At 45.1% G+C, this 72,089-nt stretch overlaps 3 protein-coding genes across 3 annotated transcripts; 2 read left to right on the top strand and 1 right to left on the bottom strand.

Annotated features, from left to right (window-relative positions):
* Nucleotides 1-32,911: 32,911 nt before the first annotated feature.
* On the top strand, nt 32,912-33,955 carry LOC124706711 (probable long-chain-alcohol O-fatty-acyltransferase 4). Its single transcript, XM_047238381.1, has one exon. The coding sequence runs from the start codon at nt 32,912-32,914 to the stop codon at nt 33,953-33,955; it is 1,044 nt and encodes a 347-aa protein (XP_047094337.1).
* Nucleotides 33,956-42,751: 8,796 nt separating this feature from the next.
* LOC124708305 (DNA-directed RNA polymerase V subunit 7-like) lies at nt 42,752-47,020 on the top strand. Its single transcript, XM_047239984.1, has 2 exons — nt 42,752-42,811; nt 46,300-47,020. The coding sequence occupies exon 2, from the start codon at nt 46,310-46,312 to the stop codon at nt 46,835-46,837; it is 528 nt and encodes a 175-aa protein (XP_047095940.1). The 5' UTR covers nt 42,752-42,811; nt 46,300-46,309; the 3' UTR covers nt 46,838-47,020.
* A 1,452-nt stretch (nt 47,021-48,472) lies between these two features.
* On the bottom strand, nt 48,473-51,468 carry LOC124708074 (disease resistance protein RPM1-like). Its single transcript, XM_047239761.1, has one exon. The coding sequence runs from the start codon at nt 51,426-51,428 to the stop codon at nt 48,654-48,656; it is 2,775 nt and encodes a 924-aa protein (XP_047095717.1). The 5' UTR covers nt 51,429-51,468; the 3' UTR covers nt 48,473-48,653.
* Between the last annotated feature and the right edge of the window lie 20,621 nt (nt 51,469-72,089).

The following is a 72,089-nucleotide window of genomic DNA, read 5'->3' as shown; positions in this document are numbered from 1 at the left end:
TGGACAAAAGAAAATGCCATTGCAGAGAAAATGGTCCCCTTAACCAGAGAAAATGGTCCATGCTATTGTAAAATACATGTTATTCTCAACATTTATATGTTCCCTTAACCGAGAGAAAATGCTCTCTGCCATTTATATGTTGTATGAAATTTTGTATGTCAGCATTTCCATTTTTATTTTAGTGTTTGGGAAATCTGTCTTATGATAGTAGGCGATGCTTGCTTGTTTAAATGGAGGTTGTCAAGTGTTATTTTTATGCTGATGTAAAATGCCACTTGTAATGTATATGCTAAAAAGCTAGCTACTGTAATTTATGTGGTGATGGTTATGGTGATGGCATGGTTATGGAGATGGTTATGGTTATGGTTATGGCATTTATATGTTTGCATTTACGTTACGGGGATTGAGTTGCTATTGAGTGCCGGAATGTCGATTCATTTCCGTTCCGGCAATTCTAGCACTCGGCATGACCAATTTTTAGCAAAGGTCATGCCGAATTTTTCCGTGAATTCTAACTCTTTTTCATCTTCTATTAGTGCAAGCCACCATGTCGTCTCAAGAAGAGTTAGAGGAGCACTACAATAGGCACTTCTTTAGGACGGAGGAGGATGCCGAGGCCGCCGGTGTTGGCGGCGACGAGGACCATGAGATGGAGGATGCCGCTGGGGGTAGTGCCGGACGAGCCGAGCGGCAACGAGGCAAGCGCCGCCGCCGGGGGTAGTACCTACGAGCCTAGCGGCGATGAGGCAACCGGCGCCGCCGGGGTGGCGGCGAGACAAGCGGCGACGATCCTAGCGGCGCCGCCGGGAGTAGTGGCACCGGGACAAGTGGAGCCAAGAGGCCGCGGAAGGCAAGGCGCCAAAACACGGTCGGCACCGGCAGAGACACGATCACGGAGGTGGACCCCGCCGGTGGTTTGCCGGTGCAGCCTAAGGTTGTTGCCAAGGGGTACGGCAACCAAGCGGCATGTATCCTCCGAGAGGTCGTCAATCTCAACGAGACGGACCTCCGAGGCTGAGAGCAAAGCGCCTTTGCGAGCCCAGCTCATTGCGAGGTTGCACGCACGATACAAGTTCCTAGGCGACTACGCCTCCGAGTCATCAAACCAACAACATTGTGAACTCACAAGCCCTCCCGAAGTTCACCAAACACCTCGGCGGCTATAAGTACATGGTGCGGAAGCTGATTGCTGAGGGCAAAGGTTTCGAAGAGGTCCACTCCGCCTTTCCGCATGTCACCCGGGCGGACTTTGATGCTTTTGTGGCCAATGAAGAGCTACAAGCAACCAAGAATCGCAAGTTGTGGGGGAAGGAAATGCGGGAGCTTAACATCGGCAACCACAACCTTGGGAGCCGTGGGTACGAGGAAAGGAGCCCTATTGGGCGAAGGAGGACGAGGCGTATGTAAATGCCGGCATTGAGAACCCTGGCTCAAGTACAAGGACCCGCTTGAAAGAAGATTCATCAGGTCCCGGTACCATAAGAAGGAACTAACCGGGGAACTTGTCACGGACCCGAAGGTCGTAACCGACATAATTTGGTTCACGAACGACCAGAAGGTCCTGGTGTTGGAGAAAAAACTGGTAAGCAATTTACCGGTTTTATTAGATCAAGTATCGTTCATATAATAGTAGCAACATTTCTAAATGGTTCGCGTTTCTTCCGCAGGAAGAAGAAAGACAAAGACTTTCTCAAGCCTCCCAAGGTGACGAAGGCTCCTCGTCCCGAGCGTCGACGGGCAGGGTAGCCTGGGACAAGCCTCTCGTACGGGCGCTAAACATCGTTAATGAGCATTCACCGACGAGAAGGCCGCATAGAGGCCGTGTGGCTGGCGCCGGTACAGGCTACAAGCATGGTCCCTATGGCTTGTCGTCTGCGGCCGATAAAAATGCGCGTAATGAGAGGAAGCAGCGGGAGGTGGAGGAAATGAGGGAGTCAATCCTAGCCCAAGTCCAAGCTGGTTTGGTACCGCAAGCGGTACCGCAACTCAAAGCTACACTCGTACTCGAAGTCAAAGCTGAAGTCGCCGCTGGAGTCCAAGCAGATTTCAACGCTCTACAAGCGTTGTATGAGGGTGGCAAACAAGGCCCCCCCCGAAAATGCAAGTGGTTAGCTTCAACGGCAGCAACTCGATGGTGCCGCCGTCGCGCCGGCAATGACAATGTTATAATGGAGACTCCTCCGGCCGCCGGCAATGTCGGCTGGTGCTAGGGATTCACCGTCCATGCCGGGTAGCAGCCCCTCCGTCACTTGCACGCCCGCCGCCGCATGTGCTGGCCCGTCGACATTAGCCGAGCTCAACGCCCTCACGGTAATTAACTAATGTGTACATCAAGTTAATATATTAGTTTCGTCATCCTTGCCCTCTCTCTAACGCCATACACATGTTCTCGCGGGCGCTCTCGACGCCATGCACCTTTTGATGAGAGTAAACGACGAACTCAAAGACGTCGCGAGGGGTCCATCATTCGGCCCCTGGATAAGAAGTGGCACACACGAGATATGGCGGATGACGTTTACCGGGTTGAAGTGGATCGGGCGTTACCGGGCTATGAGGATTTGTTTCCTCCTAATCAACCGCATGGTGCCGATGACGATAGCCCGTTGAATCTGGCCTCACCGAAGGGTTGGAGTACTGCTATGGCCGAAGACCCTAATTCGGATCAACACCTACTCGGGGTCGACGGCAAGCAAAGACAAGCACCTTGCGGCGCCACATGTCGGTGTCCCTCCACGACAGCCGGCGGCGCCGTGGTCATCGCCCCACCGAACGGCCAGCTGCGCCGGAGGTCGGCGCCCCACCACAACAGCCGGCTGCGCCGGAGGCCGAGGAATATGAACGTGACAACTTCCAATGGGATATTCCTACGTCTTCACAAGTTGTCCATGAGGATGCGCCGGGCTTGAAATATGTGTGCTCCAAGAAGCTGTTCGATTCTCAAGAAACGGTTGATGAGGAGGAAAATCCTGAGGAGGTCGCCACCGCCGCCGTAAAAAATATGTTGAGCCCAAACACACTCCGTGCTACGGCCACTACGGCGATGGATGGTCCAGCACTACAACCCAAGAAGAGGAAGAGGGCAAATAAGAAGGACGCCCAAGACAAGGCGGCGGCGGCCAAATCCAAGGACAAGGTCCCACTCCTTGACAAGTTGCCAAACAATTGGCGACCTCTGCATCACTTGGGTCAACCGATGCTGCCGGGAGCATGTCGTGAAGAAACTCACCCCGGATATGAGGAGCTTGCATGAGGCTTGTCTTGCATGTGGAGAACCTTCTTCTCAAATCAAAAGATCCTGGTTACCCTCTCTTCGTGGCGAAGGTGCCAAGCTGGCATGAACTTCGTCGAGAAGTACCCCGCGGACTTGTGCTTCATCCGGTTCAACGACATCTTCAGCATCTATCGCATGCAAGCGCTCCACTTTAGTGTGGTTCGCCTAGTTGCTCTTAGCATGTCTTCCCGGATTGTTAAGGAGGGACGCCGACCATCGCGATCATGGACCCCTTCTATATGCGGGAGAGCATCATCACGCAACCACGGGGATCGCGCGATTGCCACCCAGCGAGGTCGAGGATTTCATGCTGGCGAACATTAAGAAGGGCGCCATTCTCATCCCTTACTTCCCCGAGTAAGTAATCACTCGCTAGTCCCCCATCACCATTCTATCCTATATCTCCATTTGCATTTCCAAAGGTTAATCCGTGTGTTTTCCGCGGAGACAAGTTCCGCACCCTCATCGTCATGCACCCGCAACACTCGCATGCGGTCTATCTCGACTCGGGTAGGGACCGCAAGAAAGACTACTCCCACATCGGGGCCCTTCTCAATGATGCTCTCACCGGCTTCGCCAACAAGGCGAGCCCCCTCAAAGTAGAGAGGAAATCCCGAGGAGGCTTCGTCTTAACCCACACAACCAACTTCCCCTGCCTCGGGCGATCGACGCCCGACAATGGGATGGACGCGTGGTACGCCATCCTTCGGATGCAGGAGTACATAAAGTACGCAGATGACATGTTGCTGCCGAGATAATCTCGAAACAGGTTTGCAAACATGGCGGATGTCCACTGATAGAGAGATTAGAAAGAGCTGGGGTCGCATCCGGCAGTTCATTTGCACGATAATCCTGCAGGATGTCAACAATAGGTACGGCGAGTTCTTCTACGGCTACGGTCTACCACCTAATGACGAGATAGAACTCTGCTTGGAGATGTCGCGTGATGAGAGGCCGTTCAACTCGCTTGAGGGCTGCCGTCCATTCCCCCCTAGGCGTACAACCTGATCCTACGATGGGAACACTTGCTAAAGCTTGAACGATATGTCCTTGAACTTCCGTACTGTAATAATTGCTATATATTCCCATAGAATCGACTAGTTGCTTTTATTTAGTTGTATGAATGTGCATGTGAACATGTGTACGTAGTTTCATTTACTTTGCTATATATTTCAAGATTATGGCGTACATAGCTTAATAATTATTTGCATTTACTCGACCACTACTTGCCTCGTATTTGGAGTTCGCCGATGATTAGAATGTTCGGTCAATCGTACACTCGGGGGTGGAGCCAGTGAGCCTTGGTGCGACGGCCACAAGTATCAATCTATTGTGCATCCTACCTAGCCTCACTGACTCCATCCCTGGATGTTAATATTTGTTTCGGCCGACAAAGTATGAGGCACGCTATTTAATTCGTACTACTTGTCTTCTATTTGAGTTCGCACTTCTTAATTGCATTGGCCGATGATTAAAATGTTCGGTCACTTGTACACTCCGGGGTGGGGCCAGTGAGGCTTGGTGTGATGGCCACAAATATCAATCTATTGTGCATCCTACCTAGCCTCACCGACCCCATCCCTGTATGTTATTATTTATTTCGACCAACAAAGTATGAGGCACATGCTATTTAGTTCATACTACTTGTCTCTTATTTGAGTTGGCACTTGTTCATTGCATTGGTACTAACGTTTTACTTGTCTTGTGAATGGAGATGCCGACGACATATGTCGTGTACAAGGGAGGGTTCTCGGAGTCTACGACGGTCGGGAGGACTCGTCGGAGACAGGGTGCACCGTTTCGGCGGCAACGGCTACAAGGGATACCCCACTAGGGTGGAGGCGGAAGGAAGATACGCCCGTTATCTAGCGGGAGAGATGAGGGACATGAGGAGGAACCGGATGAAGACCATGGCCTTCGTGATGATGGTCATGACCATGTTGGTCATGTTCTATGTGATTCTAGTTTAGGTTAGGACCTACATTGTGAGGTGTATGACGATACTTGTGACGACTATGTACCAAGACTTCTAACTTTGTGAAACTTCGTCGTTCGGTGTTGCATATGCACATGTGTTGTATGAATCAACACATTCCGAAACGAGACTTGCGTATTTGTGTACTGATACCGAAATGAAACTTGGCTCTCTATGTGCTTCTCATATTGCATGTAATACTGTATAAATATGAACTGCGTTGTAAATATATACTGCTGTCAAATATGTATTGTAATATGCTTGGAAAAAAGTCTGGAAAAAGAATTTTCGAATTAATTGCCGACGCACCTAAATGATATACTGCCGGGCGCACGTGGCATGCGCCGGTCTTGGAAGCACTACTGCCGGCGCACCGATTGTGCGCCGGTGGAATGTATCTTTGCCGGCGAAGCTAGCGTGGTGCGCCGGCGGTAGCTAGATATCGCCGGCGCACTACATGGTGCGCCGGCAGTGTCCATTTATCACCGGCGCGTTCGCACCGGCGGGCTCGTGGTGCGCCGGCAATGGGAGTTTTAGGTGCGCCGGCAATGGGCCTTTCCCTAGTAGTGTTCAGGTTATCATCCGAACTCCCTCCAGTATTAAGTTGCTAACAACAGACAATTGCATTAAGTATTGCGCGTAATGTAATCAATAACTACATCCTCGGACATAGCATCAATGTTTTATCCCTAGTGGCAACAGCACATCCATAACCTTAGGGGTTTCTTTCACTCCCCCAGATTCACGGAGACATGAACCCATGATACGTCTCCAACGTATCGATAATTTCTTGTGTTCCATGCCACATTATTGATGTTATCTACATGTTTTATGCACACTTTATGTCATATTCGTGCATTTTCTGGAACTAACCTATTAACAAGATGCCGAAGTGCCAGTTCCTGTTTTCTGCTGTTTTTGGTTTCAGAAATCCTAGTAACGAAATATTCTCGGAATCGGACGAAATCAACGCCAAGGTTCCTATTTTACCCGGAAGCATCCAGAACACACGAGAGCGGATCGGAGGAGGCAGCGAGGCCACCAAACCCTACCCCGGCGCGGCCAAGGGGGCGCGCCCCTAGGGTGTGGGCCCCCTTCGACCTTCTGCGCCGCCTCTTCGCCTATAAGAAGCCCCTGGATCAGAAAACCCGATACCGATTGACGAAACCCACGAAAACCTTCCGGAGCCGCCGCCATCGCGAAGCCAAGATGCGGGGGACGGGATCTACGTTCGGCACCTGCCGGAGCGGGGAAGTGCCCCGGAAGGCTTCTCCATCGACACCGCTGCCATCTCCACCGCCATCTTCATCACCGCTGCTGCTCCCATGAGGAGGGAGTAGTTCTCCATCGAGGCTCGGGGCTGTACCGGTAGCTATGTGGTTCATCTCTCTCCTATGTAGTTTCAATACAATAATCTCATGAGCTGCCTTACATGATTGAGATTCATATGATGATGCTTGTAATCTAGATGTCATTATGCTAGTCAAGTGAGTTTTACTTATGTGATCTCCGGAGACTCCTAGTCCCACGTGTGTAAAGGTGACAGTGTGTGCACCGTGTGGGTCTCTTAGGCCATATTTCACAGAATACTTACTCATTGAATGGCATAGTGAGGTGCTTATTTATATCTCTTTATGATTGCAGCATGTTTGTATCACAATTTATCTATGTGCTACTCTAGTGATGTGTTATTAAAGTAGTTTATTCCTCCTTGCATGTGTGCAAAGGTGACGGTGCGTGCACCGTGTTAGTACTTGGTTTATGCTATGATCATGATCTCTTGTAGATTACGGAGTTAACTATTGCTATGATAATATTGATGTGATCTATTCCTCCTACATATGCATGAAGGTGACGAGTGTGCATGCTATGCTAGTACTTGGTTTAGTCGTGTTGATCTATCTTACACTAAAGGTTACTAAAACATGAGCATTATTGTGGAGCTTGTTAACTCCGGCATTGAGGGTTCGTGTAATCCTACGCAATGTGTTCATCATCCAACAAAAGTGTAGAGTATGCATTTATCTGTTACTGTTATGTGATCAATGTTGAGAGTGTCCACTAGTGAAAGTGTAATCCCTAGGCCTTGTTCCTAAATACTGCTGAGTTACTACTCTGCTTGTTTACTATGCTACTACTGCGTTACTACTTGCTACGTTACTACTTGCTTGTTTCTTGTCCTGGGCAAAGCACTTTTCGGTGTCATTGCCGTTGCTACTACTTATTCATACCACCTGTATTTCACTATCTCTTCGCCGAACTAGTGCACCTATTAGGTGTGTTGGGGACACAAGAGACTTCTTGCTTTGTGGTTGCGGGGTTGCATGAGAGGGATATCTTTGACCTCTTCCTCCCCGAGTTCGATAAACCTTGGGTGATCCACTTAAGGGAAACTTGCTGCTTGTTCTACAAACCTCTGCTCTTGGAGGCCCAACAACTGTCTACAAGAATAGAAGCTCCCGTAGACATCAAGCACTTTTACGGCGCCGTTGCTGAGGAGGAAAGGTAAAAGGCTCTCATACTACGGTCTCGGGTAAAGTATTTTTACGGCGCCGTTGTGTGTGTGCTCAAAGCTATTTCCTTTAGATCCTGCAATTGCATCTTGTTGTTTCTTGTTTACACTAGTTTGGCATAATGTACAAGAGTGAGCTTCTTATTCTATTTCCTGATTTAAAACATGGATTGTTTGATGCGAAAATTAAAAAACCTATGAAATCTTATTTGCATGCTTGGTAGTAATATTAGTATGAACGCTTTGAACACCATTGTTGATAATGATATAGAAAGTTCTAAGCTTGGGGAAGCTGGTTTGCATGATATTTTTAGTCCCCCAAGCATTGAGGAGAAAATTTTCTTTGATGATACTTTGCCTCCTATTTACGATGATGATAATGATAGTGGTCTTTTTGTGCCACCTACTATGGAGAGTAAATTTTGTTGTGATTATACTATGCCTCCTACACTTGATGAGAATAATAATGATAGCTACTTTGTTGAATTTGCTCCCACTACAACTAATAAAATTGATTATGCTTATGTGGAGAGTAATAATTTTATGCATGAGACTCATGATAAGAATACTTTATGTGATAGTTATATTGTTGAGTTTGCTCATGTTGCTACTGAAAGTTATTATGAGAGAGGAAAATATGGTTGTAGAAATTTTCATGTTACTAAAATGCCTCTCTATGTGCTGAAATTTTTGAAGCTACACTTGTTTTATCTTCCTATGCTTGGTTACTTTGCTCTTCATGAACTTGTTTATTTACAAGATTCCTATGCATAGGAAGCATGTTAGACTTAAATGTGTTTTGAATTTGCCTCTTGATGCTCTCTTTTGCTTCAAATACTATTTCTTGCGAGTGCATCATTAAAGCTGCTGAGCCCATCTTAATGGCTATAAAGAAAGAACTTCTTGGGAGATAACCCATGTGTTATTTTGCTACAGTACTTTGTTTTATATTTGTGTCTTGAAAGTTGTTTACTACTGTAGCAACCTCTCCTTATCTTAGTTTTGTGTTTTGTTGTGCCAAGTAAAGTCTTTGATAGTAAAGTAAGTACTAGATTTGGATTACTGCGCAGAAACAGATTTCTTTGCTGTCACGAATCTGGGTCTAATTCTCTGTAGGTAACTCAGAAAATTATGCCAATTTACGTGCAGTGATCCTCAGATATGTACGCAACTTTCATTCAATTTGAGCATTTTCATTTGAGCAAGTCTGGTGGCCATAATAAAATCCATCTTTACGGACTGTTCTGTTTTGACAGATTCTGTCTTTTATTTCGCATTGCCTCTTTTGCTATGTTGGATGAATTTCTTTGATCCATTAATGTCCAGTAGCTTTATGCAATGTCCAGAAGTGTTAAGAATGATTGTGTCACCTCTGAACATGTTAATTTTTATTGTCCACTAACCCTCTAATGAGTTGTTTCGAGTTTGGTGTGGAGGAAGTTTTCAAGGGTCAAGAGAGGAGGATGATATACTATGATCAAGAAGAGTGAAAGCTCTAAGCTTGGGGATGCACCCGGTGGTTCACCCCTGCATATATCAAGAAGACTCAAGCGTCTAAGCTTGGGGATGCCCAAGGCATCCCCTTCTTCATCGACAACATTATCAGGTTCCTCTCTTGAAACTATATTTTTATTCGATCACATCTTATGTGCTTTACTTGGAGCGTCTGTGTGCTTTTGTTTTTGTTTTTGTTTGAATAAATTGGATTACATCATGCTTGTGTGGGAGAGAGACACGCTCCGCTGGTTCGTATGAACACATGTGTTCTTAGCTCATAATATTCATGGCGAAGTTTCCTCTTCGTTAAATTGTTATATGGTTGGAATTGGAAAATGATACATGTAGTAATTGCTATAATGTCTTGGGTAATGTGATACTTGGCAATTGTTGTGCTCATGTTTAAGCTCTTGCATCATATGCTTTGCACCTATTAGTGAAGAAATACATAGAGCATGCTAAAATTTGGTTTGCATAATTGGTCTCTCTAAAGTCTAGATAATTTCTAGTATTGAGTTTTGAACAACAAGGAAGACGGTGTAGAGTCTTATAATGTTTTCAATATGTCTTTTATGTGAGTTTTGCTGTACCGGTTCATCCTTGTGTTTGTTTCAAATAACCTTGCTAGCCTAAACCTTGTATCGAGAGGGAATACTTCTCATGCATCCCAAATACTTGAGCCAACCACTATGCCATTTGTGTCCACCATACCTACCTACTACATGGTATTTCTCCGCCATTCCAAAGTAAATTGCTTGAGTGCTACCTTTAAAACTCCATCATTCACCTTTGCAATATATAGCTCATGGGACAAATAGCTTAAAAACTATTGTAGTATTGAATATGTACTTATGCACTTTATCTCTTATTAAGTTGCTTGTTGAGCGGTAACCATGTTTCTGGGGAACGCCATCAACTCATTGTTGAATTTCATGTGAGTTGCTATGCATGTTCGTCTTGTCTGAAGTAAGGGCGATCTACACTGAGTTGAATGGTTTGAGCATGCATATTGTGAGAGAAGAACATTGGGCCGCTAACTAAAGCCATGATTCATGGTGGAAGTTTCAGTTTTGGACAAATATCCTCAAATCTCTAATGAGAAAAGAATTAATTGTTGTCAAATGCTTAAAGCATTAAAAGAGGAGTCCATTATCTGTTGTCTATGTTGTCCCGGTATGGATGTCTAAGTTGAGAATAATCAAAAGCGAGAAATCCAAATGCGAGCTTTCTCCTTAGACCTTTGTACGGAGCGGCATAGAGGTACCCCTTTGTGAAACTTGGTTAAAGCATATGTATTGCGGTGATAATCCAGGTAGTCCAAGCTAATTAGGACAAGGTGCGGGCACTATTGGTACACTATGCATGAGGCTTGCAACTTATAAGATATAATTTACATGATGCATATGCTTTATTACTACCGTTGACAAAATTGTTTCATGTTTTCAAATCAAAGCTCTAGCACAAATATAGCAATCGATGCTTTTCCTCTATGAGGACCATTCTTTTACTTTCAATGTTGAGTCAGTTCACCTATTTCTCTCCACCTCAAGAAGCAAACACTTGTGTGAACTGTGCATTGATTCTTACATGCTTGCATATTGCACTTATTATATTACTCTATGTTGACAATTATCCATGAGATATACATGTTACAAGTTGAAAGCAACCGTTGAAACTTAATCTTCTTTTGTGTTGCTTCAATGCTTTTACTTTGAATTATTGCTTTATGAGTTAACTCTTATTCAAGACTTATTGATGCTTGTCTTGAAGTGCTATTCATGAAAAGTCTTTGCTTTATGATTCAGCTTGTTTACCCATGTCATATACATTGTTTTGATCGCTGCATTCACTACATATGCTTTACAAATAGTATGATCAAGTTTATGATGGCATGTCACTCCAGAAATTATCTTTGTTATCGTTTTACCTGCTCGGGACGAGCGAGAACTAAGCTTGGGGATGCTGATACGTCTCCAACGTATCGATAATTTCTTGTGTTCCATGCCACATTATTGATGTTATCTACATGTTATATGCACACTTTATGTCATATTCGTGCATTTTACTGGAACTAACCTATTAACAAGATGCCGAAGTGCCGGTTCTCGTTTTCTCGCTGTTTTTGGTTTCGAAATCCTAGTAACGAAATATTCTCGGAATCGGACGAAATCAACGCCAAAGATCTTAGAATCCCCGGAAGCATCCAGAACACACGAGAGGGATCAGAGGGGGGCCACAGGGCCACCAAACCCTACCCCGGCGCGGCCAAGGGGGGGGGGCGCGCCCCCCTAGGGTGTGGGCCCCCCTTCGACCTTCCTGCGCCGCCTCTTCGCCTATATAAGCCCCTGGATCAGAAAACCCGATAATGATTGACGAAAACCACGAAAACCTTCCAGAGCCGCCGCCATCGCGAAGCCAAGATCTGGGGGACAGGAGTCTCTGTTCCGGCACCCTGCCGGAGCGGGGAAGTGCCCCCGGAAGGCTTCTCCATCGACACCGCTGCCATCTCCACCGCCATCTTCATCACCGCTGCTGCTCCCATGAGGAGGGAGTAGTTCTCCATCGAGGCTCGGGGCTGTACCGGTAGCTATGTGGTTCATCTCTCTCCTATGTAGTTCAATACAATAATCTCATGAGCTGCCTTACATGATTGAGATTCATATGATGATGCTTGTAATCTAGATGTCATTATGCTAGTCAAGTGAGTTTTACCTATGTGATCTCCGGAGACTCCTAGTCCCACGTGTGTAAAGGTGACGAGTGTGTGCACCGTGTGGGTCTCTTAGGCCATATTTCACGAGAATACTTACTCATTGAATGGCATAGTGAGGTGCTTATTTATATCTCTTTATGATTGCAGCATGTTTGTATCACAATTTATCTATGTGCTACTCTAGTGATTTGTTATTAAAGTAGTTTATTCCTCCTGCATGTGTGCAAAGGTGACGAGTGCGTGCACCGTGTTAGTACTTGGTTTATGCTATGATCATGATCTCTTGTAGATTATGGAGTTAACTATTGCTATGATAATATTGATGTGATCTATTCCTCCTACATATGCATGAAGGTGACGAGTGTGCATGCTATGCTAGTACTTGGTTTAGTCTGTTGATCTATCTTACACTTAAGGTTACTAAAACATGAGCATTATTGTGGAGCTTGTTAACTCCGGCATTGAGGGTTCGTGTAATCCTACGCAATGTGTTCATCATCCAACAAAAGTGTAGAGTATGCATTTATCCGTTACTGTTATGTGATCAATGTTGAGAGTGTCCACTAGTGAAAGTGTAATCCCTAGGCCTTGTTCCTAAATACTCGCTGAGTTACTATCGCTTGTTACTTGTTTCATTGCGTTACTACTACTGCGTTACTACTTGCTACATTACTCTTGCTTGTTTACTTGTCCTGGGCAAAGCACTTTTCGGTGTCATTGCCGTTGCTACTGCTTATTCATACCACCTGTATTTCACTATCTCTTCGCCGAACTAGTGCACCTATTAGGTGTGTTGGGGACACAAGAGACTTCTTGCTTTGTGGTTGCGGGGTTGCATGAGAGGGATATCTTTGACCTCTTCCTCCCTGAGTTCGATAAACCTTGGGTGATCCACTTAAGGGAAACTTGCTGCTGTTCTACAAACCTCTGCTCTTGGAGGCCCAACACTGTCTACAAGAATAGAAGCTCCCGTAGACATCATATGTAGCAACCATTTTGCTTTCGTATGATGCATTTATAGGTTTGCCAGCAATGTATGTTACAATTAGTAGGTTCCATTTTTCTCATGTATCTATGTGGCTGCTACTGTATTGGTTATAGGTTTAAATGATGGAGGTGGATCCCGTCTATAACTTGAAGGATCGTTTTGGAGCAAAGCGTTTGCGCTCGTTCATTGATAAGAAACTCCCCGAGGACAAGCGGGATGTTATTGCAAAGAGGAGTGCATTTAAGAGCATGCTTAGTGTTGCTCCATTCGCCGTGCCAAATCGCCTTCTTGATTTTACTTGTGACACATACGAGTTATCGACTACGTGAGTTCGTTATCATGGGAAGAGAATTGTGTTCACTACGGACATGGTCGGGAAGGTGTTTAATGTACCATCGGGTAACAGGGCTATTGACTTGATTAACGGGAGTGTTCCATGCCAGCTGCGTGATGTTTATAAGCAGAATAACCCAAGGCCGCCCATAAAAAATGCTGAGAAGGTACTGCTTTGTTTGTGCTTCAAAATACTTTGTGTTTTGTCTATTCCTGATGCTCTAAATACTTTGTGTTTTATGCTGCAATATTACTTTATTTTTGTATCTTTAGATAGCAGTACAAGCTTCATTAGTTATCCGCAGTAGCTTATTTTTTCATACCAATGCTCTTTTTACCCGTCGTTGGGTGCTTCGTACTATGACATATTTGCTTTCTGTTCCTATATTTTTGTTTTGCATTTTTTACTCATGCTTTTTTAATTTTTGTAGGTGTTACTGGAATGTGACATTAAAGATGAGGAAACCATAGTTAGGAGTTGGGATCTTCTTGTGCTCGCAACAGTTCTTAACCCAGGCACTAGTAATATGTTGTCTATGGACTATCTGGGATGTCTTGCCGACCCTTTCTCCTCAGTGGAGCTAGCTTGGGATCAGCACATATTGGATGAATGTATGTTGCAGGTTAAGAAAATCCAGGAGAAGAAGGCAAAGCTACGGGCATCGAGTGTCGTGGGTGGTGATTTCTGGATAAGTGGTCCTTTGCCATTCCTTGGGGTATGTTCTTTTTCTTCCATGTTTTCTTCATTGTTTTTTTCCTGATTTCACATGCTTCCTTTTCTACCAATGTGCTTAAACAATGTGCTTCATGCAGATTGTTTATATGGATCACTTGCAATTTCCTCCAAATGAGTATGTCATTGACTACTCACTGCCTAGAATGTGTCATGTAAAGAGCAAGGACTTCGAGTTTGTAGTTGCTACTGATATTGATAAGAAAAAGCTATTCAACAGTACTATCTTTGCAAGGAGCCCTGTAAGTCTGAATTCTTGTTATCAGTTGTTGGCTATTTGTGCATCCTTCGTATATGTATACATGTTCAATAATTATTTTTCTTTTGGCTTCTGATGTTTTTGCAGTTTCTTCTGTTCTCAAGTACTCCATATGCTCAAAGCTTGTTCAACCGCTCGAACTGGTGAAACTGGTGAAGATGTCAAAGTTAACCCATCGGCATCACTGAATGAATGGCTTGTTCCTGGTTTTCCAAACAGCCAGGAATTGGAGGTAACCAATATATCAAAATTTGTTTCCTGCATTAGACTACTTTTTTAAAAGGTTTTATCTGATAATTTTTCAGGTTGCTACCTTAGACTTTTTAAATTGCTGCCATACTGTTATAGTTTTGCTTCATTGGCTTCCCTCGTTTCTTTGCTACTTTTTCAATATAAGCAATTGCTTTTTTTGTATGTTTTTGCTAGTAGGCTTATATAAGTGCTTCAATGATGATTTCCACTTGTCTCTTTAGTTCTAATTGAAAGCTTCATTACATATTATTAAATGTTGCTACCTTTTAAATTTTGTACCTTAGCATTTTATACCTTAGCATTTTTTTAATGTTGTCTTACTATTATAGTTTTGCTTTATTAACTTTTGCTTTTTGCTGCTGCTTAGTTCATGCTGGTTTTATCAGTATTCTTCATTCTACATTTGCTGCAACCTATTTTTGCTTCAGTAATAATCAAATTTTTCTATTTCTTTTGTAGATTCCAGCTCGTTACAAGCACACGTACGATAAGCATAAGGCTATTTATGCTGTCGATGTCGAAGCAACTATGAAGAACCTTGGTGTTGCGCTCGAAACGCATGTATTCTCAGCGTATGTCCGCTCTATTGGTTGACGTTGATGCTCTTATCCAAGAAGGCAATGGTCCAAGTATTGTGTTTCCATCAGAAGCAAATGGTGAGCAAAGCACAAATCCCAATGTATCTACAGAAGAACAGGATGCTGCAAAGGATGGACAAAATACAATGGATGAAGGAGATCACAACAGCGGTGATGAAACTGAAGAAGATGTTGACTTACAGACTGATGCAATGGAAGATTATCCGGAGGTCCATGCTCGCAGCGGCATACCAGATGTTCCACAGCCTGCAATAATTGTTGATGCTTCGTTTAAACAAAGCTACACTGGTGAGTTCAACTCTGTTGATAGTCCGGTGAGATCTCCGTTTCGTTCTAGTATTCCAGAGGGTGTATCTGCAGAATCCTGGAACCATGCTCCGGATCCTCCTTCAATGGATTTGTTTCCTCAAGGTTCCGAAGAATGGGAGTTCTTCAATGCAATCCCAGACAGAACAAGTCTTAGATCAAGCTGACATCTCGTTGCATCTTCCGATATGTGTCCGGTTCCCGTGCACCGAGTTGGAGAAGCCACTGTCTGTCGAAAAAACATCTTGTTCAGCTGATGTGGCTGCTGTGGTTAATCCACCTCCTGCAGCTGTTCTGAAGAAACCATCTGGTGCGGCTGTTCTGGATAATCCAACTGTTGCGACTGTTCTGAAGAAACCACCCGCTGCAGCTGCTGTGGAGATGGTACATGTTGTGGCTGCCGTGGAAAAGGCACCTGCTGTGGCTGCCGTGGAGAATCCAACTGCTGCGGACAAGAAGCATGTTTATGGAGTGAGGAGTCGATAAATCAAATACGGACAAGAAGCATCATATTCATTCACACAAGACATTCTAGTAAACAAATTCCTCATATAACTCAACTTGAAACAAGTATAAGGTGATCACAAATAAAGGTGCATAAGAAATCATAATTGGTGATGGCAAACTTTGTTCTTGGTCAGAGAACAGTTAACAGATTATACTTATCTATTGAGCAGCGCTCTCATATTAAAGCTTATGTGGCTCATCTTGCATACTCAATCATAATGATCATTGATAACTTGCAAAGCTATATTCATTCAGGTAAAACTTGTACTAAACAAGGAAGAGTAAAAGACATGATGAAGCAAATCACAACATAATAGTTTGATCACAACAACTCACATGCTTGCTTGAGATGGAGGGAAATAGGTTTACTGACTCAACATAAAGTAAAAGACAGGCCCTTCGCAGAGGGAAGCAGGGATTAAATCATGTGCTAGAGCTTTTTCAGTTTTGAAATCATATAAAGAGAATAAAAGTAAAGTTTTTAGAGGTGTTTGTTGTTGTCAACGACTGGTAGCGGGTACTCTAACCCCCTTGCCAAACAGACCTCCAAAGAGCGGCTCCCATGAAGGACGTTATCTCTACCAGCAAGGTAGATCATCCCTCTTCTCTTTTGTTTACACATGTACTTTAGTTTATTTAGGGATGACACTCCCCCAACCTTTGCTTACACAAGCCATGGCTAACCGAATCCTCGGGTGCCTTCCAACAATCTCATACCATGGAGGAGTGTCTATTGCAAAATTAAGTTGCTTACTGATGAATCAGAGCAAAACATGTGAAGAGAATTATTAATGAAAGTTGATTAATTGGGGCTGGGAACCCCGTTGCCAGCTCTTATTGCAAAATTATAGGATAAGTGGATGAAGCCACTAGTCCATTAGTGGAAGCTGCCCAACAAGACTGAAAGATAAAACACCACATACTTCCTCATGAGCTATAAAACATTGACACAAATAAGAAGTAATAAATTTTGAATTGTTTAAAGGTAGCACATGAAGTATTTAATTGGAATGGCAGGAAATACCATGCAGTAGGTAGATATGGTGGACACAAATGGCATAGGTTTGGGTTCAGGTTTGGATGCACGAGAAGCATTCCCTCTCAGTACAGGTCTTTGGCTAGCAAGGTTAATTAGCAAGCATAAGAGTTGAGGGAAACAAACGAATATACATGTGATAGAAACAATCATGCATCTTTCTTGCAAGCACAAACAATTTTAACTTCAGAATAATAAGCTATGAGCTAACAAGAAAGGAAGACAATGAAACAACTATATGTATTTCTCTTTTCTACTTAAACCTCAAGGTGTTGTTGCTATTGACCAATGCTAAGTTTGCCAAAACCAAATAGATTTATTCAATGCTCCCAAAGTGGTACCAATACTAAAATCAAGATCAATCATATAATAGAAATTGCAAACTAAAATAAGGTGTGCAATATGTAAATGATAAGACTTCTCATTAATATTTCATAACGATAACTCACACCAAGGGATACATAGACAAACTAAAGGAGAGATACTTCCACACTCGCAACCCATCTTATATGATAACTTCCCTACTCATGATATGACACTACTTGATAGTAAAAAGTAAAAGGTAGTGATGATGTGATACCGTGGCACTCCCCCAAGCTTGGAACAAACCAAGGGGATGCCAATACCGATGATGAATTACTCCTTTGGCGATGGTGGTGATGAATTCCTCCCGCGCTTCTTACATATCTTCTTCAGCTTCAGCTTCTCAGCTTGGCAATTCTGCACTAAGACTCGAAGAGATTCATTGTTATCTGAAGTTGGCGGTGGCGACCTTGTGATGGGCATCGAGTAATATTCCAGCATTCTACGGAGTCGGTAATTCTCCTCCCTGAGTATCTCCACTTCTCTTCTTAGAGCCCGGTATTGACCACAAAACTCATCGGTAGTCCGTAGAGCTTCTTCTAGCACAGGGAAAGAGTCGAGGCCAAGAGCAGGTGGTAAGGGTCCCTGCAAGTTATGAGAGAAAGAACGTCTAGCGTCAACAGATCCCACCAAGATTTGCTTACTCCCAACAGCTTGTTGCTCTTGTTTTGACGACACCCTTTTCACTTCTTCCTTCGAAAGCCCTTTGCCCTTGTTGTTGGAGACCATGGTGCTCCTAGATTGAAAATAAATCCTGGCAGAAACAGCTCGAAACAAAACACGTCGAGAAAACGATATACGGACCTCCAGGGGTCCGGGGGATTATATAGCAAAAAATTTCACAACAAACGGAAAGTACCAGGTCGAACCAGAGTCGGAGAGGGACGACGAGGCGGCCAGCTCATAGGACGGCGCGGCCAGGCTGGGGCCCGCGCCGGCCTATGGGGGCACGCCCTCGTGCGTCTCCTCCACTCCGTTTCGATCTCGTAATTTTTCATATTTTCCAAAAACAGCAAAAACATTGTTCGGAAAGTAAATCGCGAACTTTTTATTACCTGTACTTGTGACCTATTCAAAGTCGAGTTCTGGCGGACTGTCAATTTGACCTTTGATGAAAGCCTCCGGTGTTTCCACTTGAATAACATCAACATCTACATTATAAGAATCACCTGAGATATAATGCTTGAGTCTTTGTCCATTCACCACTTGCGTGGCGTTGCCTTGGAGAGAACTAATTTTAATTGCTCCTGAACGATACACCTCCTCAACAACATATGGTCCTTCCCATTTCGAGAGTAATTTCCCTGCAAAGAATGCGAGACGAGACCGATACAATAGGACTTTATCCCCAATATTAAACTCTCTTTTGATAATCCTTCTATCATGCCATTTCTTAACTTTCTCTTTAAAGAGTTTAGCATTTTCATAAGCTTCACTTCTCCATTCATCTAGAGAACTTAATTGCAGCAACCTCTTATTACCAGCTAGTTTAGGATCTTTATTTAGTTCTCTAACAGCCCAATAAGCTTTGTGCTCTAGTTCTAAAGGTAAATGACAAGCTTTTCCATAAACCATTTTATAAGATGACATTCCCATGGGGTTTTTATAAGCAGTTCTATAAGCCCATAGTGCTTCCTTCAATTTACTAGCCCAATTCTTTCTAGTTTTATTAACAGTCTTTTGCAAGATAGATTTAATTTCTCTATTCAATAGTTCTACTTGCCCACTAGTTTGAGGATGATAAGCGGAAGCAATTCTATGATTAATACCATATTTAGCAAGAGTTTTTCTAAAACCACCATGAATAAAATGAGAACCTCCATCTGTCATAATATATCTAGGAACTCCAAATCTAGGAAAAATAATGTCTAAAAGCATTCTTAAAGAGGTCTCACCATCAGGCACTTTTTGTAGGTATGGCTTCCACCCATTTAGTAACATAATCAACAGCAACAAGTATATGAGTGTTACCTTCTGAAGAGGGAAAAGGTCCCATGAAGTCAAATCCCCAACAATCAAATGGTTCAATAACAAGAGTATAATTCATAGGCATTTCATTGCGTCGGGAGATATTACCAACCCTTTGACATTCATCACAAGATAAAATAAACTTCCTTGCATCTTTGAAGAGAGTTGGCCAATAAAAACCTGATTGTAGAACCTTTTGCGCGATTCTATCTCCGGCGTGATGTCCTCCATAAGCACTACCATGACATTTACTCAATATCTCTTGTTGTTCATATTCGGGAACACATGTTCGCGAATACCATCCACTCCTTCTTTATATAAGTGTGGGTCATCCCAAAAATAATGCCTCAAGTCATAAAAGAATTTCCTCCTTTGCTGAGCTGAAAAGGTTGGAGGCAAGTACTTGGAAACAATAAAGTTAGCATAATCAGCATACCAAGGACTGTCTCGCGAGCTCACTTTTATTACAGCCAATTGTTCATTTGGAAAACTATCATTAACGAGAACAGGATCATAAGCAATATTTTCCAATCTAGACAAATTATCGGCAACGAGGATTATCAGCACCTTTCCTATCTACAATATGTAAATCAAATTCTTGCAAAAGAAGTACCCATCTAATAAGTCTCGGTTTAGCATCTTTCTTTGTCATAAGGTATCTAATTGCAGCATGATCAGTGTGAATCGTAACTTTTGAATCAACAATATAAGATCTAAATTTATCACAAGCAAAGACTACAGCTAACAATTCTTTTTCAGTAGTAGCATAATTTCTTTGAGCAGCATCAAGAGTTTTACTAGCATAATGAATAACGTTCAGTTTTTTATCTACTCGCTGTCCAAGAACAGCGCCTACAGCAAAATCACTAGCATCACACATAATTTCAAATGGTAAGTTCCAATCAGGAGGTTCAACTATAGGGGCAGTTGTTAAGGCTTTCTTTAGAGTTTCAAAAGCTTCCTTACAATCATCATCAAAAACAAAGGGTACATCTTTTTGAAGAAGATTAGTAAGAGGCTTTGAAATCTTGGAAAAATCTTTAATAAACCTCCTGTAAAACCCAGCATGACCAAGAACACTACGAATACCTTTAACATCCCTTGGATAGGGCATCTTCTCAATGGCTTCAACTTTAGCTCTATCAACTTCAATACCTCTCTCGGAAATTTTATGTCCCAATACAATTCCTTCATTAACCATAAAGTGGCATTTCTCCCAATTAAGAACAAGGTTAGTTTCTTCACATCTCTCGCAAAACTTTATCAAGGTTTCGCAAGCAACTATCAAAAGAATTCCCATAGACAGAAAAAATCATCCATGAATACCTCTACAATACTCTCACAAAAGCCATGAAAAATAGCAGACATGCATCTTTGAAAAGTAGCAGGAGCATTACATAAACCAAAAGGCATACGCCTATAAGCATAAGTTCCATAGGGACAAGTGAAAGTGGTTTTCTCTTGATCTTTAGTTTTAACAGACAATTTGTGAAAACCCGAATAACCATCAAGAAAGCAAAAATGAGTATTTTTAGATAACCTTTCTAACATTTGATCAATAAAAGGCAAAGGGTAATGATCTTTCTTAGTAACCTTATTAACTTTTCGATAATCAATGCACATTCTATACCCTACAACTACTCTTTGAGGTATGAGCTCATCATTATCATTAGGCACAACGAGTCATTCCTCCTTTCTTAGGAACAAAATGCACATGACTAACCCATCTACTATCGGCAATAGGATATATAATACCGAGCTTCAAGGAGTCTTAATACCTCATTTCTTACCACATCCTTCATCTTAGGAATTAGACGACGCCGAGGTTCAACAACGAGGCTTCGCATCATCTTCCATATTAATGGCGTGTTGGCAAATAGAGGGAGAAATTCCCTTCAAGTCATCAAGAGTGTAGCCAATAGCACCACGGTGTTTCTTCGATATTTCCAATAACCTTTCTTCTTCAAACTGCGAAAGTTTAGAACTAATAATAACAGGATATATTTTCTTATCATCAATATGAGCATATTTAAGATTATCAGGCAATGGTTTTAAATCAAAGACAGGATCTTCCTTTGGTGGTGGTGTTGTACCCAAATCCTCCACCGGTAAATCATGCTTAAGAATAGGTTGACGAAGGAAAATTTCATCAAGCTCATCTCTTTCTTCCCTAAAAACTTCACTCTCGCTATTCTCCAAATGTTGCTGCAAAGGATTACTAGGAGCAAGAGCAATAGATGCACAACTTGTTCAACTTTAAAATCACTATTAGGCGAATCAATTTTATAAGGAGTTTTGGTAAATTTAGAGAATTTAAACTCATAAGATTCACCAAGCAAATTTAGTCAAAATTTTCTCTTTCTTGCAATCTATAATAGCTCCACAAGTATTTAGAAAAGGTCTACCAAAAATGATAGGACAATATTTACTAGCAGCGAGAACCAAGTACCAAAAAGTCGGCGAGGATATTTAATCTTACCACATAAAACTTCCACATCTCGAATAATACCAATTGGAGAGATAGTTTCTCTATTAGCCAGCCGAATAACCACATCAATATCTTCAAGTTCACAAGAACCAATTTCGTGCATAATCTCCGTGTAAAGCTCATAAGGAATAGCACTAATACTTGCACCAATATCACATAAACCATAATAACAATGATCACCAATTCTAACGAGAGAGCATAGGAACACTAGCTTTCCTAGACTTATTAGGATGCGAAACAATATTAGAAGCATCTTCACGGAAAATAATATGACCATCTTCCACATTTTCGAGTCACAAGATCTTTAACAATTGCAACGAGCGGGTTCAACTTTTATTTGTTCTTCGAGGTTCTATAGGTTTCTTTTCACTTTTATGAACCGCACTATTTATAACAGAGTACTCCTTCATTTTAGCAGGGAAAGGAGTTTTTTCAATATAAGCTTCAGGAATAACATGATCAACAGTTTCAACTACGACACATTTATTTATAGATGAATCAATTTTATCTTTATACGGTTCATGAAACTTATCAAAGTTCTTCTTAGGCAATTCATAATGAGAAGCAAAAGCTTTATAAAGATTTGCAGCAACTTGAGAATCAAGACCATAAGTAGCACTCATATTACGAAATTTATCAGTATCCATAAAAGCTTCAATGCATTTATAATCATAATTTATACCGATTCTCTATCCTTGTCGTTCTCCCATCCTTCGGTATTTTCTTGGATCCGATTAAGAAGGTCCCTTTTAAACTCTTCCTTGTTGCGTGTAAAGGATCCGAACAAGAAGTATCCGAGCAAGGTCTTGTCTTGAAAAGAAAGTCTTGCATAGAAATTATCAATAATAATATTACCGGGAAGCTCATGAATGGGGCATTTGAGCATTAAAGACTTCAATCTCCCCACGCTTGGGCAATACTTTCTCCTTCATGAGGCCAAAAATTATATATGCGATTCCGATATTTGTGAATCTCACTTGGAGGATAGAACTTAGAATAAAACCGGGGCACAATATCATTCCATTCAAGAGAATCCCCATTATCCGAGTAATTTATACCAATGCACCGCTTTACCGGACAGCGATACGAGAGAATAGTTTCTTCCTCACTTCATCCATAGCAATACCTGCACACTTGAATAAACCGCATAATTCATGTAAGAACGAGTAAATGATCTCCGGGGTGGACGAGTTCCATCCCCCGTATAACGGTTACCCACTACACGTTCAATAATTTTCATAGGTATTTTGTATGGTATTTCTTCCTTACCTGGCGCCTCATCCACTACCTTTGCAGTAGTAGTAGATTTCCCAAATAAACACTCAAGAGAAGATCTCTCCATAATGAGTTATAGCAGCAGGCGGAAATAAAATCAGCACAAACAGTAGAAATTTTCCTTACCAATTCCACTTACCAATAGCGCTTCACTCCCCGGCAACGGCGCCAGAAAATAGTCTTGATGACCCACAAGTATAGGGGGTGTATCGCAGTATCTTCGATAAGTAAGAATGTCGATCCCAACGAGGAGCAGAAGGTGTTGACAAGCAGTTTCGATGAAGGATTCACTGTAAATGCTCACAGACAAGTATTCAGGGGGTTTTGATGTAACAGATGAATAAAATACGAGTAAGTAAAGTGCGAGAGTAACAATTGCAGCAAGTGGCCCAATCCTTTTTAGCACAAAGGACAAGCCGGTTTGTTTACTTATAATGACCAAACGTTCTCGAGGACACACGGGATTTTAGTCTAGTGCTTTCGCTACATACGGCTAATTAATCTTCATTGTTTTGATAAGTGTTGTGTGGGTGAACCTATGCTAATGTACCGCCCTTCCTAGGACTAATACATACTTGTGATTATACCCCTTGCAAGCATCCGCAACTACAAGAAAGTAATTAAGATAAATCTAACCATATCCTTAAACTCTGAGATCCTGCGATCCCTCCTGCATCGATATACCAACGGGGGCCCAGGTTTCTGTCACTCCGGCAACCCCGCAATTGGCAAACGAGTACAAGATGCATTCCCCTAGGCCCATAAAGGTGAAGTGTCGTGTAGTCGACGTTCACACGACACCACTAGAAGAATAACACCACAACTTAAATATCATAACATTGAATATTACTCAACCATACTTCACTACTAACATTTATACTTCACCCATGTCCTCAAGAACTAAACGAACTACTCACGAGACATCATATGGAACATGATCAGAGGTGATATGATAATGAATAACAATCTGAACATAAACCTTGGTTCAACGGTTTCACTCAATAGCATCAATAACAAGTAGGAATCAACACCAGGAGAGTTTCCCCTATCAAACAATCAAGATCAAACCCAAATTGTTACAGCGGTGACGAGGTGCAGCGGTGGAGACGGCGGTGATGATGATGAAGATGATGGTGATGGTGATGGAGATGATGTCCAGCTCGATGACGGTGACGATGGCGTCGATTTCCCCCTCCGGGAGGGAATTTCCCCGGCAGATCTCAGCCTGCCGGAGACCTCTTTTCTCTCTGGTGTTCTCCGCCCCGTAGAGGCGGCTGTGACTCTTCGCGACGTACCTCTGGAGCTTAGGTTTTCAGGACGAAGGCATACGCGAAGAAAAGGAGGCGAGAGGGGGCTGTGGGCCCCCTCCTCACAGGGCGGCGCGGCCAGGGCAGGGCCCGCACCGGCCTGTGAGGGGGGCCCATGGCGGCCCTCCTCATCTCCCCTTCCGGCTCCCTTTGTCATCCGGAAAAATAGGAATTTTCGTGTAATTCCCGTCAATTGTTGATCTTCCGAAATATTGCGTTCGACGATGCTTTTTCCAGCGAGAATCCTCGGCTCCGGTGCGCGATCCTTCAATAATCATGAAACATGCAAAATAGATGAAATAACATAAGTATTATCTCCAAATATGAAATATATCAATGAATAACAGCAAATTATGATATAAAATAGTGATGCAAATTGGACGTATCACCCACCTCATAGGCCGGCGCGGCCCAAGGCCTGGCCGCGCCGCCCTGTGAGGAGGGGGCCCACAACCCCCTCTCGCCTCCTTTTCTTTGCGTACGCCTTCGTCCCGAAAACCTAAGCTCCAGGGATACGTCGCGAAGAGCCACAGCCGCCTCTGCGGGGCGGAGAACACCAGAGAGAAAAGAGCTCTCCGGCAGGCTGAGATCCGCCGGGGAAATTCCCTCCCGGAGGGGAAATCGACGCCATCGTCACCGTCATCGAGCTGGACATCATCTCCATCATCATCACCATCATCATCATCATCATCACCGCCATCTCCACCGCTGCACCTCGTCACCGTTGTAACAATTTGGGTTTGATCTTGTTTGTTTGATAGGGAAACTCTCCCGGTGTTGATTTCTACTTGTTATTGATGCTATTGAGTGAAACCGTTGAACCAAGGTTTATGTTCAGATTGTTATTCATCATCATATCACCTCTGATCATGTTCCATATGATGTCTCGTGAGTAGTTCGTTTAGTTCTTGAGGACATGGGTGAAGTCTAAATGTTAGTAGTGAAGTATGGTTGAGTAATATTCAATGTTATGATATTTAAGTTGTGGTGTTATTCTTCTAGTGGTGTTGTGTGAACGTCGACTACACGACACTTCACCTTTATGGGCCTAGGGAATGCATCTTGTACTCGTTTGCCAATTGCGGGGTTGCCGGAGTGACGAAACCTGAGCCCCCGTTGGTATATCGATGCGGGAGGGATAGCGGGATCTCGAGTTTAAGGCTGTGGTTAGATTTATCTTAATTACTTTCTTGTAGTTGCGGATGTTTGCAAGGGGTATAATCACAAGTATGTATTAGTCCTAGGAAGGGCGGTACATTAGCATAGGTTCACCCGCACAACACTTATCAAAACAATGAAGATTAATTAGCCGTATGTAGCAAAAGCACTAGACTAAAATCCCGTGTGTCCTCAAGAACGTTTGGTTATTATAAGTAAACAAACCGGCTTGTCCTTTGTGCTAAAAAGGATTGGGCCACTCGCTGCAATTATTACTCTCGCACTTTACTTACTCGTACTTTATTCATCTGTTACATCAAAACCCCCTGAATAATTGTCTGTGAGCATTTACAGTGAATCCTTCATCGAAACTGGTTGTCAACACCTTCTGCTCCTCGTTGGGATCGACATTCTTACTTATCGAAGATACTACGATACACCCCCTATACTTGTGGGTCATCAGTCGACGATCCACCGGTAGTAGCCGCACGAAGCCTCCCGCAGATGCATCGTGCCCGGGCGGTCGTTGCCGGCGACGTACTCGGCGAAGGAGTCCAGCAGCCTCTGGATGCCGCGTGGGTCGCCCTTGAGGACGAGGACGAACTCGAACTGCACGCTCGCCTCCACGTCCATCTCCGATGATGGCGGCCCTTTTTATAGGCCGGAGGGAGGCGGGAGAGCGGTGGCGCTCATTAACGCCGGCACGCAGAGCTAGGTGCGATGAGACGCGTCGCTGCGCCTCTGCGGGAACTGCACCGTCGTTGCGCCTCTGCGGGAACTGCACCGTCGTTGCGCCTCTGCGGGAACTGTACCATCTCTGCGCGCTAATAACTTCCGTCGCGAGGTAGGCGACGGTTAGGTTAAAATTTATTGTGCCGCTGACGCGTCAGGCCCGCGCCGCTTCGCCCTCGCTTTCGTTGTGTCCGGCGTTCCCGGTGCGTCCCCTATGGCGCGGGGATGGGCTCGGGCGCCGAACACCGTATCGAGGGGCGCCGGACAAAAAAACGGATTTGGGGGACGCGACTGGAAGCGTTTTTTTTTCCGACGCAAACCAAATAGCTTTGGAGGGCGCTTTGAAGAACGCGACTGAAGATGCTCTTAGCAAAAAAAAAACTTTCTTTGGCGATTTCTTCCGACAACTTCGCCTGGCGACCCTGTTCGGCTACTCGGTTTGGTGATTCCATCCGACGACTTCGCCCGACAACTTCTTCCAAGGGCGACCCTATCTGGGCGTGCGTGCTTCACTTTTTTTTTCCTTTGTTTCAGGGAGTTCCTCATAGACTTCGCCCAGAAACTATCACCATGGGTTATGTCAGTGTGAGGAGTCGCCCGAGGCACGGTGACGGTAAGCCAGCCCAACTCGCATGGACATGTGAGTTACGACTGGATTAAGGAAGCCCATGAGATTAGCTAGGAGGCTAGTCGGCCTTATACTGAAGATAATTTGATTAACCACATCTATGTCTTTCTCAAATTATCCTCTTTTTTTTTGCGGGGAAACTCAGGGCTTTATTAAACTGAAACAGCTGCTCCTCCGCTGTCAGCCTGAAGACTGGCAACAAGGAAGCTCGGAGGATGTTCCATCCAAACACTCGTCAACTCCAACGTGCAAGCATATTTAGCACATATGTGAGCGACTGTGTTGGATGATCTTATTACATGTTGAACAACAAAACTAGAAAACGAACTAGAAAGCCCTGCAATATCTTGTAAAATCGGTGCAATGACTGCACGAGAAACAGCGCGCGAGTCCCAGAGATTGACAATCTCTAAGCAATCCACTTCAACAACCACTCGCGAGTAACCACGCAGCTTGGCAAAAATCACACCCTCCCTCAGCGCCATTGCCTCAGCAATCATCGGATCAGTAATTCCTGGGAGCGGTTTACTCCAAGCCGCAATGAAGCCGGTGAGGTCCCTAACAACACCTCCCGCTCCACCCTTCCTTTCTTCGAAAGCCAGACCAGCATCAGTATTAATCTTGATGCATCTTTCCTCTGGTGGTCGCCAACCAAATCCTGGCAACATGAGAGCTTGTTGCCTTGGGATATCTAGCAAAGCTAGGTCATTTCTCATCCTCACGATGGACTGAATAGGATCCCATCCTTCCCGATCATGAGTGATGTTATTTCTTGAGGTCCAAATAGCCCACATGACTGTAATGATCTTTCCCCTATCACATGTAGGAATAATCGGATCACACAACACATCCCTTGCCCATGTGCTAGGATGCAGGTTGGGGACTTTAACATCGAGTGCAACTCGCGCCTCCGCCCAGAACCTCATCGCATGTGTGCACAACAGTAGTGCATGTCTCATATCTTCATCTGCGCTAAGGCAGATTTTGCATCTTGCAAGCGTGGCTATATGACGGTACTGCAGCGTTTGTTCCACCGGTAGAATACCACGAAGAACTCGCCACCAGAAGACCCTCACTTTTGGCACCACCTTCAACTTCCACAGCTGTTCCCACATCTGTTTTTCAGAAAACGAGGATCCCGTAGCCGTCCCTTCCGCTAGAGCTAAATGCTCGTTGCGCGTCACCAGAGCACGATACGCTGTTTTAACAGTGTAGATACCAGACTTTTCTAAGTTCCAAGCCCAAAAATCATCCGCCCCTTCTCGCCTCAAAGGAATGTTTAGAATAGCATCCGCATCAGGGGCTATGAAGTTATTTCTTATCACCTCCTCCTTCCATGTCCAGCTTCCCACATCAATCAGCTCTGATACTTTACTCAGGGGCATGGTACCAATCTGAACTGATGGTGTCATCAGCCGAATACCTGGGATCCACTTATCAGTCCAAATAGAGACTGACAAGCCATCCCCAATCCGCTTGATCAAACCAAGCGACAACGCCTCCCGTCCAGCCACAATCGCTCGCCAGGTAGCAGATGCGCAGCGTGGAACAGTTGCTTGCATAAACTCCGAGTCTGGGAAATATTTAGTTTTTAGAATTCTGCAACAGAGAGACTCGGGCTGAGTAATGAACCTCCATCCATGCTTGCCAAGAAGTGCCAGGTTAAAAAATTCCAAATCTCGAAAGCCCATTCCTCCTTGACATTTTGGTTTAACCAGTTGATCCCATGACAGCCAGTGCATAGATCGCCTGTCAATAGAGCTACTCCACCAGTAGCGCCCCATATAAGAAATAAATTTCTTGAGTACAGCCTTGGTCAACTTGAAACAACCCATGCTGAATGTAGGAATCGCCTGAATGACTGCCTTCAGGAAAACTTCCCGCCCCGCACAGGACATCATACGCTCAGATCCACCATTAAGTTTGCTTCGAATACGTTCCCCAAGGTGATCAAATGTACCACTCGATATACGACCAATAGCAGTAGGAAGACCCAGATATCTTTCAGAGAAAGCTTCCACCGCAATGCCCGTTAACAGTTTTAGAGACTGTCGTGCTGCCTGAGGGGTATTAGGGCTGAAATAAATTGAGCTCTTCTCTTTATTCACCCTCTGTCCCGAGCAGTCTTCATAAATCCTCAATATCTCATTCATTCTGTTAGCACTCTCCACTGTTGCTTTCATAAAAAGAAGACTATCATCTGCAAACAACAAGTGGTTCACCCATGGTGATCGAACGCTCACTCTTATTCCTCTATCGACAATAGCACCATTAAAGAAATTCAGAAGAGATGTGAATCCCTCACCACACAAAAGAAACAGATACGGAGACATGGGGTCACCTTGGCGAAGTCCTCTGGTAGGTGCAAAGAAAGGTAATAATTCCCCATTTACCCGTACTGTAAACCGAACCGAAGTTACACATTTCATCACCAACCTCACAAAATTTGAACTAAAACCGAGCTTGAGCATAATAGCCTGTAGATAGTGCCATTCTACTCGATCATAAGCTTTCATCATGTCTAATTTGACAGCACACACATTGTTCTTTCCTTTCTTCCGTTTCTTCATTGCATGCACACTCTCATATGCAATCAACACATTATCAGTAATCAAACGACCCGGAACAAAGGCACTCTGCTCCTCCCCAATTATATCACCCAGAAAACCTCGTGCACGGTTAGCAATACACTTTGCAGCAACTTTGTACAGAACAGAGCACAGAGAAATAGGCCTATACTGGGAAATTCGTTGTGGATGATGCACCTTAGGAATTAACGTGATAGACGTATCATTCATACCTGAAGGTAGCTCCCCACCATTAAGAAAACCGAGAATTGCCGGTACAATATCATCCTTGAGAACCGACCAATGTCTCTGGAAAAACCCGGCCGTAAAGCCATCAATGCCAGGTGCTTTTGATGGTGCCATTTGAAATAACGCCGCCCTCACATCCTCAACATTATACTCCTGGTCCAAAACCCCATTCATTTCATCATTCACCCTTACAGGGACCAGATCAATCAATTCCTCCATCTGACGGTATCCTTGAGATGTGTACAGGGCTTGATAAAACCCCTGAACTTCTACACAATTTTCCTCCCAGGAAACGCATTTGGAACCATCCTCACGCTCAAGGTTATCAATCTTATTTGTGCGCTTTCTTTGGGCAGCTTGTGAATGAAAATATGCAGTATTACGATCACCATCTCGTAACCACTGCACCCTGGATCGCTGACGCATCCATATTTCCTCCTGACGAAGAGCCTCACGGAGCTGCTGTACAACTACTCTTTCCTCGTCATTTGGTCCCCGGCCCACAGAGCGACAGATTATTCAGTCTCCCACGAAGCTTCCTTACTTTGCGCGCTAAGCAGCCAAATTCTTTTGAGCCCCAGATACTAAGCTTCTCTTGAATAGTCTTGAGTGCTTGTACTACTCCCCTTAGACCCTGCATGCCTGATCCCTTTCTCCATGTATCAAGGATTATTCGATCATAGTCTGCATGCGGTCTGCCATACATCTTCATATCTGAATTGCTTTTCTCCTCTTACTCGTTCTTCAACCATACTCTCTCCAAACTCCACTAGCACAAAGCAGTGATCTGATTCCGTAGAGACAATATGACGAACTCTATAGTGTGCAAATTTATTCACAAAAGCCTCATCACCGAAGGCTCTATCCAATCTAGCCTTAACATTTGCATCACCCAACTGACCGTTGTCCCAGGTGTATTCAACACCCGACCATCCTAGGTCATGGAAAAAACATTCCTCCACCACCTCCCTAAATGCCCGCATCTGCCATTCCGGCCTTACAGCACGAGAGAAGTGCTCCGAAGAATACAACGTCTCATTAAAATCTCCAACACAAAGCCAGGCCGGGTGAGCAATCGAATTCAGATTCCTCATAGCTCTCCAGCTATGATGTCTATCAACCGCCTTTGGCGCTCCATAAAAACCAGTAAATCTCCAAAGATCATTACTACTCATTTTCCCCACCATAGCATCAATATGGCCGGAACTATAATTCTTTACCTCCACAACCAACTCTTTTGTCCAGAATAAAGCTAACCCTCCACTGAGGCCATCACTGTTAACTGCGAAGCAACCAGCAAACCCCAAGGTATGTTGCAGATCCTCCATTCTTTTTGCTGAGATTTTCGTCTCCATAATAAACAGGAGACTGGGCGCTTCTTGCTTCAGAACATTCCGAAGCTCTCGAACGGTCACGGGGTTCCCAAGCCCCCTGCCGTTCCAACTTAGACAACTCATTGCTCTGGGCAGGGCTGCAGAGCAGCCACTGCCGAATCTTCAGAACTCTTGGGGGTAGGTTTCTTCTTCTTTGCATCACGCTCCCCCTCCTCACCTTCATCACCACCAACCGCTCCAACCTCTGTTGGAGTTTCATATAGCACCATAGCTCTGTTGTCCACTACTGGCCTATAGACTTTCGTATTTGCACCTTTCCGTTTATTCACATTGTTGTTCTTCAGAGGTGAAGTCACCACAGGGCCCTTCTCTGTTGCGTTACTTGAGTTGCGCGTTTCCACTTTAGAATTCTTGGACCATCCCTGTCCCGAAGAACCCTCACTATATGACGTACGTTTCCAATCATCTGACGCCCTTAGACCCTTCCCAAATGGAAGGTTTCCATCAGCATCCCTCGTGCCAGGAGTCAGACACACAAGATCAGAGTGCCCAAAACGACCACAGGAGAAGCAGAAGTGTGGCACATGTTCATACTGAACCTCATACAGATCCATGCCTTTTCTCCTAGCCGATTCTATCAGGACCCATCTCCTCAAGGGATTAGCAACATTAATTGTTACCCTGGCCCTTAGGTATCCACCCACATGATCAAACTGAACCTCCTCAGCCTGCTTATCAATTTGTTGCGCTATCGGTTTCCACCACTTCTTGTCACGCAGGTTGAACGGCAGATTCAGAACTCGCGCCCACAGGGACAGCCGATCAAACTTCAACTCTGATGGCTTCATACAATCTTCAAATTCGGACAGAATCACCGCATTATTGCTCACATGCCACGGCGATCCCTCCCAAACTCTTTCCCGATCACGCTGAGTAGCAAACTCTGCAACAAACATGTTGGAACCCACTGATCGGAAAAGCAATCCCTTAGGATTTCCCCACGCTGGGCGCAAGGCACCTGCGATTGTCTGGATATGGAAGACAGTGCGGTGCAGTACCTTCCCAGCCAGCATCCACTTCTGATTCGCCTCTTCTTCGCGATCATCAAGGATCAATGGAGTAGCCTCCTCATCTGTAATATCCAGTTTTCCCAACTGCTCCTCCAGCCTAGCCCGCGCCGCCCTCGGCGACACAGCCTCCTTCGCTTTCTCCCCGACGCGCTCCGACGAGGACATGTCGAGCCGTCGAAACCAACTCCTTCCCGCCGACGAAGATCGGAGGGCGCCGCCAAGATCCACAAAACCCTAATCGCCACAGGGGCTCCGAGAGTTACGGGAAAAAACTCGTGGGATTGATTCTAATTATACTTGTCTTAGGAACAGTTCTCAAATTATCCTCGTAGCATCTGTCGTCGTAACTCGTAACCTCTGACATTTATATCGACATGAATCACGCCAAATTCAATGATCCGGTACATTAATTCGTTTGGAACTAATATCCCATTTGAAACCTACGTGCAACTCACATGCTCTGTACGAATCACCACCGAACTGAAAAGGCCACAAAAAAATAACAAAACTGAAAATTTTATGTTAAAAAGAAACGTTTTGTCTACTAAATGTCCTTAAAAGCCAATTAGCAATAATAAAGTAATAGTCAGAAATTTTGACTGTTAGCGAAAACATCACATGTTAATTTGACAATCTGTGTCAGCGGGTACTCCAAAATTAGGAAACAATCAAATGGCACTATTTTCGCTGGCCAACATGATTCGAACAAAACGATGTCATACGAGCCAATCCCCCGAACAACATCATTCACAACAGGAGAGGGCACTGATTCCATCGTGCTCACCACAATAATGGCGGCGGCGCTCATGGACGGCGAGCTCGGGAGCCTCTTGAAGGTCTCGGCTGCGGTTTGGGCGGCCATGGCGTACGCCCGCGTGGCCGCCGCGCGCACTAGCCCAGGCGCGGGCCGCCTCGCCGCGCTTCTGCCCACCGTCGTGCTCTTCTACGGGATCCCCTTCGCCTTCAGCACCAGCACGTTCCGCGGCAGCTCCGGCTTCTTCCTCAGTTGGCTAGGCACCTTCAAGCTCTTCCTCCTCGCCATCGGACGGGGCCCTCTGGACCCGTCCCTTTCCCTCCTCCAGTTTGTCTGCTCTGCCTCCCTGCCGGTCAAGCTTCGGCAGTCCACCGGCGGCGGCAAATCAAAGAAGCAAGATCCCGCTTCGGCCCCCGCCAGAAAGATCCTCGTGGCCGGCGCCGTCATCCCCTTCATCATCTACGCGTACCAGTTCAAGGAGGCGATGAGCCGGTGGCAGCTCCTCCTCCTGTACACCGTGCACATCTACCTCTCCCTGGAGCTCCTCCTGGCGTCGGTCCACGCCGTGATCCACGGCGTGCTGCGGATGGAGATGGAGCCGCAGGTGGACCGGCCGTACCTGGCGTCGTCGCTGCGGGACTTCTGGGGCAGGCGGTGGAACCTGATGGTGCCCGCCATCCTCCGCCCGTCGGTGTACGGCCCGGTGCGCGCGCGCTTCGGCGACGCGGCGGGCGTCCTGGCGTCGTTCCTCGTCTCCGGGCTCATGCACGAGCTGATGTTCTACTACATCATGTGGCAGCCGCCCAGCGGCGACGTGACCGCGTTCTTCGTGCTCCACGGCGTGTGCACCGGGGCGGAGGCATGGTGGGGGCGGCACGCCGGGTGGTGGCGCCCGCCGCGGGTGCTGGCGGTGCCGCTCACGCTGGCGTTCGTGGGCGGGACGGGACTGTGGCTCTTCTTCCCGGCCATGATTAGAGGCGGCCTAGACGCGCTCGTGCTGCACGAGTGCCAGGGCATGGTGGTGCTCATGGAGCAGGCCGGCCGGTGGCTCGCCGCCGGCCCCGTTCTTTCAAGCCGCTGACCAACGTCAGCGTCTGCCGTCACGAATGTGCGCCACGAGAAAAATAGTAATACGTACAGTAGTTTTTTATGTGGTCGGATCTGACCTTGAAAGATGTGCTGATGCTGTATGCTTCTGATTGAATATTCATCCGTAGTAAAATACCGTTGTTCAGATCTTTGGTGGCTTCTACTGCCATGATACGGAGTATATATGTTGATATGGATAGTCTGGATTTCCTTTTTAAACAAATTAGTGATAACGATACAGGAGTAATATTTTCTGCTTCTGCCGTGTCCAGGTTGCTCCAGCGTGTGCTGAGTACTGACAGTGTAACACGCTCTTAGGAAGCGTGTCGGTACTTAGCCCATCTTTGGTTGGTGCCTAAATATGCCCGTGCTAAAATTTTGGCAACCTGTAAGACAGAGATTTTTGTTGGCTCATGGACACCAGTGCTACTGCTAACTTAAAAAAATTACAAATTACGTTTATGTGAAAAGTAGAAAACAAATCATGGTGTAGCCAATAAATTATCCCATAAACGTGTAAAATTTCAGTTTTAAATATAAAATATCTATGCTACACAAAAATGAGCAACCTGTGGATCTGACTATGCATATTTCTAAACTTCAACATATTTTATCTTTTTGTGTAGCCTACAATATAAAGAAAATTTCAGATTAAAACTTTATACGCCAGTAGATTACATCATTTGTTGTTTCTAGATTTACTTTTAAATTTTTCTGAAATAAATATGTATGATTTTTTTAAAAAAAGCAGAAGCACTTGTGCCCAAGAGCCAAAGACACATTTTACCTATATAATAAATTAATATACATGCTCTTGTTTAGCTAATAGTTAAAATTTTAGTTGCCAACGAAAAAGTTCCTCACCTACCTCATCTTTTCCTCGTGATTTTTGCCAAAACTTTGGCCAGCGATGGCTAAGGAATCCTTAGAACATCTTCAGTCACGTCTCCCAAATTGTATCCAATAAAAACTCCGGATTGAGCGTTTGGGGCCGCCACCGCTCGGTACCACTTTTGGGGTGCGTATGTTTCCAGTGGCGCCCCCAAATAAAAAGTTTTAAATTTTAAATTCAAACGGAAATAATAGATTTCATTCAAAATTCTTTATATATGACAAAGTAGTGAATGAAATTCGTTCAAATTTAAACCTGAAGTGAATCTAGGGGTAGCAACGGCCGTTGCGGTTGTAGTACTAGAAGAAGTTGTAGTCGGTGTTCTGCTTGTCGCGGGGTCGGTCACGGCGGGATCTTCCTTCACCATCATCGCATGTGAGGTTGACGAGCGGCATGCTGGAGTCGTAGATGGACATGACAATGATGTCCTTGATGTTGCATGCCCATGCGGTGTGGTCGTTGAGAAACTCCATCCAGGTGGCATTGAATCCCGGCATGTCTTCGGGATCGTTGTTGAGATCTTGGGGAAGGTCTTCTTTTATATGTTCTTGTGGTTTTCCATGTTCTTTGAAAAAATCTTCAGGGAAGGAATTTCTTAAAGGATACCAAGATCTAGATCACATAGGACGCCAACATTAGCGAGCAAGCACATTCTTTTGAAATTTGTAGCTTTCATAAGTTCCAGATCTAAATGCGATTGATTTCCCAGTGGCTGCATGTGTCGTCCGCAATATCAAAAGAACTTTGTTACATGTTTGTGGCCCAACATTATCTTCTTATTAACCATATCAAACAACTCACATGCTTGTATCACGTTAGGATTGACTTGCACAAAAATATCGTGACCTGGCACTGAGACTTCAGAGCCACCCTCAAAATTTGTCGTGTATGAGTCAAAAATAAAGGTAACTTCGATCGTTGAATTGTAAGAGCAGCAACATCAGCTTCAACAACACCAGCAACATGGGTTTGAACAACATCAACAATATGAGCAGCCAGAGCAAGTTTAGCAATAGCATCAACATCCATACGTGCAACAACAGTAACAACAGGTTTAACACCAACATTACCACCCGAGTCATGTCTAACAACACTAGCATCATCATATTTAACAAGATCATTACCACGAACAACATGGATATGTTTACCAACAACCGCATGAGGTTTACTAAGAACATTACTACCAGCATCATGAGTACGTTTAACAAGATCATTACCACAAGCTACACGACCAACAACAGTAGCATCTCTATGAACAATAGCAACAACAGATTTACGAACAACAACAACATGAGGTTCAACACCAACAGTACCCCAACATTACCAACATCTTGGCGAATAAAAACCTCACAAACAACAGTTTGAGGCACAAAAGGAGAAGGTTCAAATAAAGCAGCAACAACTCAGTTAACAGTAGCATTGGTAGCAGGTTTAACTAATCCAGCTGGACAAGCAACTTCTTTAATCTCAGCACACAAATAGAACTAGCGAGTCATTGTATACCTATTCAAAAGTTCTTGCAAAAGCTTTGGGTCCACAATTTTAACAGCCCCCTCCCGGGAGATCCACTCGAATTTTGTAGTTTGTTTGGAGCCCACCGAACATAACGCACACGACAAGACTCCACTATACAAGTTTAACATCCTAAGCCAACACACTCATCTACACACAATTTGAACTTAGCAATGTATGGTTCAACTCATACAAAGATTTGGTATTCACCATGTCCACATATCCTACTTCACACAAAATTGGGAAAATAAGAAATTCATGTTTGTGTTCGACTAACAAACATTCCTAGTTTGAATGTTTATTGCTATTGTACAACCGGCTACAAGTTACAAATGCAGTAAATACCAAAGAGAAGCGATGCTCACCTCACGCCACCATTTCTATTTAGGGGAAGACATGATTCCTGAGTAGAGGTTCCTTCCATCCTTTGTGCTGCTCGGCTTGTCTACCGCCGACGCTGATCTAACTTCTCGCAATGGATCGCTTGACATGCGGCATTACTTAGGGACGCGGGCTGACACTCGGGGGCACGCGAGATCTAACCACGTCAACTCAAATGGTGGAGGGTTTCCAGGGAACCCTATGTGTTGTGCCGACGCCGGACTAGGGTTCAGGTAAGGTGCAAAGAGGAATCTTAGATTTTGTTCGTAGACAACCGATTGGCACTTCTAATCAAATTGTTACGTGGATTGACATGCTGGAACTTGTAAAAACAGACGTGGAGAACCTAAATAGCTCGTCAACAATGAAAGTCACGACAATATTTGATTTGGACTTCATTCGTTTCGAATGGACCCTCTCAACAATTGGTTGCCAATTATTCAAAAAAATCTATTACAAAAAAGAAACAAGCATGATAAATGTTTGGATAAAAATAAAAATGTCCGCATGCCAATTAACCATTTCGCTGCTGGATGTTGATAAGTTTCTTCACCTCTCCTCTCCGACCGTCCTACCATAAAAAGAGACCATGGTTCTCGCTTCTTTTACCCTTTTCCTGGTTGGATGGTTAGGATGGCTATGGCACCTTCATTCTACCAGAGTTCAAAATCTAGATTTGATATTTTCGTGTCTCATTAAAAGGCGAAATATTTTTTTTTTGAAAAGGTGTTTACTATATATTACTCAAATTCGTTCAGGTTACATTCGTGCATCACTTGTTCCCTGATACAAGTTGGAACAGAGTAGTGCAAAACACCACTAGACAACACCGACCGGCTATAAGCTGCTAGTTTGTGAGCTGCCAAATTCCCATCTGTATGGACCTTCACTACTTTGAGAGATGGAATAGTGTTAGCCACGGCGATTGCTTCATCCACAATAAAGCAAGCTTGGGACCTGTCCAGGACGTGATTGGAAAGACAATCCACCACATATTGACATCACTTTCAAGTACGGTAGGCTTATTGAGGCATGCAGCAATGCGGAGGCATTCCAATGCTGCCTTGACTTCAGCTTCAGCAGCACTATTGCAACGATCGATGGGGCTCCATGCCGATAAAATTGTTTTTCCCTCGTGATCACGAATAATAGCTCCCCAATGGCCAGTGCCTGTTTCAGCTAGAAAAGAAGCATCAGTGTTAATTTTCATCCAACCTGGTTGAGGTTTACACCAAGAGGCCTTGCATAATTCCTTCATTGGCTTACTCTCTTTGGGAATTTGTTTATCAACTTTGCATTTCCCTTTTCTATCACAAAATGCATCTCCATTTTTAATCTGCGCTGTAGTATTAAAGTAATTTTTTAAGAAGCAAGAAGTGGATATCTTGTCTTTACCATCACCAAAAATGGAGTTATTTCTAAGGTGCCAAGCCCTCCACCAGATAAAGAGCAATTGGCTTCTTGTGTCTTCTTCATGATTTGCAAGGATGTTAAGCACCCAGTCGTGCCCCGTGTAGGACAACTCTTCCTCCTTGGGTAGTTGCCAGAATTCTCTCATGGCTAGACGCAGGGCGCGCGCCTTAGGGCAGGACATAACGGCATGGTATTCGGTTTCAGCTTCAGTACCACAGATGTTACAGGTTTCCACTGTATTTATTTTTGATTCTCTTACATCTATTATTCTGGACTGCTAAACCTTTGGTTGCAAGCTTCCAAGCGAAAACTCTTACTTTTGGTGGAACATTAGCTTTCCAAATCAGTTCCCATGATTTTCTTTCGCCGTTTGGGTGGGCACTTGACCCCAGGCCCATTGGGTTTGATCTACTTTCAAGTGCTAGATTGTAAACACTTTTGAAAGAGAACAAACCTGTCTGGATTCCAGGCAAGTCGATCTTCTCCATTCTGCTTTGGGATTTGGATCTTTAGGATTTCTCCCGCGTCATGGTCATGGAAAATTTCTCTAATCAAAGTTTCTTTCCATTCTTTATTTTCCTGGTTGATTAAGTCAGCAACCCATCTCAGTCTAGATTTCAAAGGATTACCTGAAACCGAATACCATGGAAAGGCGAAATATTATTTAATGGGAGGCGACGTTTTCATCGACAGCGAGTCATCCATGTGACCTCGTCAATCTCAAGACCCGCCGGATCAGTTTCTTGAACTCAGTCTCTTGGAGAGGTTGTGCATGCGTACGTTAATAGATGAGTGTATACGAGAAAGTGTTTCAGAAAAAAACCTGGGTCGGCCAGACGTACACCAGAAAAAAGGAAGGAACGAAAAGATACTAGCGATGGGCCGAGTACGTCTGCCCATCCCCTGAGTGCAGGCCCACGGCATAAATAGCTGGTGTTGTTTACTTGTTTTCCTCATCACATGGAAAAAAAACGCTAAATGGCGTTCTTTTCAAGCAATCCGGATCGTGTTCGTCCACAATTTTTCCCCTTTCCGGCTAGATAAATCTCCGGCCGTGCGCCGTCTACAGCTTTTTTGCTCCCCTTTTCGTGCGCGGGCCGGCGAGAGGCACGCCGGAGAACAAGCTCCTCGTGGGCAGCCATGGTGGTGGAGACGAGGATCCGCGCCGGAGCTCCCACTCGGTTCAACAAGTTCGACGGGGAGTGCGGCGGCGTTTCGTCCGTGCACCTCCGCTGCACGGTGACCTTCGAGCACGCTTCCCGCCGGCTCCGCGGCGGCGCGGCCGCCGTCCCCGACCGCGTGAAACCCGAGCTGCAGCAGCTGCCGTGGACATCCGACGAGGTGCGGCCCTTGCGCGACCCCTCCATCCTCCTCCGCCCCGACGACACCCTCCGCGCCGTGCGCGACATGCTCGCCGCCATGCCGCGGCTGCGCGGCGTCGACCTCTCCCCCGCCAACTGGGACGGCGAGCACACGCCGCGCGTCGTCGCGGCGTGGCTGCAGGAGCAGGGGTCCCGGTGGCTCAGCGGCGCGCGGCGGCCCTGCCGGTTCGAGGTGGAGGCACGGCTGCAGGTGAAGCAGGTGTTCAACGAGCCCAGGGCGGTGCTGCAGCGGTGCCTGGAGGTGGCGATGCAGACGGTCGCGCCGGGCTCCGACGAGGAGTGCGGGATCTGCCTGGACGAGTTCAGGAACGGCGGCAAGTCCGGCCCGGTCAACCTGCCCTGCTCGCACGCCTTCCACCGCCACTGCATGCTCACCTGGCTCGACCGGGGCACCAATTGCCCCTCCTGCCGCTACGACCTCACCGGCATGGTCGCCGCGCCATGGACGTCACGGACGTCCAATGATACTACCACGGCCAGAACCAGACGGCGGTGGCGCGGGTGAGGACGACGGCGGCGTAGGAGTAGTAGGAAGGCTGCCGTTGCACGGGTCAGGGAAAAGTGGAGACCATCGCCTACAGATAGTGGAGAATCTGTTGCGGTTTGGATCTTTCGCCGTTCCTCACGTTACCTAGCAATCGGCATTGTCAAACACGATCGTCTGTTTTTTTTTCCGATGAAAAGTGCATAGCTCCACAATTTCATTGGCAAAATCGTGTCACAGTCAACGGGCAACAACCATACTCCATCAAAACATGTCCACAAACAACTTCAAGAAAACATGCATTAGATAGCTGACATGAGACACCCCTGCATGTCACGCTGGGCGTTGGGGATTCCCAAAATTTCGAAATGGGTAATTTGGGATATACATAATTCGGGTTTCCGAAAATAACACCCAAAAATTTGGGTACCCGACTCGGGTTTGGGTTTGGGTTTGGGTAATCTCGAATTGCCCGACATACAACACAGTTATAGAGAGAAGAGACGTCGGCATGGCGTTGCAAATAAGGGGGCCTCGCGCTAGGAGGCATAAGCGGCGGTGCACTAGGATGCGTCACACAACTTGCTGTCATTGTTGCACAGCTCGCCGTTATCGCTGATTTGGGGAAGAAAGAGGTGAGCGCCGATCTATTGCGGGCAGCGCAGCGACAGGTTGGAGCATGTGAGAGCGAGGGGCGCCACCGTGTGCAGTTTGGGGTGGGCGGTGCAACAGCTTGGGTAGGCCTACGACCATGTGTTGTGTGCGGCGGGGGCAGCCAAGTCGTGGACTCGTGGTTGGTTAGAGAGAGATGAGAAACTTGTCCCACTAATGAAGAGATGTGTTGGTCAAGTTGTTCGGGTTCTGCTTGCTGAAACCCGAATTTCCTGAAACAAATTTGGGTAGTCAGATTTGACACTTGGAAATGTGTTCAGACTTTTCGGGTTCAGAATATAGGGGTTCGGGTTCGAGAATTTCAGGTTCAGGATTAGGGGTTCGGATTTTATGCTCGGCGTGACCTACATGGGGAACGAATTTCAACCTGCATACATGCGCCTGGTATTCAATCCATCTCCCCCATGTTGACGTGAGAAGGTTTCGTACGACTCTTTGGTGTCGCTGATGTGCCCTTCCTAGCATTATGGCCTACATAATCTATACTTCAAGTGACTAATTTTCACTGACTGAGTTAGTGAACTTATCTATCCTCAGTTGCACCTTGCAACTATACCTAGATCATTCTTCGGGCCGGGCCTAACAAGGTCCAACGCAAAAAAAAAACTCATGCCTATGCCTTGCCCAACTGCCGGACCTAACTTTCAAGGCCAAACCAAACCCATCACTACAAAAGCCCATCGGGTCTCGGGCCGGATCTCTTCTCTATTTCACGCATTTGTCAAGCCCATGCCTAGCCTAGCCCATGGGTGCTATTAGGCTCGGCCCGAAACTTTTAGGTTGGGCCGGGTTGCTCATGCCCAGCTATAGTTGCAACAACTCATTTCTTAGCATGAATCATGAAGTAATCTAACAGTTTAGGGCATTTTTGGGTTGCAACACTTGCACGAATCACGAAGCTCTATCATCTAAAAATATTTGGTCGTGTACTATATTCTTTCCATATTCGGCAACTTCATGTATATTATCTCTTATATTTTAATAATATATCCCATATCTACTATTTCATTTATCATATTTTTAATGACTATTCCAACGGATCAAATTTCGACTTATAAAACGGTTACTTTTTTTTGGGACGTACATATTATAAAACACTACATTTTCTAGTCTATACACTATATGCACAAGCCCCCCCTCCAATCTACATACTCACATTCCGAGATGTAACTCCTCTTATCTCACGGAATCCTCTTCCACAACACGATGAGTGATAGTGAGTTTGTTACGAAGATGCTCATGAATTCTTTCATCGTCCTAATCTAGAGAGGACGACATCATTCACAGGCATCATTCACATGCCCAGTAGTTGGTCAGTTAATCACAAGAGGGGCGAAGGAAATTTTCTTTTTTCATATGTGAAAACATTTTCTTCTTATTTTCTCTCAGGAATGGCCTGAAAAATATAGAGTAATGAAGAGAAAATTGCTTAAGCAAGAATCTAATTTGATGACATCGTGTTATTAAATCGATCAACAGTTCATCTTTCATTTGTTGGGAATCTCCAAAATGTAGGAATATGATAGTCTTTGCACGTGTAAAACATAGGATTGTGAAAACACAAAAAATAACCGTGAAAATGGGTGTTTTATTCAGAGAAAATAGAAAAACATAGAAATATAAAATGCATAACCAAGTCAAGGTTAAAACTACAACGGTAAGATTGTGTCATTATTATGCAACTTATAGCATTTGCCTTGTTCTTTGTGCTGGGTAGAAATTGTTAAAAGATATTTGAGTGAATGGTAGAATTCCTTTGTTTTTCCTTTAAAACCTACACCAAAGATCCTCAGTTTTTCCTATTCTCCATCCCTTGAATCAATTGTGTCATCATAAGAAGAAGAAAATCTTGTTTCTGCACTATTCTTTTAAGGCGCCTTCTGGAGTAAATCCAAGAGGCCCTAATTAAGAAAACAGCTAAGCACTCTCCTGTCGTGTGCGGTGGCAGCAGGGTAATTCCGCAGATATTCCTACCCTGCTGTAAAATAGTTGGCTCTGCACTGCTCTGATTCTCTCTCTCTCCCACTCTCTCTCTCTGGACACAGCGGCGACAAGCAGTAGCGCGCGGCGGCCATCTCCGGCGCAAACTAGCGGGCGAGCGGCGGCGGTCAGGTATCCACCTCTCCCATGCCTAAATTTCTCCACTTGTTACTTTACCCATTGTTCTTTAACCTAAATTCCGAAATCCTAGGTCTTTCTATACCTTTCCCCTAAATAAGCGTCCAGCGCTGTCGTTCGTTGCTGAATGTTTGCAATCAAACCCGAATCCTTGTCCGTCAGGATCCATCTACTCGCGTTCTAGATTCGATTGATCTAATAAAACATCGCCTTTGCCCCCAAATCTTTGGGGGTTTGCCTAAACCCCACACGATGTTTCAATTCCTTCGGTTGAGAGGAGATGGCATTCATGCGTTCCCTGATAACGGGATTAAAGATTTGCAATCCGGTGCTGTGCCCAGATCAGGAAAATTTTGGTAGAGGGTCCAAAAGTTCCACCTTGAAATTTATGGCGTTTGGCTGTACAGCCAAGCTGAAATGTTGCATGTTCAGGATATATGATATGGGTGCTTCCCTCAGGAATGTTTTGATTCCTAGTTATCTGGTCCACGATATTCGTACACTAATCTCACAAGTTAACCGATGTTTGAGAACGTGGCTAAAGGGGGACGGATCCCTCCCTTAATTGTACGCTGTTAGGTAGAAGATGTGACCTCTCTAGCATTTTTTTTTCACGCGGATAGCACCCCATTCAATTCCGCTGCGCACCCTGTGCCTCGAACCCGGGTGGGCGAGCAAACCACCATGAGCTCTAGCCACCAAGCCAGCGCTTGGTTTGTTTACAGCATTATTGATACTGCAACAGACATGGTTATCGCATATACTGGTTCCTTTTTCTTTCATGATCTGTTGATTACGTTGGAAATGCTATTATGCCCTTCTAACAACAAATTTGCACAAAGTCTTGAGCAAACATGCAGCTGAGATTAATTAGATCATGTTCGGTATGTTAGTAGCCATTGTAAATACATGCCTCCCTTTTGGTCGTTATATTAGGATATATACCACTGCTAAAATTAGCAGCGATGATGGCGGAAATGCAGTAGTAATAACAGTTCGGGCCTTTGAATGGTGATAAATTTCTGACATCTTTTCACATCTATGAGACTCTTGCAAGAGAGATGTCCTCTCTGGTGTGGAGTTTTGAGTAGGCAAATGAACATGAAGGAAACTTCTTTATACACGGTGCAGGCTGCAAGGGGTCCAAAATCGGTACATCGGTCGGTGCATGTGCATATGCCAGTTGTGCATAGATGTCTTTGATTGCTTGGCTCTCCCGTGCAGGTGAAATGCGGTACCGCCCTTTGCAATAAGAACAGAATGCAGGAAATATTTCACTTAACAATGAGATTTTGGGATTTGTGCAAAATTTTGATATAAGAATGCTGCAGCACAACTCTTCTTATAAGTTAACCAAAACTTATCTTTTTCTACAGTTGATGTGTGAAAAACAGAGAGATGTAATATAGGGAGTAGAACATTAGAAGAAAAAATCTGTAAATTTGAGGTTTTAGTGCAGAGGCCTAATATGTTGGTGATACTGCAAGAGACCTGGTTATCACATATACTGTTTCCTTTTTCTTTCATGATCAGTTGATTATGTTGGAAATGCTCTTATGCCCTTCTAACAAAATTTTGCACAAAATCTTGAGCAAACAAGCAGCTGAGATTAATTAGATCATGTTTACTATGTTAGTAGCCATTGTAAATACATGCCTCCCTCTTGGTCGTTATATTAGGATACATCCCACAGCTAAAATTAGCGTCGATGATGGCGAAAATCTAGTAGTAATAATAGTTGGGGCCTTTGAATGCTGATAAATTTCTTACACCTTTTCACATCTATGGGACTGTTGCAAGAGAGATGTCCTCTCTGGTGTGGAGTTTTGAGTTGGCAAATGAACTTGAAGGAACAAACTTCTTTATACATGGTGCAGGCTGCATGGGGTCCAAAACCGGTACATCGGTGCGCATGCATATGCCAATTGTGCATAGAGGTCTTTGATTGCTTGGCTCTCCCGTGCGGGTGAAATGCGGTACCGCCCTTTGCAATAAGAACAGAATGCAGGAATTGTTTCACTTAACAATGAGATTTTGGGATTTGTGCAAAATTTTGATATAAAAATGCTGCAACACAACTCTTCTTATAGGTTGACCAAAACTTCACTTTTCTACAGTTGATGTGTGAAAAACAGATGGATGTAATATGGGGAGTAGAACATTAGAAGAAAAAATCTGTAAATTTGAGCTTTTAGTGCAGATGCCTAATATGTTTTTGATACTGCAACAGACCTGGTTATCGCATATACTAGTTCCTTTTTCTTTCATGATCAGTTGATTATCTTAGAAATGCTATTATGCCCTTCTTACAAAATTTTGCACAAAGTCTTGAGCAAACAAGCAGCTGAGAGAATTTAGATCATGTTTGGTATGTTAGTAGCCATCGTAAATACATGCCTCCCTTTTGGGCGTTATATTAGGATATATCCCACTGCTAAAATTAGCATCGATGATGGCGGAAATCTAGTAGTAATAACAGTTGGGGCCTTTGAATGCTGATAAATTTCCGGCACCTTTTCACATCTATGGGATTGTTGCAAGAGAGATGTCCTCTCTGGTGTGGAGTTTTGAGTAGGCAATTGAACTTGAAGGAACAAACTTCTTTATACATGGTGCAGGCTGCAAGGGGTCCAAAACCGGTACATTGGTGCACGTGCATATGCCAATTGTGCATAGAGGTCTTTCATTGCTTGGCTCTCCCGTGAGGGTGAAATGCGGTACCGCCCTTTGCAATAAGAACAGAATGCAGGAATTATTTCACTTAACAATGAGATTTTGGGATTTGTGCAAAATTTTGGTATAAGAATGCTGCAGCCCAACTCTTCTTATAAGTTGACCAAACTTCACTTTTTCTACAGTTGATGTGTGAAAAACAGAGATATGTAATATAGGGTGTAGAACATTAGAAGAAAAAATCTGTAAATTTGAGCTTTTAGTGCAGATGCCTAATATGTTGTTGTAGCATAATGGTGTTCATATAAAAAGTAGAAACACCATGCCCCCAGTCATTTGTAGGGAGTAGAAACACGGAGTCTGATATTTTTTTCTTTTAAGTTTTTACGGAGTATTATTTTATTTGCGAGAATTATTTTTTTGTTGCTCCTAATTAAATTATATGTTTGTTTGTGGACAGTAAATTTGCAATTTTATGTCCTCCATAACAGAAGCAATGCCGTTTTTAGTTTATCTGCCATGAAGCATGTGCCTATGATATTTTACCAAGGCCACCTAGTCAGTTGTAGGAAGTAAAAACACAATGTCTGACATTTTTTACTCTTTACTATTTTATTCAGTTCTGCTAATTTTATTTTGTGTTTATTTATGGACAGTAAATTTGCAATCGTATGTCCTCTGTAACAGAAGAAATGCATTTTAAGTTTCCATGCCCTGTAATTCCTTAAGCACATGTCTCTATGATATTCGGTGAGGGATTGATGCACCACTAAAAGGCTGATTTCTTGTGTAAATTTGACTTTTGGCAGGGAATCAACCATGGTTTTCCTTGAGGTGGAGATGTCTTGGAATGTTCTGATCTCTCCTGACCAGCTGAGCCCCAAGGGTCTGTTGCTCCGCAAGTCCATCATCGTGCGTCTTCTGGAGGACATAACAAACAGGAAGGCCTCCAAGGACCATGGCTACTACATTGCTGTCAATGAGCTCAAGGCGATATCTGAAGGGAAAGTTCGTGAGCTGACCGGAGATGTCCTTTTCCCGGTCAAATTTACCTGCATCACTCAGAAGCCCATGAAGGGTGAGATCTTGGTCGGTTGTGTGGAAAAGATCCTGAAGCATGGCGTGTTCCTCAAATCTGGACCGATGGAGAACATCTTTCTGTCGTATAAGACGATGGGAGAGTACAAGTACTCAGGCGGCGACAACCCGATGTTCTTGAAGGACTACTCAAAGCTGGAAAAGAATACCATCGTCCGCTTCAAGGTCTTGGGGCACCGCTGGATGGAAGCAGATCGCCAGTTCCAGCTCCTTGTGACACTGGCTGGTGATTTCCTTGGGCCGCTGTGAGCTGTTTTGACAGGTTAAACATTGGTAGGTGCTGTACTGATGTCTGATGGAACATTGGTTATTCAGGTGGACGGATGAATGGGTGTGTTAGGTGAACTTTGCTGTCTGTGATGTACTGATGTCTGATGGAACATGGTTGCTGTAACCTGTGGTAATTGATGGAAGTTCTAGTTGTGATGCCAAGCAGAGTACTGTGAAGTATGATGAGCCTGCGCATTAACATTTTACTTTCTACTTGTCTGCATGTGTTTGTGACCACCTACAATTGCTTGCATGCTTCCTTTGACAATTCGATATCTTAATCCCTGAACATGCCCTTGGCCGAAACATACTGAGATACTATTTTTTACAGTGATGATGCACATATACTTTCTTGTGCTGAACCAAACATATGTTATATAATTACCGTTGACAAATAGCCTCACAGAAATATATATATAGCAAGCATATCGTAACATGTGGCAGTTGATGCCAGCTCTAGCCTGATTCCAATCAGTGTACTGTGAACTATGAGGGACCTGTCTTTTAACATTTCACTTTCTACTTGCCTGCATGTGTTTGTGGCCCTCTACAATTGCTTGCATGCTTCCTACAACATTCTGCATGTCAAAATTGCCGAACATGCCCATTGATCTTGGTTGAAGCATACACACTAGTAAGATGTAGTGAACTGTGCTGAGCAAACTTATAATTGCAGTTGAAAATATCCACACCGAAACATAAAGTTAGCCGTCAATGAACTAGGCCTAGATGTGATTCTTCTTCCAATGCTGTATTTACTAGCATCTCCAATGGACATCTGAGTTGCTAGTCCAGGCAAAAAGGTTGTCCAGAAGAATAGCAACAAAGAAACTGTATAAACAACACGGTGTCGCGAGGCTGAAGATAATAAACACACAATTGAACATGACACATGCAATCTTGAAAAGCTCCGGAGCCCTCGCACATAACGGAACCGAACTGTCAGCGCCGAGCACCTAAATGACATCTGGATCCGTTCGGTAGCGTGCGTATCCACCATTGTGCAGTTCACGGAGTTTATGAACCATTGTGCGTATCCTCCAACCTGATTCCATCTGCTGGCTGTGGACGACAAACGGTGTCTACTCTGCCTCCTCAGCTTACCACATCCAGTTCAGAGGTTCCTACCCCGTGTTTGACTCGGCTAAGGTCTGGAAAGCCTTCGCTAGAAGCAGATCACCAGTTCCAGCTCCTTGTGACGAGCCTGCGTTTTTAACATTTCACTTTATACTTGCTTGCTCCTATTGAAGTTAAGCGTCAGCCTACTTCGCTCTTTCATAACTACTTTTTTTACAGTAAGATGCTTAGGCACTAGTGAACTGTGCTGAGCAAAACTTATGTTTTAGAATCTACAATTGGAAAATAGCCAAAGAAATATATAGCTTGCATCTACTGAAGTTAGGCGTCAGTGAATTAGGCCTTGTTGAGATTCTTCTTCCAATGTTGAAGTTAGTAGCATCGCAATGGACATCTGAACTGCTAGCCAAGGCAAAAGGTGTCCATAAAAATACAAGAATTTATTTATTCAGACCTGGAAACTGTAAAAGCATCAGTCATGCAACGCAAAAACAGCTCCGTGCCGCGAGGCTGACGATTATATTACAAATAAATAATATTAAAATTACCTAGATATAGCAAACACAAACAGAAACATGGACACACGAAGGCTTCAAAAGGCGCTAAAAATGACATGTTGCGGATAAAAACAGGAGGTTATGTGTTACATCATATGCCATATAATGGCTGAAGAAATTATAGCAGAGAAGAACCGATGGCAGTCTGGATGTAACTGCATTTACTGAATCCTCTCTGCAGCCAGCTCGCCGTTCCTGACGAAACCGACGTAAACTCTCTGAACATGTGATATGCTCTCCTCTCTCTTCTGTCGAACCCTTTCCACAAGCTCTTCTGCTGTAGAATTCAAAGTTAGCTCTTCGAGAGTGCTCACATGTTCAATGCCACCTGGCAACAACTTCAACTCTGGACAGAGTAGGAGCTTCAAATTAACCAAACTGGGCAGTGCCCCTCTTTCTATCGTGATCTGCCTGAGATGTGGAGCTCCCCAGATTTTTAGTACTCGAAGTTTCTGGAATGACGTTGCTCGGAAGTTTATCTTATTGCCATCAAATGCATCATAGAGTTGAAGTTTTACTAACTGATGTAATTCCTCAAGATAACAGGACATATCTTCCTGAAGTTTTGACCAGACAAGTCGTAGAATGGAGAGGCTTTTCAGTGTACCAATCGATAAGAAAAACCGAGGTAATGATTCTTTATCTAATGTCCCTTGCAAGAAAATCTTCTGAAGTAATGGAGGTGGATTGAGTGCATCGAGTTGCAGAACTTCCTCATCATCATATGCATGGATCCCAAGCCGGGTTAGATGAACCATATTGGTAATAGCTATGAACAGCTTTTCACAGTGGCGACCTTGAACTTTACTGATGCTGAATGATCTCAACAGAACTAGAGCACCAAGGTAATTGACCATTTCAGAACTAGATTCCACCAACAATAATGTCTGCAGACTTGCCAAAGAACACATACCACTAATAGGTGCTGGTACACCAATAGAAGGAACATATTGCATAGACGGTATCAATGGTTTCATAGTGACAATAAGATGTGTCAACTTACAGAGCCTTGTAATTTCGACAGGTAGGTTGGTAATTTTGCTTTTCCAAGCATCCAAAACAAGCAGATTTTGTAGCCTTCCAATATGACGTGAGAGATTTGCAATTTTAGTTCGTCTAAGGCCCAGAAAACGCAGATTGAACAAGTCAAACACCTCATTTGGCAAACCCTCAATTGAACTATCTTGCAGATTCAGTACAGACATTAGCTTAACAGACCTTGAGAATGAACGAAGTGAGCCGAAAGTTAGCGAATTTTGGAAAACAAGCAAGGAACGGAGATGTGGAACAGATTCTGCAAGGTGTGCAATATCCCCTCTTTGAATTGATAAACGACGTGCTTTTCCAATAAGATGAGTCCTTGAGTAATCAAGGACAATGCAAAAGTTCTCTTCTCGTGCCTTAGAAAGGGCTAATACCCGAAGGATATCATGCATTTGGAAATCATCAACATACCCTGATTCATTCCTCTTAACCTCCAGTAACAGACATCGGTTGATGAGCTCGGTCAAGTAATCTTCTGCAACCTCCTCCAGTGTCTTATGCTCACTCGCTTCAATAAATCCTTCTGCAACCCAGAGCCGTACTAGCCACTTCCTTTGCATAACATGATTCTCTGGGAACATGCAGCAGTAAAGAAAACAGTTTTTCATGTTGTGTGGCAGGTCTTCCAAACTAACCTTCAAGATTATGTTCATATCCAGGATGAAATTGTTTGTAAATTTCATCTCAAGAGTTCTGTATACATTCTCCCACTCCAAAAATGTTGCGCTCTTGAATGACAGGAGGCGCCCAATGCACACAATAGCAATTGGCAAGCCATTGCATTTCTCTACAAACTTGTGCGCCCAATAGTGCAATTCTGGCGGACAATCGCTATTTTCATTCTTCCAAAATGCCTCTTTACAAAACAGATCCCATGCATAGTGATTTTGCAAGGGTTGCAAGTTAATTATTTGGGCTTCGGAAGCAAGCAGTGCAACCTCATATATCCTTGATGTGAAAATTATCCGACCAAGTTTGCCCCCGAAAAATGCATCTTTGCTGTCAAACCAAACATTCACACTCCAAACATCATCTAAAACAAGAACATACCTTTTCTTCTCTAGGTAACGTCGGATTGTCTCCACGAGACTTCTGTAATCTGTGACATCAACATCCTTTGGGAATTCTTTCTTCCTGTCATTCTTCCGGAACTCTTCAATAATTTGTTTTAGCAAATCATCAGCTTCATAACTATGAGACACAGTGATCCAAGCGCAAGTGTCAAAGTCAGTCTTGATGGCATTGTAGACGTGAGCAGCAAGTGTTGTCTTACCAACACCTCCCATGCCCCAAACAGTGATTATCATGTGTTGCTGCTCTTCATCTTTCATCCATTTCATCAGCAAGTTTCTATTCTCCGCGATCCCCACAAGATCATCTTCCCTTTTAAAATGTACAGACTCTGTAGGTCTTCTATTTGAGCTGCCTACGCTTGTCAGTTTTGCGTCCCTTTCGACACCCTTCACATCATATCTGTGCCTTCTCTCTGCGGCACGCTTGAGGTCGGCTTTGATATCACGCAAACAGTTGGCTAGCCGGTACCATGTCTTGATTTGCCTGGCCCTCCTAATTGCTTTCAACAGAAACATCCCCTCACGATCCTCCCCCAACTTGTAGGTGAACTCATCAATAACATCCTCGATATTGAAGGCAAGACCCCTGATTTGATTCACGAATGCAACAGTAGTCTCATCCGCATCCTTGAACCGCTCAGCAGTTCGGAAGAAGGCTTGCATGCTCTCCAACTCCTCCTTCATTTTCCTTATTTCACCAAATAGGTCTTGTAGAGCAGATGCTTCATAGACGAGGAACGACTTCCCTAGCTCAGCTGCTTCATTTGCCAGGGCATCCCCAAGCTTCAGGATCAGCAACCAGATTAGACCCTCTAACATGGTTGTGTAGATGGAGCTATACGAACCTTTGCTTGAAGGATCTGCTTGTGTACCAGTACCACCCTTGGCTAAAGGAAGCTTGAATTTAACAATTGAGCAATAGCACACCACCACCCTTGGCCAGTTCAAGACCTCAGAAATGGGATCTTTTTATCTTTGCAAGAAGATTGACCACCAAAATGGTCAACAGTTTACTTGTAGCGTCTCGAGCTCTTGTCCACTTGTCCTTGGTTGCTCTTTCCAACCGTACCACTGTTTTCCAGCTGATGTGTGGCCTGGAATATACATAAAATTTAAATAGAACTAGTAAAAGATACAGGATATGGTTCATGAACACATACTAGGTAAAAGACAGGAGGCCCAACCCATGAATGGGACCCATTTTCTTGGTTTGGGCCTCCTGTCGAACACATACTGGGTGCCATTCCATCAGAGCCCTTTGCCCGCTGATCCTGTGCTTTATCTGAAGCATCGAGAACAAAAGAAATCGTAACTAAAACAAACTACGAATTCAGAATCCGAGAGTAGGCAACTGGAGGTAATGCGTCCTGATCTGCTGTTACTTGCGGGTTGATGAGCTCAAGCTTCTCGGCGCAGACGCATCCCAGAACCAATGCGCGCCGTCGTTCCCGATCGGCGATCAGCAAAGCATGGCATCACCCTGGAAACGAACACCACAATCAGCGGGCGCGTCATCCAGGGAGGATGCGGCTCCAGGTGGTGGTAGGGAGACCACACCGGAGGCCTCGGACGCGACCGGTCGGGGGTCGTCGGACGAGGATTTGACACTTCGCGACTTGAGGGCACGCGCAAGGGTGCGCCGCCCACGGCTAACGGTGCGCAAGAGGCGCGGGGCGAGCGAGGCGTGCATATGAGAGCCCTCATCTATAACATTAGGGGGTTTGGGGAGCCGGGGAGGCGCGGACAGCTCAAATCCTATCTTAGACAGCATCGGGTCGACATTGTTGCGCTCCAAGAAACGATTAAGGCAGACTTTTCCGCTGCCGAGCTTCGTAGCTTGGAGTTTGGGGGCTAGTTCGGGTGGAGCTGGGTCCCCGCTCAGGGGCATTCCGGGGGCATGCTCTTGGGCTTTCGGGACGATTGCTTTGAGGTCGGACAATGGCAGAAGGGGAATTTCTACATTAGTGCCTCGATCTACCAACGGAGCAACAAACTCAAGTGGTGTTTCTTCTTGGTCTACGGACCGGCTGATCACCGTCGTTCTGATGAGTTCTTGGGGGAACTCACCCAGGCCGTAGCGGCGGCCCCTTACCCGGTTGTGGTTGGGGGTGACTTCAACCTGATCCGCGCAGCAAGCGACAAGAGTAACGCCAATATCTCTTGGTCCAGGGTAAGAAGGTTCAATGAGGCTATCGCTACTATGGCTCTCCGCGAGGTGGAACGGGCAGGGGCCCGCTTCACTTGGACGAACAAACGCCTCCGCCCAACTCAGTGTGTACTAGATCGGGTTCTAGTCTCGCCGATTTGGGAGGCGGCGTTTCCGCTTTGCTCTCTCACAACGATCACAAGGGTGGGATCTGATCACTCACCTCTTCTGTTGAGCAGCGGCGAAGATGCACCTATCTGCCAGTCGAGGTTCTTTTTCCAGACTTGGTGGCTGGGGGTGCCGGGGTTTGGGGACCTACTTCGGGAGAAACTCCGCTGTTTCATCTTTGACCACGGGCCGCACCGCTGCTCGGTAGAAACGTGGCAATATGTCTCGCGGAACTCCAGGCAATTCCTCAAAGGGTGGGGGGCCAACTTGGGTAAAGAGAAGAGGGTCTTCCGTACCAACCTTTTGCGCCAGGTGGAAGAATTAGATCGGGTGGCTGATGCCAACGGTTTGGATGAGGAGGGATGGGGCCTCCGCTACTTCCTTGAGGACCAACTCGTGGCACTGGACCGGGTGGACGAGGAGTACTGGCGCCAACGGAGTAGGACGCAGTGGATCTTGAAAGGGGACTCTTGCACCGCTTTCTTCCACGCGATTGCGAATGGGCGCAAGCGCAAGTGTTCTATTCCCAGGCTCATCACCGACGTGGGCGAGGTGGAGGAGCAGCGTGCCCTCATGGAACACATTTACCAGTTCTACCAAGGCTTGATGGGGGCCAAAGGGGAAGAACGGGTCTTTGCCCTAGGCACCGATCTTTTGGGAGAAGATCAGAAGATTTCGGATGAGGAAAATTGGGGTGTTGAGGTCGCATTCACCGCTGAGGAGCTCGACGAGGTCCTGGCTAGTATGAAGCCGGACTCTGCGCCGGGACCGGACGGGCTTCCGGTGCTGTTCTTCAAGCGATTCTGGGGAATCCTGCGAGAACCAATTCTTCAGATGTTGAATGACTTCGCCCTAGGGAGGGTCGACATCGCCCGGCTTAACTTTGGGATTATTTCCCTAATTCCCAAGGTTAAAGGGGCGGAGCGGATCACGCAGTTTAGGCCTATCGCTTTGATCAACGTCATTTTCAAATTTGTGGCCAAAGCGTACGCGATTAGATTAGCACCGCTAGCTCATAGGACGGTGGACCGGAGCCAATCTGCTTTCATCAAAGGGAGATGTCTGCATGAGGGTGCCCTGGCTCTCTGATGGCGTGTATTTCACACGTTCGTTGGGCAACCCCAAGAGGAAGGTATGATGCGCACAGCAGCAAGTTTTCCCTCAGAAAGAAACCAAGGTTTATCGAACCAGGAGGAGCCAAGAAGCACGTTGAAGGTTGATGGCGGCGGGATGTAGTGCGGCGCAACACCGGGGATTCCGGCGCCAACGTGGAACCTGCACAACACAACCAAACTACTTTGCCCCAACGAAACGAGTGAGGTTGTCAATCTCACCGGCTTGCTGTAACAAAGGATTAACCGTATTGTGTGGAAGATGATTGTTTGCGAGAAAACGGTAGAACAAGTATTGCGGTAGATTGTATTTCGGTAAAGAGAATTGGACCGGGGTCCACGGTTCACTAGAGGTGTCTCTCCCATAAGACGAACAGCATGTTGGGTGAACAAATTACGGTTGGGCAATTGACAAATAAAGAGAGCATGACAATGCACATACATATCATGATGAGTATAGTGAGATTTAATTGGGCATTACGACAAAGTACATAGACCGCCATCCAAGCTGCATCTATGCCTAAAAAGTCCACCTTCGGGTTATCATCCGAACCCCCTCCGGTATTAAGTTGCAAGCAACGAGACAATTGCATTAAGTATGGTGCGTAATGTAATCAACAACTACATCCTTAGACATAGCATCAATGTTTTATCCCTAGTGGCAACGAGCACAACACAACCTTAGAACTTTACGTCATCTGTCCCAGGTGTCAATGCGGGCATGAACCCACTATCGAGCATAAGTACTCCCTCTTGGAGTTACAAGCATCTACTTGGCCAGAGCATCTACTAGTAACGGAGAGCATGCAAGATCATAAACAACACATAAGCATAACTTTGATAATCAACATAACAAGTATTCTCTATTCATCGGATCCCAACAAACGCAACATATAGAATTACATATAGATGATCTTGATCATGATAGGCAGCTCACAAGATCCGACAATGATAGCACAATGGGGAGAAGACAACCATCTAGCTACTGCTATGGACCCATAGTCCGGGGGTAGACTACTCACACATCACACCGGAGGCGACCATGGCGGCGTAGAGTCCTCCGGGAGATGAATCCCCTCTCCGGCGGGGTGCGGAGGCGATCTCCGGGATCCCCCGAGATGGGATCGGCGGCGACGGCGTCTCGGTAATGTTTTCCGTATCGTGGCTCTCGGTGCGGGGGTTTCGTCACGGAGGCTATTTGTAGGCGGAAGGGCAAGTCGAGAGGCGGCACGGGGGCCCACACCACGGGCCGGCGCGGCCAAGGGGGGCCGCGCCGCCCTAGGGTTTGGCCACCCCGTGGCCCCTCTTCGTCTCGTCTTCGGTCTTACGGAAGCTTCGTGAGAAAATAGGCCTCCGGGCTTTTATTTCGTCCAATTCCGAGAATATTTCTTTACTAGGATTTACGAAACCAAAAACAGCGAGAAAACGACAAGCGGCACTTCGGCATCTTGTTAATAGGTTAGTTCCGAGAAAATGCACGAATATGACATAAAGTGTGCATAAAACATGTAGATAACATCAATAATGTGGCATGGAACACAAGAAATTATCGATACGTTGGAGACGTATCGGCATCCCCAAGCTTAGTTACTGCTCGTCCCGAGCGGGTAAAACGATAACAAAGATAATTTACGGAGTGACATGCCATCATAAACTTGATCATACTATTTGTAAAGCATATGTAGAGAATGCAGCGATCAAAACAATGGTGATGACATGAGTAAACAAGTGAATCATAAAGCAAAGACTTTTCATGAATAGCACTTCAAGACAAGCATCAATAAGTCTTGCATAAGAGTTAACTCATAAAGCAATAATTCAAAGTAAAGGTATTGAAGCAACACAAAAGAAGATTAAGTTTCAGCGGTTGCTTTCAACTTGTAACATGTATATCTCATGGATATTGTCAACATAGAGTAATATAATAAGTGCAATAAGCGAATATGTAGGAATCAATGCACAGTTCACACAAGTGTTTGCTTCTTTGAGGTGGAGAGAAATAGGTGAACTGACTCAACATTGAAAGTAAAAGAATGGTCCTCATAGAGGAAAAGCATCGATTGCTATATTTGTGCTAGAGCTTTGATTTTGAAAACATGAAACAATTTTGTCAACGGTAGTAATAAAGCATATGCATCATGTAAATTATATCTTATAAGTTGCAAGCCTCATGCATAGTGTACTAATAGTGCTCGCACCTTGTCCTAATTAGCTTGGACTACCCGGATTATCACCGCAATACATATGCTTTAACCAAGTATCACAAAGGGGTACCTCTATGCCGCTCTGTACAAAGGTCTAAGGAGAAAGCTCGCATTTGGATTTCTCGCTTTTGATTATTCTCAACTTAGACATCCATACCGGGACAACATAGACAACGAGATAATGGACTCCTCTTTTAATGCTTTAAGCATTCAACAACAATTAATTCTTTTCTCATTAGAGATTTGAGGATGTTTGTCCAAAACTGAAACTTCCACCATGGAACATGGCTTTAGTTAGCGGCCCAATGTTCTTCTCTCACAATATGCATGCTCAAACCATTCAACTCGGTGTAGATCGCCCTTACTTCGAGACAAGACGAACATGCATAGCAACTCACATGAAATTCAACAATGAGTTGATGGCGTTCCCCGATAAACATGGTTATCGCACAACAAGCAACTTAATAAGAGATAAAGTGCATAATTACATATTCAATACCACAATAGTTTTTAAGCTATTTGTCCCATGAGCTATATATTGCAAAGGTGAATGATGGAATTTTAAAGGTAGCACTCAAGCAATTTACTTTGGAATGGCTGGAAAATACCATGTAGTAGGTAGGTATGGTGGACACAAATGGCATAGTGGTTGGCTCAAGTATTTTGGATGCATGAGAAGTATTCCCTCTCGATACAAGGTTTAGGCTAGCAAGGCTTGTTAGAAACAAACACAAGGATGAACCGGTGCAGCAAAACTCACATAAAAGACATATTGAAAACATTATAAAACTCTACACCGTCTTCCTTGTTGTTCAAACTCAATACTAGAAATTATCTAGACCTTAGAGAAACCAATTATGCAAACCAAATTTTAGCATGCTCTATGTATTTCTTCATTAATGGGTGCAAAGCATATGATGCAAGAGCTTAAACATGAGCACAACAATTGCCAAGTATCACATTACCCAAGACATTTATAGCAATTACTACATGTATCATTTTCCAATTCCAACCATATAACAATTTAACGAAGGAGAAACTTCGCCATGAATACTATGAGTAGAAACCAAGGACATATTTGTCCATATGCTACAGCGGAGTGTGTATCTCTCCCATAAAGTGAATGCTAGGATCCATTTTATTCAAACAAAACAAAAACAAAAACAAACCGACGCTCCAAGAAAAAGCACATAAGATGTGGCCGAATAAAAATGTAGTTTCGGGGGAGGAACCTGATAATTTGTTGATGAAGAAGGGGATGCCTTGGGCATCCCCAAGCTTAGACGCTTGAGTCTTCTTGATATATGCAGGGGTGAACCACCGGGTGCATCCCCAAGCTTAGAGCTTTCACTCTCCTTGATCATGTTGCATCATACTCCTCTCTTGATCCTTGAAAACTTCCTCCACACCAAACTCGAAACAACTCATTAGAGGGTTAGTGCACAATATAAATTGACATATTCAGAGGTGACACAATCATTCTTAACACTTCTGGACATTGCATAATGCTACTGGACATTAGTGGATCAAAGAAATTCATCCAACATAGCGAAAGAGGCAATGCGAAATAAAAGGCAGAATCTGTCAAAACAGAACAGTTCGTATTGACGAATTTTAAAATGGCACCAGACTTGCTCAAATGAAAATGCTCAAATTGAATGAAAGTTGCGTACATATCTGAGGATCATGCACGTAAATTGGCATAATTTTCTGAGCTTCCTGCAGGGCAGTGGGCTCAGATTCGTGACAGCAAAGAAATCTGGAACTGCGCAGTAATCCAAATCTAGTACTTACTTTTCTATCAACGGCTTAACTTGGCACAACAAAACTCAAAACTAAGATAAGGAGAGGTTGCTACAGTAGTAAACAACTTCCAAGACACAAAATAAAAACAAAGTACTGTAGGTAAAAACATGGGTTGTCTCCCATAAGCGCTTTTCTTTAACGCCTTTCAGCTAGGCGCAGAAAGTGTGTATCAAGTAACATCGAGAGATGAAGCATCAACATCATAATTTGTTCTAATAATAGAATCATAAGGTACCTTCATTCTCTTTCTAGGGAAGTGTTCCATACCTTTCTTGAGAGGAAATTGATATTTTATATTTCCTTCCCTCATATCAATAATAGCACCAACGAGTTCGAAGAAAAGGTCTTCCCAATATAATTGGACAAGATGCATTGCATTCAATATCCAAGACAACAAAATCAACGGGAACAAGGTTATTGTTAACGGTAATGCGAACATTATCAACTTTACCCAAAGGTTTCTTTGTAGAATGATCAGCAAGATTAACATCCAAATAACAATTTTTCAGCGGTGGCAAGTCAAGCATATTATAAATTTTCTTCGGCATAACAGAAATACTTGCACCAAGATCACATAAAGCATTACAATCAAAATCTTTAACCTTCATCTTAATGATGGGCTCCCAACCATCTTCTAGCTTTTTAGGAATAGAGGCTTCGCGCTCTAGTTTCTCTTCTCTAGCTTTTATGAGAGCATTTGTAATATGATGCGTGAAAGCCAAATTTATAGCACTAGCATTAGGACTTTTAGCAAGTTTTTGCAAGAACTTTATAACTTCAGAGATGTGGCAATCATCAAAATTCAAACCATTATAATCTAAAGCAATGGGATCATCATCCCCAATGTTGGAAAAAATTTCAGCGGCTTTATCACGGGCAATTTCAGCGGTTTTAGCGGTTTCGAGCGAGTTTTCGCACTTTGCATTAGAAGTGGAAACATTGCTAACACCAATTCTTTTATTAGTATGAGTAGGAGGTGCAGCAACATGTGTAGCATTAGCATTACTAGTGGTGGTAATAGTCCAAACTTTAGCTATATTCTTCTCTTTAGCTAGTTTTTCATTTTCTTCTCTATCCCACCTAGCACGCAGTTCAGCCATTAATCTTATATTCTCATTAATTCTAACTTGAATGGCATTTGCTGTAGTAGCAATCTTATTATGATGATTCTCATTAGGCAAAACTTTTGATTTCAAAAGATCAACATCGACGACAAGACTATCGACTTTAGAAGCAAGTATATCAATTTTCCCAAGCTTTTCTTCAACAGATTTGTTAAAAGCGGTTTGTGTACCAATAAATTCTTTAAGCATGGCTTCAAGTCCAGGGGTGAGTTCCTATTATTGTTGTAAGAATTTCCATAAGAATTACCATAGCCGTTGCCATTATTATAAGGATATGGCCTATAGTTGTTACTAGAATTGTTCAGGTAAGCATTGTTGTTGAAATTATTATTTTTAATGAAGTTTACATCAACATGTTCTTCTTGTGCAACCAATGAAGCTAACGGAACATTATTAGGATCAATATTAGTCCTATCATTCACAAGCATAGACATAATAACATCAATCTTATCACTCAAGGAAGAGGTTTCTTCGACGGAATTTACCTTCTTACCTTGTGGAGCTCTTTCCAGTGTGCCATTCAGAGTAGTTGATCATCATATTATCAAGAAGCTTTGTTGCTTCACCAAGAGTGATGGACATAAAGGTACCTCCAGCAGCTGAATCCAATAAATTCCGTGAAGAAAAATTTAGTCCTGCATAGAAGGTTTGGATGATCATCCAAGTAGTCGATCCATGGGTTGGGCAATTTTTAACCAGAGATTTCATTCTTTCCCAAGCTTGAGCAACATGTTCAGTATCTAATTGTTTAAAATTCATTATGCTACTCCTCAAAGATATAATTTTAGCGAGGGGATAATATCTACCAATAAAAGCATCATTGCATTTAGTCCATGAATCAATACTATTCTTAGGCGAGAGATAGCAACCAATCTTTAGCTCTTCCTCTTAATGAGAAAGGGAACAATTTTAGTTTAATAATATCACCATCTACATCTTTATATTTTTGCATTTCGCATAGTTCAACAAAATTATTAAGATGGGCAGCAGCATCATCGGAACTAATTCCGGAAAATTGATCTTTCATGACAAGATTCGAGTAAAGCGAGTTTAATTTCAAAGAATTCTGCTGTAGTAGCGAGGTGGAGCAATAGGTGTGCATAAGAAATCATTATTATTTGTGGTTGTGAAGTCACACAACTTAGTATTTTCAGCGTTGGCCATTTTAGCAACAGTAAATAAAGCAAACTAGATAAAGTAAATGCAAGTAAACTAATTTTTTTGTGTTTTCGATATAGCAAACAAGATAGCAAATAAAGTAAATCTAGCAACTAATTTTTTTGTATTTTGATTTAGTGCAGCAAACAAAGTAGTAAATAAAATAAAGCAAGACAAAAACAAAGTAAAGAGATTGAGAAGTGGAGACTCCCCTTGCGGCGTGTCTTGATCTCCCCGGCAACGGCGCCGAGAAAAAGAGCTTGATGGCGTGTATTTCACACGTTCGTTGGGCAACCCCAAGAGGAAGGTATGATGCGCACAGCAGCAAGTTTTCCCTCGAGAAAGAAACCAAGGTTTATCGAACCGGGAGGAGCCAAGAAGCACGTTGAAGGTTGATGGCGGCGGGATGTAGTGCGGCGCAACACCGGGGATTCCGGCGCCAACGTGGAACCTGCACAACACAACCAAACTACTTTGCCCCAACGAAACAGTGAGGTTGTCAATCTCACCGGCTTGCTGTAACAAAGGATTAACCGTATTGTGTGGAAGATGATTGTTTGCGAGAAAACGATAGAACAAGTATTGCGATAGATTGTATTTCGAGTAAAGAGAATTGGACCGGGGTCCACAGTTCACTAGAGGTGTCTCTCCCATAAGACGAACAGCATGTTGGGTGAACAAATTACGGTTGGGCAATTGACAAATAAAGAGAGCATGACAATGCACATACATATCATGATGAGTATAGTGAGATTTAATTGGGCATTACGACAAAGTACATAGACCGCCATCCAAGTCGCATCTATGCCTAAAAAGTCCACCTTCGAGGTTATCATCCGAACCCCCTCCGGTATTAAGTTGCAAGCAACGAGACAATTGCATTAAGTATGGTGCGTAATGTAATCAACAACTACATCCTTAGACATAGCATCAATGTTTTATCCCTAGTGGCAACAGCACAACACAACCTTAGAACTTTCATCACTTGTCCCGGGTGTCAATGCGAGGCATGAACCCACTATCGAGCATAAGTACTCCCTCTTGGAGTTACAAGCATCTACTTGGCCGGAGCATCTACTAGTAACGGAGAGCATGCAAGATCATAAACAACACATAAGCATAACTTTGATAATCAACATAACAAGTATTCTCTATTCATCGGATCCCAACAAACGCAACATATAGAATTACATATAGATGATCTTGATCATGATAGGCAGCTCACAAGATCCGACAATGATAGCACAATGGGGAGAAGACAACCATCTAGCTACTGCTATGGACCCATAGTCCAGGGGTAGACTACTCACACATCACACCGGAGGCGACCATGGCGGCGTAGAGTCCTCCGGGAGATGAATCCCCTCTCCGGCAGGGTGCCGGAGGCGATCTCCGGGATCCCCGAGATGGGATCGGCGGCGACGGCGTCTCGGTAATGTTTTCCGTATCGTGGCTCTCGGTGCTGGGGGTTTCGTCACGGAGGCTATTTGTAGGCGGAAGGGCAAGTCGAGAGGCGGCACGGGGGCCCACACCACGGGCCGGCGCGGCCAAGGGGGGGCCGCGCCGCCCTAGGGTTTGGCCACCCCGTGGCCCCTCTTCGTCTCGTCTTCGGTCTTCGGAAGCTTCGTGAGAAAATAGGCCTCCGGGCTTTTATTTCGTCCAATTCGAGAATATTTCTTTACTAGGATTTCTGAAACCAAAAACAGCGAGAAAACGGCAAGCGGCACTTCGGCATCTTGTTAATAGGTTAGTTCCAGAAAATGCACGAATATGACATAAAGTGTGCATAAAACATGTAGATAACATCAATAATGTGGCATGGAACACAAGAAATTATCGATACGTTGGAGACGTATCACTCTCCACGAGATTGCACATGAACTCAGAGTGGGAAAGCAAGAGGGCTTGCTTCTCAAGTTGGACTTCGAGAAGGCCTATGACAGGGTCAGTTGGGACTTCCTGCAGGAGATTCTCCTACGAAAGGGCTTCTCGGCACGGGTGGTGCACCGCCTTATGCAATTGGTCAAGGGGGGCCAAACGGCGATTAATGTGAACGGGGAAATTGGGCCATACTTCCGGAATGCGAGGGGCGTCCGTCAGGGGGACCCACTCTCCCCGATCTTGTTCGATTTCATTGTGGACGAGCTAGCGGCCATCCTGGCTAAAGCTAACCTGGCGGGGCATATTGAGGGAGTGGTCCCGCACCTCATCCCTGGGGGGGTGACACACCTGCAATACGCTGATGATACTTTGGTTCTGATCAGGCCAACAGGCGCAGGGATTGCGAACCTTAAGGTTATCCTGCTGTGCTTCGAAAATATGTCAGGGCTGAAGATCAACTTTGATAAGAGTGAAGTAGTGGTGACCGGGGTCCCGCTGGAACTTCAACACCAGGTGGCCCACATGCTCAACTGCAAGCGGGGTGAATTCCCCATCAAATATTTGGGCCTACCTATTAGTGATAAGGCGCTAAGGGTAGCGGACTGGAACTTCCTGCCTGAAAAGATTGGGCACAGGGTGGACCCATGGCAGGGGCTTTTCTTGGCTTCGGCAGGTAGGTTGGAATTGACCAACTCGTGCCTGTCCAGCCTCCCGCAGTTTGCCATGAGCCTTTACATGCTATTCGAGAGCACCCATAAGGCCATGGACAAACTGAGGGCTCGCTTCTTTTGGGAAGGAGTGGGCAACAAACGCAAGTACCACATGGTAGATTGGGCTACGGTGTGTAAACCGAAAGCATTTGGAGGATTGGGAATCCTCAATACCAAACTCATGAACATCGCTCTGATGCTCAAGTGGATTTGGAAACTTTACCAAGACGCGGACGGTCTATGGGCGGACATAATCCGTGCTAAGTATCTTCGTGGGAGGGACCTCTTCGACGATACGGTCCCCACCAGAGGCTCCGAATTTTGGAACTCCATCCAGAAGATTAAGTGGTACTTCAAACTGGGAGCCAAACACGTGGCGCGCAATGGGAGACGCACCAGGTTCTGGCTGGACTGGTGGACGGGGAGGGGCCCCTTTATGGCTAGGTTCCCGCATCTGTTCAGCTGCTGCACGGACCCGTTCATTTCGGTGTTTGATGCTAAACCACCGGAGGGGCGCCCTGGGGAATGGGGTATCGAGTTTCGGCGGCAATTTGGGATGGTTGAAACGGTTGAATGGGACAACCTCCGGCGGGAGGCCATGGGTTGGCATCTGGGCCTAGAGGAGGACAAGGTGTCTTGGTCCCTTGACGCTTCGGGGACCTACACCACCAGCTCGGCTTATCTTGCACTGACGCAGGGAGCGACGGTCACTTGTTTTAAAGATGCTTGGCGCACCAGGGTTCCCCCGAAGATTCGCGTGTTCCTTTGGCAACTAATCCGTGGAAGGCTGCCTTCGGCTGAACAAGTTGCCAAGCGCCACGGACCCTCGGATGGGAGGTGCGCTCTTTGTCAGGAGATTGAAGACTGTAATCACATCTTCTTCTCTTGCCCCATCGCCAAGCTCATGTGGGTGGGAGTTAGGGAACTCCTCCACTGCGACTGGAACCCCACGGGACCGGGGGAGTTCATTGCAATCGCCCAGGGCCTATACGGCCCCCTTCGTAGGCTAGTTTGGTTCACGTTCTCGGCTATGTGCTGGACTCTGTGGAACATGCGCAACAAACTAATCTTTGAAGGCAAGATGATTGGGAACCCTGCTGATGTTTTCTATCACATGCTCATTCATATGCAGTCCTGGAGGGTTCTGGTCAGACAGAAGGACCGGGCGATGCTGGACGCGGCGGTGGACGACGTCAGGAGACTCTACGCGCGACTGCGGGCTGAGTAGCGGAGGACTCGCGCGGAGACTCGACCAAGGACTTGCTTCAGCTTATATCTAGTTTGGTTGAGCCCCCTGTGTAGCTCCATTTGGCTTTGTATCCGGCGTGTAGTGTGTTTCCTGGACCTGGGAGGGTCGTACTTGTGACGCCTTGGGCGTGTTATGTGTGCGTGGACTGTAATTCTTGATTCTACATGTACCGTTGCCTGGAGGGCTTTATTTATAAAGCCGGGCCGTGAGGCCTTCTGTTTAAAAACAATCAGCGGGCGCTCCCTGTCTCGCCGCCGTCCATCGTCCGGCTCACCCAGCCCCGGTTGCTCTGGTCTCCATGGGTTCGGGCCTGGAGGTAGGGATGGCAATGCGTACCTCAGGTAAAAACTCAATAGGAGCACGGATAGGAGACAAAATATTACCCATGAATTTATAAATGAAAATAATAGCATACCCATTGTGTAGGGTGGATACGGTATGGATCATAGAACTCATAACTGTATATCCATCAAAATTTAACAATTGACAGTTGTAATATTCTAAACTACTTATTTTTTTTCTAATTATACCTTCATGTAACTAGGCCGAACCTCACGGTTTGTAATCTCACAATCGTTGGTAATTAGTGAAGATTAGATCCTTATTTAGGATCGCTTCACTTCTTGTCATATATTTTTTTTATCGATTTGATGTATTGTTTTTATCCGCGGGTACCCATTTACCCTTCCGTGTGATGGGTATGAAAAAACTTGTACCCATTAACAGGTATGGGTACGGATGACGGGTAAGATTGAAGATGATGAGTACGGTATGGAAAGGCTCCACCTGTACCCATACCCTGCGGGTGCCATCTCTACCTAGAAGACACGGAAAAGGAGAGTAAAAAAAGAAATGGTGTGGACGCCACATTGGCGAAACCTGCTAATATGGAACCGTACCGAACCCTGGCCTCTGGCCTCTTTGATCTGCAAAGATTCTTTAAAAGACAGAAAAAAAAACAGAATTGCAGTGTCATGTTTATTCGGATTTCGTATGCATGAAAGTTTGTAAGGAATAAAGGATTCTCGGAAATGAGGCTTGAGTAGATGTTTCCATCAGAATCCATTGAATCAAATAGACACTTATATTGGGGAAATCCAAATGTTTTCAAAATGTTCAAAAATTTCTGAAAAAAATATTAGGATGTAAAGCTAGATATTCTATGGTTGCACACTGAGTTTTGCGGATTTTATTTTTATTTTTTCTAGCTTGTGTAAAAAAGATAATTTTGAGTGCTCCGAAATAGCTTCTTCATCAGACATGTTTTTTTCTTTTTTACATAGACCAAAAAAAATTCTTATCCCGCAAAAAATTGTGTGCAAACAATAGAATATCCGGATATATTTGTTTAAAATAAAAATTTCATAATGGATGCATCTACATCTATGAACCAAAACATCACGTTTCTTATACTGAAGTTTTCTTTTGGTTAAAAAGAAAGGATTAAAAACGCTTCATCGGATCCATATCTAGCAAGACCACAATGTCTTGTAAAAAAATTCACGAGCTAAAATGGTGCCAATAGCGAGACATAGGGGGCATGTCAAAATCGGTGTTGCTCGTGTGTGTGGGTTGATATGAGGGAGGCTAGAGAGAGCTGTGAGAGGGCCAAATTATCGTCGTGGTGAACAGACAAATACCATAGGATAGATTAAGTTAGGGCCGAATGTGCGTAAGAGGATCCGAAGGAGGGTAAGATGAAGGTGAAAAACACACAGCTCGTATTAGATTTCTGGATCAACAAGAACATAGCAAGAACTTGGCCGAAGGCTAGAGGTAGACGATGTACGGCTTACTAGCCAGAGCCCTCTATTCCTAACTGATCGATCCCTCCGCACAGGGGAGCCCCTCCTCTCCTTATATAGTGGAGAGGAGGCTTACAAGGGAAGGAACCCTAGGGTATCTTTGATTAGCTAAGCTACTTTAGAAAGCTTCTTTGGCTCTAGGAGTGACGCCCTCTTATGCATCCTTGGTCTGGTGACCTTGCTTGGTCGACCTTTGGCATCTTTTTCGTCATCTTTCTGCTTTGGCTTCAGGGTTTCGTTTAAAGCTGAACTGCTTAGCTCCTCTATGTCCTTCGGCCTCAGAGGAAATTTTTGACTAGGGAGCCGACATGTTGCTGTTGAGGCTATACCGGATCCCAGTTAATATAACTAGAACAAACCGGATTCTTCTCTCTATCCTCAGAGCTTGGTTCCTTCGGACGTTCTTCCGGCTTAGATATCACCGGTTGCCCTTACTCCGGCATATGCCGGATCGTATCATCAAACACCATTAAATCGAACTTTTGTAATCTGGATTACCTCTTAATCCGGTTTACTAGTATCTTAACATGGCTAATTTGCCAAATCTTGACCTAGCGGGGTCATCCCCCCGACATTAGTACCCAGAGCTGGCGTGGCCCGGCTGAACCATCCGACAGGCCGCACCAGGTTCTTTCTTACTGTGTACCGGATTAATCCTTACGGTTTCAATTTAAACCATCAAACTGGGCCTAACATTTTAAACCGGAATCATCGAATCTCGTCCGGATGTTATCCGGCAGTTCCTTCGCCTCTATGCCTCCTCAGCGAAGTCGGGAATTTCTTGAAACTTGTGCCTGTCAGAGACATGCGCACTGTCTGACGCTGCTGTGGTCAGCGTGGGTCAAATCCCTCGCCTCCCGAGCGCACTTATTAAGCCACAGGAGAACCGTGTGACCTTCCGTGTGCCTTCCCATATAGCACGTGTATTCGAATGCCACATGGAAAACGGGCCGACGAAACAACGTGGGCCGAATGGTTTTCGGCCACGATCCATTTTTCCCTATTTAAGGGCGCGGCGGTTCACTCCCACTTCATCTTCTTCATCTCCTCTTCGCCGCCCCACTTCTCACTGTGCGCAGCCTTGAGCACCTTCTCGCCGCCGTTCTTCCTCGCTCTTCGTCCTCTCCAGCGTCCATCGCGCCGCCACCGAGGGAATCTTCCGCCGCCCGTCCGCGGTTAGTGGGACTCGCTTTCTAGCCTCTTTTTCTCTTTGCATTCATAGTGTTCATCTTCGCGCCCATTACATCTTGAACCGTTTCTTATGTAGTTCCTTTTCCTTTTTTCTCTGTCTCTAGATATTCTCAAACGCATAGGCTTCGAGGAAACTAGTTTGTAGTCTATACCGGTACAACTATATCTCTCGATGGCTTCGGAAGAAGAGTTCGAAGCTTCCGGTGAGCCCGTAGTTAATGGGGATCATGAAGATACCGGAGAGCAGGAAGCTGCCGGAGACCAGGAAGGAACCAGAGAGCAGGGTGCTGGCCCTAGCTCCACGGATTACTCTCGAGGCCGGTGGATAGGCTCGGATGTTTCCGAAGTCGAAATACAATGGCTATACCGGTCGAGACGCATTCTGGAAAGTGTTACATGCCAGATTCCTGGCGATGAAAGGGAGCCAGTAGTGGAGCCGGGGCAAGTGGTGGTGTTCACTACACACGTCGTGCGAGGATTAGGCCTCCCGGCGTCCGATTTCTTCCTGCATTTTCTTAACTTTTATCAACTCCAGCCGCACCATCTCCCCGGCAACGCCATTTTCTATCTATCTTCTTTTGTATATTTCATTGGAGCATACGTTGGTCTCTGTCCCTCCATCCAGGCATGGGCACGCTTGTACAACCTCCAGATTAATTCTTTTCAGGATCCGGAGGTGCCGCTTCCTAAACCGGTGGTGCAATGTGGCGCTTCCATAGTTAGTCCCCGCCAGAAGAGCCTATTTTTGAAGCTCGCCGGCTTAGAATCCTACCGGAAATGGCAGAAGACATTCTTCTATGTCAAAAATGCCGGACCCACCGACTTCATCAACCTCCCGGACTATGTTCCTGGACCTCCTTCCAGAGCCAATTGGCTCTATAATCCGAAACAGACCCATGTCGAGACAAACCGGTTTATCCGGTTAATTGAGGTGCTCTGGAGACACGATGAGATCATGGCGGATGACATAGTGCACAGTTTTATTATGCATCGGGTTCTGCCTCTTCAACGCCATGCTCATAAGATTTTCCAGATGAGTGGGCGCTTGGACCCCACCCGGATCTCCACCTTCAAATTATCTAAAGCGGATGAGGTCGCCAAGGCCAAGCTTATCTCAAAAACCAAAATGTCGGTTGACTGGAAGTGGGGCTTGAAACCTCATTCTCGCAAGGATCCGCTGCCCCCAACAGTAAGATCTTGGGAACTCCGGAATATACTTTCCGGAATACCGGTACACATTTTTTGTAACGGATTAACCTGTTTTTGCAGAACTTTAAACGCCAAGCATGCGAGGAGCCTGGGGAGTTTACAGCGAACCGCACCGAGGAGGACGAGGAGGATCCAGATTCCATCCAGAACACTCCAGTTCACGAGACGGACGCCACCCATACATCGGGCTCCGGTAAGCCCTCAGCCCTCTCTTCGTCAAGAGCTCGGGCCGATGATACCGGCATCGATGAAGAAGATTGTGTTATCTTGGAGGTACATAACCCCACTCCTATCTCCTACGCGTTTCCCGTGATGCATGTTTCAGCTGATACGGACCGCCAAGTGGTGGAGAATGTGGTACCGCTTGCCGCAAGGAAGAATACGACACCGCGGGCCTCTCGCGCCCGGAAGACCCCTGCTTCTGACTCCAGTGCAGCGCCGACTGCCAAACGCCGGAAGGTTCCAGGAACAGGCACATCGCGTGAGAAGAGAAGGTCCAAGGCGATCCCAACTTCGACTGGGTGAGTTTTGACAATTGTCAATATTCCGGTCTAACCTTCGCTTTCAGTTTCTTTTGCAACTAACATCTTTTTTTCTTCCTGCTCAGGGCCCCGCTTGAGCTTAGCCGGAGCGCCTCTGGCATGACCCGGAATCCTCCCAAAAGTACTGACAAATCTCTCGAAGACGATGAAGAAGAAACATATGCTCCTCTCCTTGTACCAAGTCCTTCTAAAGAAAAGCAGCGCACCTCTCGCGCAAGCCCGGCCAGTTCTGAGACCGGCAAGACTCATTCCCCCTTGGGGGAACAAAATAGAAGTGAGGGGAACACGGCCCCGAGAACTGAAGATCACCGTGATGAGGGGGACTTTACCTCACCTCTCGAGCGAGAAGAAGATTCCGGCGCCGGCCAAATGGGGGCCGGTTCCGATCATACCGCGCGGTCGAAACCCTTTGTGGTTCCGCCCGTCGCCGACAAAAGTTCTGGCGCACCTCCAGCTTCTCCCGTGAAGGATTCATCCTCTGCACCGCCGGAAGGTCCCACGCCGGCCAGTTCCCCTATTGTTTCTTCGGCCAAGTCTCCCGCCATGGGTCCTCCTGCTCCCCCTCCGGTACCTTCCAAGAATAAGCCTACAACGGGAGCTGCTGGTGCCAAGAAGTTATCCTCCTGGAAAGCCCCTGAAATTACCTCGGAGCAGCTCTCTGGCGCGCTCTCGGCCACCATGGCTCTGCCATCCGGTTCCCGGGCTCTTACGCTACATACCAGCCGAGCTGCAGCCTCCATTGGTGATAAAGTATCTGCGCAGCTTGGCTAGATCATTGAGCTAAACCGAGATGATAAGAACTTGGGCTCCGTCCAGAGGTACGCTGACGAATGGAACATCTCATATATCACTGAAGCGACCTCCAGTTTAGGGAAGGACGGGCAGCCCCTGGCGGATCCTCGCGGACCTCGGAATACTATTTAGCACATGACCTGGCTCAAACGGTGTATGCGCGACTTCGACGCTGCTTGGTACGATGTGGACAAGAATGTATCCGTAAGTCCTTTTTTCTGGACCGAACTTCAGCATTATTCCGATTTGCTTTCAACTGAAGTAACATGCATATATGCTCATAGTCCCCGAGTTTCGGGTTAAGTATGCAATACTTAGCGTGAAACTGCTCAAAAAACTGGTATGCATAGTCCCCAAGTTCGGGTTAAGTATGCAATACATAGCGTGAAACTGCTCAAAAAACCGGTATGCATTATTCTCTCGCTTAATCTGTGCAGGGCGTGTTAGAATCGCGCAAAAAGCTGTTCGAGGAGCTGCTATGGGAATACCATGGGCTTTTCGATGCGCACGCAACACTCCAAGCCACGCATAGCCAATGCCATTGTCTGTCTTTTACTTGTGTCTCTCTCCACTGACCGGCTTCTTTTGTGCCGGTTTTGCCATTAGTCACATCTCTCAACCGGTTTCTCTTTTGTGTAGCCGCGCTACCGGATTCTTCCCAGCTAGACGAGCCTGTTAGCCGCATCGCAGCCCTCCAAGGTTCGTTCTGTTGTGCTTTATATTTGCACTTCTTATTTTTTATCTTGCTAAACTCTGTTATTCCGGTTTTTAGGCGAAAAGGAAAGCCTCTCCGTCTAGCACCAATCTGAACTGAAGGCCCAGAAGGACCAAATCGGCCAGCTCAAGGAAGAATTGATCCAGCTCCGGTTGCGTTATGAAACCGAGCTGAAAGAGGCCGTCAAGGCCAGAAAAGCTGAGGTGGAGGCCACTAAAACCGCGCTCACTGAGCTGCATGAGCAGGAGGTCAGAGAAGTTCAGGACCGGATGCTCAAGGACCTCAAAGCTGAAGAAGAGCTGCGCAGGCTAGAGAAGCAGCGGAATGATCAACCGGAGTTGGTGCGGATCTCCCAGGATAAGATCATCAAGGACTTAGATGAAAAAATCCGGAGTAAGTGTTTCTTCTCTTTTTTGTAATTCCTCCTATTTTACCGGTTTGTTCTTATGCCGATTTTTCTCGTTCTTTTCCGCAGTCACTTTCCCGGAATCTCAGGCGCGTGCTGAGGCAGTCGTTGCTAAGACCCGGGTTGAGGATCCAGCCTCTGATGCCACCCCCTGGACCACAGCAAAATACATTACTGCCCTCTCCGCGCACATGACCTACATGGCCAAGCTTGGTAAGCTTCCGGACGCGGCTATCTGTGCCTTCAAGTGTCTCTGGCCTGGTGAAACAGTGCCAAACCGCGTTGATGTTATCGCTGCCCGGCTTATGGAGTTCGGTAACCAGTTGAATGAGTGGCGGCGCTCTACTGCATGCTCTAGTGCCGACGCAGCTTTGCGGTTTGTTTGCTCCTGGTATGAAGGTTTGGACCTGGACACCCTGAACACGATGCGCGGCGACGCTCCCACTGACACCAATCCGGTCCTGACCGCCAAGCGCTGTGAGCGAGCTTATCAAGTGTCCCATTATGCTCCTACCAGCACTTTCATACCGAAGCCTGCGGATCTTGAAGATGAACTCAACGACGTCGAGGAGGCCGAAGAAGGCGCGGGGAAGATGAAGCTGCTAACGCAGAAACGACTGCCTCTAGCCAGGCTCCGGAAAGCTCCTCGCCGGAATACAGTCTATAAACTTTGATCCTGTCTCAGAAAACAATTTGTGAAATTCCCGGTATGCCGGGTTTGACGATGTAATATACACTAAGTCCTTTTGATCCGTTCGAACTTTTTAGGTTTGTCGGCTTGAAACCTTTAAGCTTATGTGGTAAACACTCCGGATTTATTCCTGAGTTCAATCCAATGCATGCTTAGTTCTTTTACTTTGGCTATGTCTACCTCTTTTGGGTGTTTTGACGTATGAGGCCCAAAGTTCTTTTGCCAAGCAGACAACTTCTTGAACTTAGAGAAAAAACTCGAAAATTTTACAAAAAACCGGTATAACCGAAGTTAGTTAAGTTTTATTCCGGATGGTTTGTTCTTTCGTTCCTTTTGTCGTTTATCATGTGTTCGAATCCTTCTGGCTTTTCTTGCTTGCCATGAAGCCGGGTTGCAGACAGCAGTAGAGTCGAAGATTTTCCGGTAGGTTAAACACATTACTAAACTGGAAAAGAAAATGTCAAACAAGCCAACCGGCGTACAGGAAAAAATAAACACCTTAGATGCAATTTTGGTAAAGGTAGTCCCCGAGATATATTCGAGGTGCCGGCATATTATCCATAACAAAATA

The sequence above is a fragment of the Lolium rigidum genome, chromosome 4, assembly GCF_022539505.1.
Source record: "Lolium rigidum isolate FL_2022 chromosome 4, APGP_CSIRO_Lrig_0.1, whole genome shotgun sequence".
Lineage (NCBI taxonomy): Eukaryota > Viridiplantae > Streptophyta > Magnoliopsida > Poales > Poaceae > Lolium > Lolium rigidum.
This window is presented reverse-complemented; position numbering and strand designations above follow the sequence as displayed.

Bases quoted from the DNA above. Each gene is read 5' to 3' on its own strand.
- LOC124708074 (XM_047239761.1), bottom strand. From the start codon at position 51,428: ATGTTAGAGGGTCTAATCTGGTTGCTGATCCTGAAGCTTGGGGATGCC.
- LOC124708305 (XM_047239984.1), top strand. From the start codon at position 46,310: ATGGTTTTCCTTGAGGTGGAGATGTCTTGGAATGTTCTGATCTCTCCT.
- LOC124706711 (XM_047238381.1), top strand. From the start codon at position 32,912: ATGGCGGCGGCGCTCATGGACGGCGAGCTCGGGAGCCTCTTGAAGGTC.